This window comes from Mobula hypostoma, chromosome 5 (assembly GCF_963921235.1).
Source record: "Mobula hypostoma chromosome 5, sMobHyp1.1, whole genome shotgun sequence".
NCBI classification, from domain to species: Eukaryota; Metazoa; Chordata; class Chondrichthyes; order Myliobatiformes; family Myliobatidae; genus Mobula; species Mobula hypostoma.
Genome location: NC_086101.1, coordinates 60,781,262 through 60,853,350, shown reverse-complemented (window position 1 = coordinate 60,853,350; position 72,089 = coordinate 60,781,262).

Sequence of the window (72,089 nt, the reverse complement as noted above, 5' to 3'; positions counted from 1 at the left end):
TACGCATAGATACCTCTGGGCATGGATATGTTTCATGTCATTTGCTCAGAATTCAGTCTGGGTTACTCACTCTAAAGGAGATTTTAATTGAAAAGTTGAAGCTCACTTCTGCTCGATGTTGCTCCTATATTGAAGATTTCAATCACAGACTTTCTGTCAGACAGATATATTTAAAAGCACAACAAGCAATCTGCTGGAGGAATTCAGAGGGTCAAGCAGCATCTGTGGGAGGAAAGCGATTGTCAACAGTTTTTAGTTGAAACACTGCATTGGGTCCCGATGTAGAGCGCTGATGTTGCTTGACCTACTGAGTTCCTCCAACAGAATGTATGTTTCTCTTAATTTCAGCATCTGCAGTCGCTTCAGTCTCCCAGTTTACTTCAGGGTTTTGCTTTGCATTTGGTCTTCAATCCTGCCTGGGCCAATGATATTCGGCCCCCTAAAATCCTGATCAGATCACCACTTGATCACATATCCAACATACTTCCAGATAGACCTTCTTCAATAATAAACCAATTGTGTGTCCAATCCCAGAAGTTCCTTCCTGCAATGTCCCTTTTCTTAATGCTGACCTTTCCTCTCTTGGCTCTCAACATTCCTGACATTGTGCAGTCCTCCCTGTGACATCATATGCCTATCTCAGCCCTGTATGAGAACTCCCATCTACAAATAATCCAATACTATAATTCACAGTTCCTGTCATGGCATTACTGAAACAATGTCTTGTGCCTTTTTTAAAATTTGGAAGGTCAATTCTATTGTGTAAAATCCCAGGAGATTCTGAAATAATAATGTATTATCAGAATGCTTTACCTGAAAATACATGGATTTCCATTCAGCAATGATTTAACACAGCTTTTTAGCCACTAAGTAATTACCAAGGCATTATTTTTACACACAACAGAGTTTCCTCAGATATTTGGAAATCCCTGGGGAGAACAAATTTTGTAACAGCAATAAAATAATTTACCAGTTTTTCATTTCTATTAGTTACACTATGAGATCTTACTGTGTATATTCTTCCATTAGAAAGATGCTTTCTATATCATCAAGGCTTTCACAGGGAATTGTGTACTCCATACCTCTGCCACCATGACAAAAAGTATATACTGGTGAGACTGGAAGGCCGTTGAAGGCCAATATAGCAGAACGTGTGAGTGCCTTAAAAAGCTTGAGAGCAAAACAAAGTGGTGTCTCTGAAAACCGCCTATCATGCTCACATAGACCAATTAATGATGAGGCCAACATCCTTGGCAAGGAAAAGAATGCCTCCAAGAGAATGATTAGGGAATCTCTAGAGATGGAACGTGTGGGGGACCTAAATGTAGGTCCTAACAGTACAGAGATAGCTCCAGTCTGGGACCACACAAGGAGGGTTCGGCTAACAGAAAAAAACCCAATCAGAACAGGGCCAATTCAAACTAACCAATCAGGAATAGGCAAATCAGATCCAACGAATCAGGAACGAGCATTAAGCCACACCCATGTCCTGCTCACTCAAGAGGCTATATAATGAGGTGTTTCTAGGGGGATTTGTAATTATTAAGGGAGTTGGGGATGCAGGAATTCACATTAAAAGGGTTGCTGGGCATGGGTGAGAGAGCACAAGTCCGGGTATTTTTAGCGTTTTTAAGGGGTACAGGGGTTTTTATAGAATATGACGAATAAACAGGAATAGGATACTAGGATGGTCAAAGATGGGAGGGTGAAGTGTAGGTTTGTATATATATGTGTGTGTGTGCGTGTGTGCGCGCGCGCGATTGGTTGAAGGGATTTAGAATGTATGTCTAGTGCACATTCTGGAGCAGAGGGTGGCGGTAATGCACCATTAAGCTGGATGCCAACTGCCGTAAAACAAGATACAGACAGACAGGGATTTGTAATTTGATTAACTTGTGCTTGAGTATGGTTGGTTTACTGTTGAAATGTTGCAATCAGTGTCTGTAAGTATATGACTGTTAAGGCCGAAGGATAGTATAGATAGTTTTGATAACCAGTCACAAATCTTCCATAGTCAATTTCACAGAATCAGCCTATTATAGCTTAAAAAAAATTACCCCATAAGGAGTGACTAGGTCTGTGTTTGCTGAAATTTAGAAGAATGATAGAGAATTAGAATGCAAAAGAAATCATTGAAGATTTGGATAAGTAAATGTTCTGAGGTGGATTGCACACACAAAATGCTGGAGCAAATAAGTCAGCATCTATGGAGGAGAGTGAACAGTCGATGATTCAGGCCAAGATGTTGGGTCTTGGCCTAAGGCATTGACTGTATTTTTTAATTCCATAGATGCTGTCTGACTTGCTGTGTTCCACCAGTGCTTAGTGTTTATATTTTGACACTTCCACTATCTGCAAATCTCTTGCATTTGTGAGGTGGTTACACCAGATGAGAGGTCTACATAGAGTGTTATAGTGTTTGAGTAAAAAGTCAGCCATTTGGAATTGAGATGAGGGGTAATTCTTTGATTAAGCGCGTATACATTATATCTTGACATTTTTTTTCCATCACAGAGGTTTGTGCATTCTCTGACATTCATCACCTTTAAGGCTGAGAGTAATTGACTTCTGGCAATTGAGAAAGAACGGATAAGGAAAGAAGGTTTTTGGCCCAAAATGTCAACTCTTTACTATTTTTCCATAGATATTGCCTGGCCTGCTGAGTTTCTCCAGCACTTTGCGTGTTTTACAAAGAAATAAACAGCAGTGTATTCCAAAGGAATACACTATATATATGCAGTATTTTCTGATTGTTCAGTTAGTTAACAGCACTCCTTTTAATAAATATATCTCATAATTTATGTGATTACCTGTAGCCCATTGCACATATATTTTGACTTCCAGTATTTCTTGAATATAATTTTTTTCTTGTTTTGCATACTCTTTTTCTGAGGACTCTGTACTTCATATGAAAGCTGTATGCCACGTCCAATTGGTAAAATTACATGTAACAAGGGCCACATTTTCTCCTTCAGTGCTCCTGAGGCCACAGAGCAATTTTATACTCATCATATCCACAAACTCCAGTCAGGCTCCTTAAATCTCCCATTTAATCCAATGGTGGCCTGCACCACATTGTAGACATTATTATGAAAGGGAAATAATTGCTTTGCATCTTTGTCATTCTAAGTAAATTAACTTTCAAACAGTAAATGGGGATTTTCCTTTTTGACATTATTTTCAAAATAAAAGCATTTTAAATCAGCACCAAGAACTACGGTGGTAGACAAGTTCCTCATTCCTATTTTCCATTGCAGGAAACCTACTCCAGTTTTGGATTGCTAACCTCAGTGTATTGTCAGAAGACGTATTTCTCATAGACTGTTCATCAATATTCACCGGTTGACAGTTTTTTGTTTTGACAATACAAAACAAGAATACCTACCTCATGCAATCTTATTTCAATCTTATTCCTACCTATTTCAATCTTTTTTTGCAGGAAGGATGTTAGGAGTCCATTGGTATATCAGTAATATCCAATGATAATTCTAATCCAGCATTACTAAGGTCTTGAGGATGCTGCATTATAGAAGCTTTAAGTCCAGAGAGTTGCTGTGCACCTGGATGGAACGTAAGTTGCCATTCATCATGTACACAGGTGTTGTAACAGGACAGGCCACAGGCAGATGCTCTGAGTAGATGTGAGATGCAGACTATCCACAATCAAAAAAAAAAAAAATTCTGCAGATGCTGGAAATCCAAGCAACACACAAAATACTTGAGGAACTCAGCAGGCCGGGCAGCATCTGTGGAAAAGATTACAGTCAACATTTCAGGCCAAGACCCTTCATCATGATTGCAAAAAAAGATGAGTCAGCGTAAGAAAGTGTGGTGGGGGGGGGAAGAGGAGAGGAAGAACCTCAAGATGATAGGTGAAACCGGGGGGGGAGGGAGGAGCACCAGAGGGGGGTGATAAGGTGAGAGAGGGAAATAGGGATTGGGAAATGGTGGAGGAGCATTACTGGAAGATTGCCACCCATTTTAATTCTGCTTCCTATTCCCATTCGAACATGTTAGTCCATGGCCCCTACTGTCACAATGAGGCCACACTTGGGTTGGAGGAGCAATAATTTGTATTCCATCTGGGTAGCTTCCAGCCTGATAGCATGAACGTTGATTTCTCGAACGTCCAGTAATACACCCCCCTTCACCATTCCCCATTCCCATTTTCCCCTCTCACCTTATCACTTCTTTCTGGTGCTCCTTACCCCTTTCTTTCTTCCATGGCCTTCTGTCCTTTCCTGTCAGATTCCACCAGCACTGTATCTCTTTCACCAATTAACTTCCCAGCTCTTTACTTCACCCCTCCCCCATCATGGTTTCACCTATCACCTTGTGGTTCTTCTGGCCCCCTATCTCTCCTACCCACTTTCTTACTCCGACTCCTCACCTTTTTTTTCCAGTCCTGATGAAGGGTCTGGGCCCGAAACGTTGACTGCACTCTTTTCCATAGATGTTGCCTGGCCTGCTGAGTTCCTCCAGCATTTTGTGTGAGATGAAGACATATTAGTGTGAGATGGAGACGTATCAATCTGAGTCACCCCTGTGGTTCAAATGCAGATGCTCTGCAAGCCCTTTCATTTCTCCGATATAGACTGCCCACATTGTGAACACAAAGTGGTGGAATTGCAAGTGAATCTCTGCTTGGGAATTCGGATAGTGGGGAGGAAGGAGGTGAAAGGGCAGGTGCTGGATCTCTTGCAGTTGCATGGGATATATCTATTGTCTTATGATGAAGAGAGATTCAACAGATGTGCAGACCAGAGAAAGAATGATTTCCTTGAAATGCTGATAGGAGGGGTTGGGGGTCGGGGAGGTACAAAGAGGATGAATCTAGTGATAGAATCTTAGTGAAGGGAGCAGAAGTTGCTAAAAGTGTTCTATTAAATATGAAGGCTTGCGGGGTGGAAGTTGAAGACAAGGGGAATTGTGATGTGCTCTGTCCAAGAGAAGGGGATTGTTTATATTATTATCTAGTCAAGGGATGTGTGCTTCACAGATTGAGCCATCATTTAATCACCCATCTCTAATTACTCTTCAGAAGGCAGTGGTGAGCTGCCTTCTTGAACCTCTGCAGCTTTGAGATCCATGAATACTCAAAATACTGGGTAGACCAGGTTGTTAACCCAATGATACTGCAGGAATATTTCCAAGTCAGGATGGTGTTTGACTTGGAAGGCAATTTCCAGATAGTGGTATCCTTTTGCTTTTGTTGTTCTTGCCATTCTTGCTGGTACAGCTCAGGGTGTTTGGAAGAGAGTGGCTCAGGATGAGAGCAGATGTACATGAAATATGGTCAAATGGAAGGGAAGAGTCAGAGGTGAACAATGTGAAAGTGAGGTCAGGATGTAACAACATCAAAAGTGATGAAAATTGCAAGATTTGTACTGATACAATCATCGATAATGTATAAAAACTTGAGGAAAGCATTAAAATTGAGCTGAAGTGATAATCCAGTTTGTGTTGTGCAAGTTCTTATAGCTACTTTTCAGGACTGAGGAAGGAGACTGGAGTTGAAGGAGAAATAGTTCAATGTGACAGTAAGATATTACATTAAGTTTTATTAATTCAGTTTAATGCAAATAAATACTCCATAATGTGTGTAAAGAATTAAAAGAATGTGAAGAATCAGGCTGACAATGATGCTTTGCCAATGCTCGTGAAACTGCCTGCTAACCTTAACTTTAATGAAGACTCAAGAGAATAATTGTGGACATCCGATAGTGTCTCTGCCTGGTATAATCTATCAAATCAAGGTTATTTTCCCTGAGGAAGACACCTTTCCAGAGCAGTTTCTCAACATCAATCAGCAGTATGAGAGAAACAAAGATGTAGTTGCTTGGTTTACGTAAATCAAGTTATGACCTTTGCTTTCTGCCTGGTGTCAGCTAAGCATCAGGAAACCAATAGCACATAAATTTACAAGAGCACTTGCTTTTTCCAGCTCTCAGGGACAGGAGCTCTACATGAACACAGGTAATTGGTTAGCTTATACGCCAGCTACTCTTGTTGTGAGTATTTGCAACAGCAATCATTTGGTCCAGTGCTCCCAGTGTGGAGTGTCATTAAATAGGAACCTAAATCAGATAATGTCCTACACTGGTGGATTTTTTTTTTTTTTTTGAATGCTTGACACTTGAGTCAACTAGTCACATCAGCACAATTCCAATGTGCCCAATTGATAAAATAATTGAGTGGGGAAAAATATCGGAGGATGATTCTGCATGGCAATGGAAAAAGAAAGGGAGTAGGACTAATTAGGTACTATTTGGGATAGATCAGGCATCAGTCTGTGGTAGGAACAAGAGGGAATGACAGTCAGTGAAGCAGGTAGGAGATCCAAGAGGTAGTCATGGAGTCATAGAAAAGTACAGCACAGAAACAGGTCCTTTGGTCCATCACGTCCATACTAAACGATTTAAACTACCACCTCCAATTGACCTGTACTGGGGCCATAGCCCTCCATACCCCTACCATCCATGTATCTATCCAAACTTCTCTTACACATTGAAATTGAGCTCGCATGCACCAACAGCACGTACAGCTCGCTCCATACTGTCACAATCCTTTGAGTGAAGAAGTTTCCCTCATGTTCCCGTTAAACTTCTCACCTTTCACCCTTAACCCATGATGTCTAGTTGTAGTCCCACCCAACTTGAAGGGCCGGATAGCTGAGTGCTGGAGGAGCCTCAGCCACTGAGCTTATCCAACATGTCCAAGATTCCTTCTCCCTAACAGGATGGAAGTGGGACCTGTAAGAAGGATGAGCATTCAAACTGTGACACTGTGGTTCAAGCAGCCATTTGGGAAAAGGGAGAGAAGAGAAATTTTGCCGTAATTCGGTATAGCATACTCAGGGGAATAGACACAATTATCTGTCACAATGATGAAGCATCTCTAAGGTTGTGTGGTCTGCCTGGTGCCAAGGTTCAGGATATCTCATCAGATCTGAGGAGGAGCTGTGAGTGGGAGAGGAAAGATCCAATTGTTGTCATCTATGCAGGTGCAAATGATGCCAAAAGAACATGGAAAGAGGATCTGTTGAGGGACTTTTAGCAGCTAGGGACTAAATTAAAATACAGTTTTATTAAAGTTATAGTTATAGATTGCTAGAACATTACAGCAGAGAAACAGGCCCTTTGACCCATCTAGTCTATACCAAACTATTAATCTTCTAGTCCCATCAAGTTACACTCAGAACATATCCCTCCATACCTCTCCCATTCATATACCTATCCAAACGTTGAAATGAAACCCACATGTACCACTTGCGCTGGCAGCTTGTTCCACATTCTCACCACCTTCAGAGTGAAGAAGTTCCCCCTTATGTTCCCCTTTCCCCTTTTGCCTTTCACCTTTCTAATTGTAGTCTCACCCATCCTTAGTGGAAAAAAGCCTGCTTACATTCACCCTATTAATTAACAGGGTTAATAAGATCAGAGCTGAAAGCTAAATGCATGACTCCAAGATCAGTGTGGGAGACGGGAGTTTGAATTTATGGGACTTGGTGTGAGTTTTGGGAAAGAAGGGAGCTGTTCTGATGGGATAGGTGAACCTTATCCTTGCAGGGTCCTGTTGAGTTGTTTAACTCAGGCTGTGGATAAGGCTTTATTCTAAGTAGAAGTGATGGGTGGGTTTAGATAAAGTAAAATGACAGAAGTATGCAGAAGAAGTCACAAAAGTACCAAATCATTCGTTCGTTATGTGGCGTGCATATGGCCATGTTGGCTATTGGGGTCTTTCTATGACCAGGATTGTTCTTGGCACATTTTTTCTGCAGACGTGGTTTGCCATTGTCTTGAGTTGTAGGGTTTTTGAGATTGTGGAATCAGCTGAGTTGTTGTGAGTGAAGTTATCAATGCCAGTTCAGGAACCTGATGGCTGTACGGTATTGATGTCCCTGAAGTTGGTAGTGTAGGTGCGAAGGCACTTGTATCTCTTGTAGTAGTAGTAGTGAGAAGACAGCATGACTTGCATGGTAGGGTACCCTGATGATGGATTCTACTTCATTGTAGTACATGTTCTCAATGGTGAGGAAGGCTTTGCTTGTGATAGATTGAGCTGTATACACCACTTTCTGTAGACTTTTCTATCCCTGGGCATGACATTTCCATACTATTTCATGATGCAACCAGTTAGGATACTCTCGTTTGTGCATCGTTTGAAGTTTGTCATAGTTTTAGGTGACATACTAATCTACATAAACTTCAAAGAAAGTAGAACTGCTATCTTGCCTTCTTTGTAATGGCACATACTGTACATGCAGGTCCCAGGACAGATCCTCTGATATGATAATGCCAAGTAGCTTAAAGTTACTGACCCTCTCCACCTCCCATCCCCTAATGAGGACTGGCTCATGTAACTCCAGTCTTTCTGACATTGAGTGAAAGGTTGTTGCTGTGGCACCATTCAATCATATTTTCAATCTCATTCCTCTGTGCTTATTTGTCACCATCTTCACTTCAGCCAATAACAGTGGTGTCATCACAGAACTTAAATGCAATATTGAAGCTGTATTTATGAATAAAATGAGTAGGGCAAGGGATGAAAATCACAGCCTTGTGGAGCACCTGTGCTGTTGGTTAATATGGAGGAGATTTTATTGCCAATCTGTCCTGACTGGGGTCTGAAAGTGAGGATATCAAGGACCCAATTGCACAAGGAGGTATTGAAGCCTAGTTCTTAGAGCTTAATGATGAGATTGGAAGGGATGATAGTATTGAATGCTGAGCCCAGTATGTCCCCTGGGTCAGATGCTTTCCGTGGATTCAATCTCTCACATTGGCCTCAGGGACTAAAATCACAGGGTTTTTGAGGGGTGTGGGGTTGTGATGGTGCCTCCATGTTCTTGTAGACAAAGCATGCATTAAATGCATTGAATTCATCTAGGTGTGGTGCCATGTTGTGAATTGTGCTGCGTGTATCCCCTCAGAACCATTCCCTCTGCAACAAGATCTTGGTCTTCTTGATGGAGAAACCTCAGGTCCATGTTGGCAGCAACATATATAGCTCCATTATGCTGAGTACTGGCTGTGTGCTCTGCCCACTGCTGACACATGACTGTATTGCAAGATCTAGTTCTAATCATATCATTAAGTTGGCCTCATTAGCAACAATGATGAGTCAACATACACAGGAAGTAGAGTGGCAGATAGACTAATGCAAACTCAACATCTTGAGTCTAAATATGGACAAGGCAGAAGAAGTGACATTAAAATTCAGGAAGGTGCAGGATGACTACTCCCTACTGCACATCATCTGACCCTGTTGAGAGAGTCAGTAGCACCAAGTTTCTTGGAGCATCCGTCACAGATGATCTCACCTGGTACCTCAACACCACCACTTGAATCAAGCACAGCAGCACCTCCACCTCCTGAGAAGGTGTGTTGTTGCCCTGCAGCCATCGAGCTCCTGGACAGACTGCCCTCGCCTCAGTGTGAACTGGCGCTGTGGCTGACGTCTCGCTTTCGGGGAAAGGTGGTTCATATTCTGTGTTATTTGTTTGCAGCTTCTTTGATGGTCTTTGTTTTGCGGGGTTTTTTTGGTAGATTGTATTCTGTTTCGTTATTTTGTGGCTGCCTGCAAGGAGATGAATCTTAAGGTTGTATATGGTATGCTTATTCTGATAATAGAAATACTTTGAACTTAAATGGGGAACCAATTCATAAATCAGAGATGCAAAGTGACTACAGAGTCCTCGAACAAGATTTCCTTAAGCTTAACTTGCAAGTGGAGCTTGTTATAAGGAAGGCAAATGAAATATTAGCATTCAATTCTAGAAGTCTAGAATATAAAAGCAAGGATGTAATGTTGAGGTTTCATAAGGCATTGGTCAGACCATATTTAGAGTACTGTGAACAGTTTTGGGCTACTTATTTTAGGAAGGATGTGCTGGCATTGGACAGGGTCCAGAGGAGGTTCACAAAAATGACCCTAGGAATTGAATGATTAATATATGAGGCGTGTTCAATGGCTTTGGGCCTGTACTTGTTGGAGTTTAGAAGATTGAGAGGGGATCTCATTGAAACCTATTGAGTATTGAAAGGCTTAGATAGAAAAGATGTGGAGAGGATATTTTCATAGTTGGAGTCTAGGAACAGAGTGCACAGCCTTCGAATAGAAGGATATCCCTTTAGAGCAGAGATGAGGAGGAATTTCAATAGCCAGTTGGTGGTGAATCCATTGCCACAGACATCTGTGGAGGCCAAGTCATTGGGTCTATTTAAAGTGAGGGTTGATATGTTCTCCATTCGTCAGAGCATCAGAAGTTATGGGGAGAAGGCAGGTAATAATGGTGTTGAGAGTGAAAAGAAATCAGCCATGATGAAACGGTACAGCAGAATCAATGGGCCAAATGGCCTAATTCTGCTCCTATGTCCCATGGTTTAATGATCTAATGGCATAATGGGCCTCCTTCTATTTTCAAAAATCAGAACACTGAGCATTAAAACCACTTCTTATCTCTTTCAGTAATTTGATGTACTTACTGCATTGCAACATTTTTGAAGTGCACTCTGGTTATAATGTAATAAATACCGCAGCAAATCAGTTCAAAGCAATCATCCAGTAACAGCAGTGTGATAATGGACCTGGGTAATTACTTTTTTAAAATTAATTTTGGGATCTAGCTATAGCTGTCGAGGCTAGTATTTATTGCCCATTCCTAATTGGCTTTGAGAATATGGTGGTGAGCTGCGACTTTTACCCCTGCAGGCTTTGTTTGTGGGGTTACTCCTTCAGTGTTTTCAGGAGGATTCCAGGATTTAAAGCAGCACAAATGAAGGACTGGTGATAGACTTTCAAATGAGGCTGACGTTAGTCCTAGAAGGGAACTTGACATGATTGTTGGAATGATTCATCAAGGATCCCTTATCATCTGTTTCCACATGGCTGGCTACCTTCCATCAGGAGGACAGAAGGATGTAGTCCTACACCACCAGGTTTAAGTGCTACTCCCCTTCAATCACTTGGTTCTTGAACCAACCAAAACCGCTCTAATCACTAGATTTTAGCGACACTACTGCCACTTTGCACAAAAATGAACTTTGTTTCTTTGTTGTTCTGTATTCTTTCTGGTAAAAGTTGTTTAATTTATATTTTTTGTTAATGCTGCTATTATGGTGTTAAGAGCCTGTGTATGCAGCAGATGGAATCTCATTGGCTGTACACTCAGTCTGGAACCACCTGGTCAACAGCAATGCCTGCGTCAGGCTGTTGTCCATTGATTATAGCTCAGGGCCAACACCAACATGCCTTCTGTACCGCCCTCTGCAAATGGATCCTTGACTTCCTCATCAGCAGACCATAGTCAATGCAGATCAAAAATAACATCTCCTCGCTGACTGGGAGCTTGAGGAGATCTGGTATGTCACCAAACACTCTTGCAAATTCCTACGGATGTACCATGGTGAGAACTCCGACTGGTTTATCACTACCTGGTATGCAGTCTGCAAGGCACTGGATGAGAAAAGGCTGTAGAGGATTGTCGACTCAGCCCGCTCCAATATGGGCACTAACCTCCTCATCACCAAGAACATCTTCTAAAGGCTGTGCATCTGTCACTGAGAAGGGCCCTCATGATCCAGGTTATCCTTTTCATTTTAGCCATCAGGGAAGGGTGCAGGTTTCTGAAGACCCACACTCAATGTTTTATGAATAGATTCTTCCCTTTCCCATCAGATTACTGAGCAGCCCATGAGCCATGAACACTACTGCACTATTTTGCTCTATTTATCTTTTATGTTTCTAATTGTAGATTGTTGCACCACAAAACAACATATTTTACGGCATATGACAGTGTTAATAAATCTGATTCTGATGCTGCTGGAAATAAGGTTTTCGATGCACCTATGTATACATGTACTTATGCATATGAGACTGAACTTTGACTGAATATATCTCATCTCTTTCCATGATCCTTATCAACAATGAGTTATTATTTCAGTTGCAGTAGCACATTTTGGACAATGCTGTATTTTCCATCCTTTCTCATGCAAGCTGCACAGTTTTTCTGAACCCTCCGAAACCAAGTCAAGTTCAAGTTTATTGTTGTTCAAACGTATATATGTATACCACAAAAGAACCAACCTTCCTCCAGAGCAAGCTGAACAACACAGTACATATAACTCATGCACAAAATATAAAGTAATATTACCACAAGCAAGAAAATATATTCCAGAAGATTGACATTAGCATAAGATGCATTTATGACGCCAGTCAAAAAGTAAACAGTATAACAACAGGAGTTTCATGAATGATGAGACCTGGATGGCGATAGGCAGTTCAGTAGCCTCGCATCGTAACAATCCTTGTCCTAATGCTAAAGATATTGTTAAGTGGAATTAATCCCTTAATGTCACTTAATGCCAATTAATATAATCCGTCCACCAGAAAAAGCGAGAACTCCTAGTGGCCAACCATTTCAATTCTACTTCCCATTCCCATTCCGACATGTTAGTTCATGACCTCCTCTATTGCTGCGGTGAGGCCATACGCAGGCTGGACAAGCAACACCTTGTTTTCTATCTGGGTAGCTTCCAACCTGATGGCATGAACATCAATATCTTGAACTTCTGGTAAATGCCACCCCTCCACCATTCCCATTTTGGTTCCCTCTCTCACCTCATCTCCTTATCTGCACATCATCTCCCTCTGTGCTCCTCCCCTTCCCTTTCTTCCATGAACTTCTACCCTCTCTTATCAGATTCCCCCTTCTCCAGCCCTAGATCTCTTTCACCTGAAACATTGACTGTTCATTCTTTTCCATTGATGCTGCCTGACCTGCTGGGTTCCTCCAGCATTTTGTGTGTGTTACTTAGATTTCCAGCATCTACAGATTTCCTTGTGAACATAATCTTATTGTTCATATTTCACTGACGCATACATACATGGTCAGGTCAGTTTACAAATTGTATCCTTGAGTAACCTCCTGCTGTGAGCCAGGAATTTGTGCTCTCTGGCCAGTTTGCTTACAAATTGTCCTTTTTAACTCTACAAGTGATTAATGATTGTAGTTCACATTGTCTTTTTTTTTGAATATTGGTTTGCATTTGCATTAATACCTGCTATCTATATAATTCCTGAATATGTCCTAAATAACCCTTGACATTTTTTCCTGACAGTCACATACTTATGAGTTGTGGTGGAGCAGAGGACCTGCATGACTCCTTCCTGCCTCAGGCAGTATTTGAACAAATGATCCCTTTGTGGTTTTCAAACACACAATCAAAATTCCACTATTCATCATCCTCCACAACTTCCACCATCTCCAAAGGGGTTCTACCACTAAATATATCTTTATCTCCACCCCCCTCTCCGCTTTCCACACAGATTGCTCCCTCTGTGATTCCCTTGTCTATTCGTCCTTTCCCACTAATCTCCCTCCTGGAACTTAGCTCGGCAAATGACCTAAGAGCTACACCTGTCCATACCCATCCTCCTCCACCTCCATTCAGAAGTCCCAAACAGTTCTTCCAGGTGAGGCAACACTTCACCTCAGGAACTTCTGGGGCCATCTGGGACCGCTTCACTGAACACCTCTGCTCCATCCACCACAAGTGGTGGCCAAACATTGTTTTCCTGGTGGCCAAACATTTTAATTCTAATTCCCATTCCCGTTCTGACATATCGGTCCAAACCCACTTCTAGCACCACGATGAGGCCACCCTCAGTGTGGGGGAGTAACACCTTGTATTTTGTCTGGGTAGCCTCCATGAATATCGATTTCTCCTTCCAGTAAAAATATATTTTCCCTCCCCACCCTTTCCTTTATTACCCACTCTGGCCTTTTATCAATTCTCACTTGCCAATGAATTTTCCCTGGGTTCCTTCCTCCTTCTCTTTCTTCTATAGTCCACTCTCCTGTCCTATCCAATTCCTCCTCCTCCAGCCGTTTACCTTTCCCACACACCTTGCTTCAGCTATCATCTTCCAGCTACCCTCCTTCCCCTCTGCCCCCCCCCCCACCTTTTTATTCTGGTATCTTCCCCCTTCCTTCTCAGTCTTAAAGAAGTGTTTCAGCCCAAAATGTTGACTGTTTATTCATTTCCAGAGATGCTACCTGACCTTCAGCATTTTGTGTGTTGCTCATTTTGTCTTTAGATTCATTCTGTTGCTGACCATCAATGTTTTTTTGTGTCCGTAATGCCAAAAATCAACACTTTATGTCACCTGTACGCATGCCACAATGAATCGTCAGTAATCACACATTTGTTTTCCAGTAGTGCTTGTCCACTTTGGTAGTTAGCTTACTCTTCTGTTCCTATACAGTCACAGCAAACCCGATGGCTGCTATTCGGTTGCAGTGGAGGTGGCTTAGAAGCCCCTTGGTTACCAAGATGGCTTGCGTTTTAACTGTGACATTGAGACAGTAATATTAACAGTCTGATATGGCTGGGTAGTAAACAACAAGAACACAGATATATGAGTATGAATGTCATATTCATGAGAAATGTCAGCAGAATTATACTCCATACAGATACTGCTACTTCCCCAAGGAGGCTCCCCAGCAAACTGTACTTGCTGTGATAGTCTCAAGACTCCTTTGAAGACTGGTAACAGAGCTATGCTGACAGCAGTCAGTGCTTACGTAGCTCACAGACTGACAAACAACAGCAACGTAAGTTTCTATGGAAACGGTCTCAGCTTCCACGGCTGCATTTCCTGTTTGGTGACTTCTATTTGGAATGTACTTATGCAGACGTGGATATAGGCTCACTTGCCATCTTTGAAATGGCAGACATGCTTCCCACCATTGTTGAGACCCTGTAAAAAAGTGTTTACTGTGCATAGATTACATTCATAGGTAAGATGACTCACTATTTCCTTTCAATTTCTCTGTAGTAGGAATTAATTATTTTTTTATTTTATTTAGAGATATGCCCAGCTGGTGGTGAGGTGGCATCTGCACCAGACTTCGAGGTGAGTGGTCAGGGTTCGCATCCAGCTGGCTCTTTGCATGCTTTCCATCTGTGCTAGATTGAGCATCAAACTAGCAACACAGCCTCGTAAAACAGACAAACGCGAAAGAAGCCGCAAGGTTGCTGCCCGATGCACCAGTGAAGTGCGGAAGGATTATATTATTTAGAAATACAGCATGATAACAGGCCTTCTCAGCCAGATAACCCTGCATTACCCAATTATATCCATGTGACCAATTAACCTATGAACCCAAATGCCTTTAGACATTGTCACAGCTAAGCCTCTGAGTTCAGGCAGCAAGACTTTTATTCTGGCCTGGCTAAGGTACAAGGTAAAAGTCTATAGGCTCTTGTCTGTGAATGATGGAGTATCTTCATGATTGCTTCTTGTTGAATCAGAATGGGGTCTACCATCACCGGCACGTGTCGTGCAGCTGCTGTTTGGCCAGGTCTGAGTTATGAGTAGTTGAAAGGCACAGGAAGACGGGGTTTGGGCAATGAGGGTAGTGCACAATGTTTTACATCATCAGCTGACTGAAAGCAAACAATTATTGTGGAATGGAGAGAGGTGGAGTATGAGAAGGAGGTCTATATATGCACATCTTGGAGTCATAGAGCAGAAATAGACTGTGAAATCCACTGTCCACACTGACTATTAGCTACCCATTTAGTTTAATCCGACTTTAATCCAGGTTTTATCCTCTTCATGTTCTCATTAACTCTTTCCAGATTATGCCGCACACTAGAGTTCAAAATTCAAAAGGTCAAAGTAAATTTTATTATCAAGTTACATGTAACCCACTATATACAACTTAGAGATTTATTTTCCTGTGAGTATACACAGCAAATCTCAAGAATAGTAACCGTAACAGGATCAATGAAAGATCAATAAGAGTGCAGAAGATGTTTACAATAGCTTATTAATCTACTGAGCTGCATTTGAGAGGGAAACTGGGCCATCTGGGGCCCTTGTGGTCACCATGAGAACCCCACACAGCAGCGACACAAGTCAGTACAGAACCCAGATCTCTGGCACTGTGAGACATCAGCTCTACCAGTTGTGTTACTGTCCCAACTAAATGCTGCCCTTAGCTTCTATGACAGTGATAACCTATCCAATATTGACTGGAACTATCTCTACAGTGGTGAAAGAGGGTGTAGCGTCAGAGGCTAGGAAGGCAAGGAAGAGTAAATTGATGGAATGATCCATTGATATTGTGTAAGTTTCTGTCAAGTTTTCCCTTTACATTTGGATTGTAAGGGTATTCAGGAAGAAAGGAGACATATTCCAGTGAATGGAGGTGCCTCAGCCCAAAATGTCAACTGTTCATTCCCTCCATAGATGCTGCCTGATCTGCTGAGTTCACCTGGCATTGGTGCCTGGTGCAAATACATGCAAAATATAACGCTGCATGTCTGAGGTTTGAAGGAATTATAAATGTATGGCCATATGGTGAAGAATTTGTGTATTAATTTAGAATCTTGATCAAAATAAAATGTTGGTAGTTAGTAACTGGTGATTTGCTTGAGTAGTCTTAAGTTAATGGTGCGGTTAATCAAATATGGGATTTGAAGGTGCACACAGTGACTTAGACCACTTGTGTGATATCATTAAATATAGAATATAGAAATCTACAGCCACATTACAGACCTACAATGTTGTGCCGACCATATAATCAACAGTACTCTAAAAATTGTCTAGAATTTTACTACCTCATAGCCCTCTATTTCTCTAAGCTCCATCTACCTATCTAAGAGTCTCTTGAAAGACTCACACTAGTGAGAAGAATGTTCTCACACTTCATCTGTATTCTTGATGTTTGAATCCCCCAGCTGAGTTCAAAATGTGTCTGTTCCTACTGCCATTTCAGCATCTACCTGGAAAACTTACTGGCACCTGAAGGGTGGAAGACGCTCTGCTGTTCTCGGCCCTTCAGGAAAGCAGAGTTGTTTACTTTTCCCAACTCCAGATATGTTTCCTACTTAGGCTGTGGGAGTGATTTATCTCACCAATTCCAACTGCAATGTATCTTCCTTTAAATGTGTAAACTAACCTTTATCTGCGCTATCTAGTTTGATCAGGTGTTAACCATTAAGATATTGCTCAAGTGTTTATAGAATAAGACAAGAATCACAGTATCTACCATTGTGTAGCCACTGATATACAAATACAGCATGTACCTGTTCAAATACCTATGAAATGTTGAAATTCTAACTAACTCTACCATCTCCCCTAGAGGTTTGTTCCATATATCTATCAGCCTCTATGTGGAAAAACCTGCCCTACAGAGTCTCCTTTTAATTTTTCCCCTTAAACCAATGCCCTCTCATTGTAGACTCTCCATGTACAGGAAAGCATATACTGAGCATTTAGTTAATACTTCTGTAGATGTGTTAATTTAAGTGTTGATCGACAAAATAGTTGGCATGGATGTAGTTGGCCAAAGTTCATATTAATTGCTTGATCCCCAAGCATATTACTGGTGTACCTACTGTTGGAACATCCCTCAGTGCCAGAACGGAGAAAGAGAAAGAATGAAAATATGTTTAGGCTTTGGGAGAGTTATGGGGAGATGTATTAATTCAGAACAGAGTGTTGGGACAGGAACAACTGCTGGGAATTCTTCTATCTATAGTTGGTGTTGATCTGGGACCTGCTCAACTAGGCCACCTTAAAATCATGTAAACACTGCAGGCCAAGCTTGCCCCATGGAAAAGCACAGGACTAAAGTCCAGGTTCCTTCTTTCATTAATGTATCAGAAACAAGGACATTCATAGCCCTTCCTATATTAATGTTTCAAACAAAAGGATGGTTGGAACAAAAATTGTGAAGTTTGCACAGTTACCCAATCTTCATTATTTTTCTCTTTCTCTGTAAGGTTGAATTGCATAATGCACAAAAGTTGCACACCCCATTTCTGGTCAATGGAGACAATATTAGTAAAGAGAAACTATAGCCTTTTATGTCATATAAATGTTGTAAAACAGTTGCATATAAAGCTCTTGGACTGAAAATTTATGCACAACATCAAATCAGGAGAAAAGGATGAATAAAGCTTGCAGGAAAATCCAAAGCCTCCACAGGGGGGAAAAAAAAACAATAGAAAAATTAGGGAAGAATTTAAAGTGGTTGAATTTTGTTCTCAGTGTCCATGTGTTTGCATTTGTGAACATTTCCTGATCTGTGAAGTGAAGACTAGCTCAAAAGGAAGTGCAATGTTATACTTAAAGTGTTAGCACCACATACTATTACGTTGATATAACTAATGTGACTTAACCTTCCATAAACTTGTCCAATATTTTTTAAGAATGTCAATTCCTTGGCTTTCCTATAGCCGGTGCAATCATTAAATCTTTCAATTTGTTGTTTATGCATGGAATACAAGTATTACTGAGGTATTGAGGTGTCGTTTCTGTGACACCATTACACAAGTCGCACAAAGCAGAGCATGCTAATCATAGCAGACTACATGTCTACCCTGCGCATCAACGACAGTAACATTTCTTTTCTTGATAGGCTGAATATCTTTTACACTCGGTTTGATTCATAGAGTGATGTGCCAGTGACAACCCCCCCCCCCCCCACTTCCCACTGGAGAGCAGGCACTCTGTCCAGCTACAGCTAATGTGAGGAAAATCCTAGCCGGCGTAAAACTGCAGGTACTGATAATATTCCTGGTCAACTGCTGAGGGATTGTGCAGCCCAGTTAACTGAAGTTCTAACATACACCTTCAATATCGCACTGGAACAGTCTACTATCCCCTCAGGCTTCAAGGCTTCCACAGTCATCCAAAGAGGGTGACAGACACCTGCCACAATGACTAATGATCAGTGACACTGACCCCAACAATAATGAAGTGCTTTGAGCAGCTGGTAATGGGTTGCATTAAATCCCATCTTCCTGTTACACTGGACCCATTCCAGTCACTTATTACTCAAATCAGTCCACTGATGCCATAGCCTCTGCACTCCACTTCATCCTGTCCCACCTGGAAAATGGTGCCTCTTGTGCCACATTGTTGTTTATTGACTTCAGCTCAGCATTCAATATGACCATCCCTCAGGAGCTCGTGGGTAAGCTGCCTTCTTTGGGTCTCAACACCACTGGATCCTGGACTTCTTGACAGAAAGGCCACAGTCAGTCCGTGCTGGAAGAAACATTTCTAGCCTCCTCACTCCGAGCATTGGCGCCCTGCAGGGCTGCACGCACAGCCTGCTGCTGACACAGGAATGCACTGCGAGATGCAGTTCAAACCAAATCATGAAGCACACTGATGACACAACAGTGGCTGTCCTCATCAACAACAGCCATGAGACAGCACACAAAGGGGAGGTAGAGTGGCTGGTAGAATGGTGTTAGCACACCAGCTGGAGTCTCACTGTGGGCAGGACCAGAGAGATGACTGTGGGCTTTAGGAAGGTGCAGGATTTCCACTCCTCAATGCACATTAACACCTCCTTGGTGGATAGAGTTGGGAGAACCATGTTTCTGGGGCTGTACATGACAGATGACCTCACCTGGTCTGTCAACACCACATCTTTGGCCGGGAAAGCTCAGTGTCTCCACTTGCTGAGGAGATTGAGGTAAGTGAGCAAACCCCTCCCCGCCATTACACATCAGTTTTTATAGGAACACCAGTGAGAGTGTGCTGACCAGCTGCATCACCATCACCTACAGGAATTGCAAACCATCTGTGCAAGCTCCTACCAAGGGATTGCGAGGACTGCTAAGAGGATCATCAGGATCTTTCTTCCACCCATTAGAGATATCTATCAGGGGTGCTGCATGCACAGGGCACTTATCATTGTCAGTGATCCCTCCCTTCCATCCAATAATCTCTTTGTACCCCTATCATCCGGCAGGAGGTACTGTAGCATTAGGATAAGAGCTGTTAGAACAGGAAACAGTTTCTTTCCCCAGGCTACAAGACGACTGAGCTCCCTACCACTACCCAGGTCTCATTAAATATGAAGCATCAGCGGCATTATACTGTTTACTTTTCAATTTGTATTGTATATGTACCTTATGATTTGTTAATATATTTGTGGTAGTATTACTTTGTGTTATAAGGGGGAGTTATATGTATTGTGTTGTGCACCTTGGTCCAGAAGAACTTTGTTTCCTTTGGTGGTATACATGTGTAGGGGTGAATGACAATAACTTTGAACTTCAAGTTGACTTCAGTCATGCTTTTTGTTTGTGTTCTGCGGATATTTCAGTTGTCAGTCTGGGAATATCATGCTTGGCACTTTCTGGATTCATAATACAATGTCAGGATTGTTTCCACTAAATTGCATGAATTCTGAATACAAGTAATTGATTATGGTCATTTCAATTTGAGACTGTATTCACAAGCAAGGAAATCATGATTTACCTTTCAAGTTTAAGACACAAATGTGGCCTTCTCTTGAACACTTATGTATCAATGAAACTGTAAAGTAGTTCATTACATCAAGTAAAACTACTGTGCACTGATGAAGATCAGAATTATATCAATCATTAGTACTGTTTCATAGCTATAATTTGAAGATTTACAAAAGAGTCCTTTCTTATTTGCTCTTCTGATTACATTCTATCCTTGCTTAGTTCTTAATAAATGTGAAGCAATCAGGAAGTTTTAATTTGTGTTGAAGAATCTATTATGAGATAAAGGAGAAATGAAAAAGAAAGAGTTTCTTCCCATTGTTAGGAGTTATAAATCTCAGTGTGCTAGGGTAAGTAATTTGTATTAATGAAATAGTTATTGCAAATTAATTATTTCCATAATGGAATAGTGCACAATGCTTTACAATATTATTGACTTGGGTTCAATTCCCACCATTGCCTATAAGGAGTTTTATGTTCTCCCTGTGAACACATGAACACATGGGTTTCTTCTGACTGCTCCAGTTTCCTCCCACAGACCAAAGACATACCAGTTGGTAGGATAATTGATCATTGTAAATTGTCCTCTGATTTGGCTAGGAGTAAATCAGATGATTGTTAGGCAGCACAGCTTGAAGGGCCAGAAGGTTTATTCTGCATTACATCACAATAAGTAAATAAAATTATTATTTTGCAACTGGATAATGTGTCATAGATCAGAATAACTTCCAGAACATTTTTTAGCACCCACTATAACTATGGTATAGTACTGTTCCTCTATAAAAAGTGTAGTGAGGACTACCAGAGATGATAGTTGCTTGAAGTAGGTTTCTGGAAATCAACATTGCATTAATTGCTGGATGAACATGCGTGTAAAAGCAGGGCAAAGATTGAGCCATCTGTAGATACAAACTCATTCAAAATTCTACAAACTTGGTACTTTTTACAACAAATATACATCAACATCCTTCCAATATTGTCTGACACAGATCATTTAAATAATACCTAATCCTAGTTTTCAAATCTCTCCATGGTCACAGGACAAATTATATCGCATGTTTATAGCCTACTCCAAACAGATAGGTAATTGGTTGATTTGCGTCAACACTCCAATATACGTATTATCTTCCAGTACCAGCCTCTTTATCATTCCCAAAACTGACAATCATATGTTGAGTTCAGTAAGCCATAATATATGGAATTCCCTCCTTAAGTCCTTCCATCTCTGATTCTTCCCTTGAGACATTCTCATTCATCGCTACTTTTGGAGCGATGTGTTACACACAGAGCTAGAAATAACGACACGCAGTCTGTAAGTCACACTCGAGACTCGTTTATTCAAACTTCACAGCACTGGCTTTTAAGCAGTTCCCTTCCAGCCCTCTCCGGGCGGAAATGACGTCAGAAGTGCATTCCAAAAGTGTCTCCCCGTGCGCGGGCTATTTTGTGAGCCGGTTTGCTTGTGTAGAAAGTGGATTGCCACATAAACCGCATACCTCCCCCCCCACCCAGAACCGGCGATACATCCCCAATGTCCACAGTCTGGATCAGTCTCTGTTTAGGCGGTCTGCCTCTGCACCGTGGTGCCTGAAACTCGACCAGCTGCGCCACGTCCACATGGGCCGGTTTGAGTCGGTCCACTGTGAAAACCTGCTCTTTCCCCCCAGTGTCCAGAACGTACATGGACCCGTTGTTACTGATCACCTTGAAAGGCCCCTCGTACGGCCGCTGTAGTGGTGTCTGGTGTGCGCCCCTTCGTACGAATACAAACTTGCAGTTCTGCAAGTCTCTGGGTATGCACGTCGGGATCTGTCTGTGCTGTGAAGTCGGTACAAGGAGCCAGGTTGCCGAGCCTTTCGCGTAGTCTCTCCAGGACTGCTGCGGGTTCTTCCTCTTGCCCCCTTGAGGCTGGTATGAACTCTCCTGGGACGACCAGGGGTGTGCCGTACACCAGCTCGGCCGACGAGGTGTGTAGATCCTGTTTGGGTGTTGTGCGGATTCCAAGCAGGACCCAGGGAAGCTCGTCCACCAAGTTAGGCCCTTTCAGGCGGGCCATGAGAGCTGACTTTAAGTGACGGTGGAAGCATTCCACTAGTCTGTTCGACTGTGGGTGGTAGGCAGTTGTGCGGTGTAATTGTGCTCCCAGTAGGCTGGCCACAGCCGACCACAGGCTGGAGGTGAACTGGGCGCCTCTGTCGGAGGCAATGTGGGCCGGTATCCCGAAGCGTGCTACCCAAGTTGCGATCAGCGCTCGGGTGCAGGATTCGGAGGTGGTGTCGGTGAGCGGGACTGCCTCTGGCCATCTGGTGAACTGGTCTACCATAGTTAGGAGATACCCCACGCCTCGCGACACTGGCAGGGGCCCTATGATATCCATATGAATGTGGTCAAACCTCCGGCGGATGGGTTCGAACTGCTGCGGCGGAGCCTTGATGTGCCGCTGCACCTTGGCTGTTTGGCACTGCGTGCACGTTTTGGCCTATTCACTGACCTGTTTACGCAGTCCATGCCACACGAACCTGTTGGAGACCAGCCGGACGGTTGTCCTGATAGATGGGTGCGGCAAACCGTGTATGGAGTTGAAAATTCACCGCCGCCAGGCTGCCGGGATGATGGGGCGAGTTTGGCCAGTAGCCATGTCATACAGGAGGGTCCTCTCACCTGGGCCTATGAGGAAGTCTTGCAGCTGCAAACCCGAGACTGCAGTCCTGTAGCTGGGCTTCTCGTTGTCTGCCTGCTGTGCCTCTGCCAGTGCTGCATGGTCCACCCCCTGGGACAGGGCCTGGATAGCTGGTCTGTAGAGCGCGTCCGCCACGACATTGTCCTTCCCCGAGACATGCTGGATGCCCGTCGTGTACTCGGAGATGTAGGACAGCTGTTGCTGCTGGCGGGCCGACCAGGGATTGGACACCTTCGAAAACTCAAAGGTCAATAGTTTGTGGTAAGTGAACGCGGTGAATGGCCTGCCTTCTAAGAAGTACCTGAAATGCTGGATTGCCAGATATACTGCCAACAGCTCCCGGTCGAAGGCACTGTACTTGAGTTCGGGTGGCCGTAGGTGTCTGCTGAAGAACGCCAGGGGTTGCCAGCGACCCTCGATGAGTTGCTCCAGCACCCCACCGACTGCTGTGTTGGATGCGTCCACTGTGAGGGCGGTTGGAACGTCCGTTCTGGGGTGCACCAGTATCGCGGCGTCTGCCAAGGCTTCCTTGGCTTTAAAGAAAGCGGCCGCGGCCTCTTCGTCCCAAGTAATGTCCTTGCCTTTACCCGACATCAGAGTGAACAAAGGGTGCATGATACGGGCTGCTGAGGGGAGGAAGCGGTGGTAGAAGTTCACCATACCAACAAACTCCTGTAAGCCTTTGACTGTGTTGGGTCGGGGGAAGTGGCGGATCGCGTCTACCTTGGCGGGCTTACATAGGGTTGGTATTGTGATGATCCAATTATATAATGATTGTAGGAGTCCCCCTTGGCCATTGAATTGTGATCAGTTGCACAATAAAATCCAAGATGGAAGAACTGATGCTAGCTGACAACATGAATTAACTTCTTTGCACACTTCCAGCATGAATTCATATCATGACCACAGCTTCAATCAAAATTCTTAGGTCTGCAGATAATTTGTTACAATACTGGAGCTTTCATTTCCTTAGGCATGGTGTCCTGGCATAAGTAAGCCTAAAACAGCACAAAAACTAATGATAATAAATCAACATAGGCTCAATCTTTGCCCTGCTTTTACACATATGTGCATCCAGCAATTAATGCAATGTTGATTTCCAGAAACATTTTTAAAACAAACCTGAGAAGGCTATTTAATTGTTGAAACACAACAAGATGTTCAAAAAAAAAACACCAAGAGCAACAGAAAAAAAGCAGAACAGTACATGTTCTTCGGAAGGGAAGACATGAATGAGTATTTTAAAAAGGCAGTAAATGGAAGAACTCAAAGTTTCATAAGGAAAGAATACTGGGTGATAATAATCATTCATAAAATCAGAAATAGCCAGCTACATAGGAGAAGTTGATGTGCTTGATTACACAGTAGGTAACTGGCTCATGTAGACTGAGCCAATTTCAACAATATTTTGAAGCAAATGAAATAGCCAATGAGAAGCAAGTACCAATTTTGCTGAGTGCATTGGGTTTAAAGACATACAATTTGCCTTAAAGTATAAGTGCTCCAATGAAAGCAGCAGAAATGAGCTTTGCTGATATTGTCAAGTAACGTAGGAACATTTAGAATTGAAACCCTGTTGATTGCAGAATGTGTTAGGCTTCATAAGCAGAATCAAAAAATAAAGGAGTCCATTTCAGCATAGGTGGCTAATTTGAAGAAGTTGTATGAGCATCATCAGTCTGATAATGGCCTTAATGATACATGAAATATTCATTTAGTTTGTGGAATCTGACAAGAAAGCATTCAAAAACAACTCTATCTGCAGCACAATTTATATTTAAAAGAGCAGTTGAAATAGCTGTATCAATGTAAACAGCAGACAAAATTCAGTAGAAGTCAGGAATGAAAGTGAGAGTGAACAAAATTGCAATGTCTGAACAGAAACCAGCATGGCTGAACAAACTGTTATCATTGTGGCAGGGGTTCACATACACCAGACTAACGCAGACTTAAGGGTGAAACTTGCAGAAAATGCAATAAGGTAGGACATATACTAAGAGTATAGAAACATAGAAAATAGGTGCAGGAGTAGGCCATTCGGCCCTTCGAGCCTGCACCGCCATTTATTATGATCATGGCTGATCATCCAACTCAGAACCCAGCCTTCCCTCCATACCCCCTGACCCCTGTAGCCACAAGGGCCATATCTAACTTCCTTTTAAACATAGCTAATGAACTGGCCTCAACAGTTTGCTGTGGCAGAGAATTCCACAGATTCACCACTCTCTGTGTGAAGAAGTTTTTCCTAACCTCGGTCCTAAAAGGCTTCCCCTCTATCCTCAAACTGTGACCCCTCGTTCTAGACCTCCCCAACATCGGGAACAATCTTCCCGCATCTAGCCTGTCCAATCCCTTTAGGATCTTATACGTTTCAATCAGATCCCCCCTCAATCTTCTAAATTCCAACGAGTACAAGCCCAGTTCATCCAGTCTTTCTTCATATGAAAGACCTGCCATCCCAGGAATCAATCTGGTGAACCTTCTTTGTACTCCCTCTATGGCAAAGATGTCTTTCCTCAGATTAGGGGACCAAAACTGCACACAATACTCCAGGTGTGGTTTCACCAAGGCCTTGTACAACTGCAGTAGTACCTCCCTGCTCCTGTACTCGAATCCTCTCGCTATAAATGCCAGCATACCGTTCGCCTTTTTCACCGCCTGCTGTACCTGCATGCCCACTTTCAATGACTGGTGTATAATGACACCCAGGTCTCGTTGCACCTCCCCTTTTCCTAATCGGCCACCATTCAGATAATAATCTGTTTTCCTATTTTTGCCACCAAAGTGGATAACTTCACATTTATCCACATTAAATTGCATCTGCCATGAGTTTGCCCACTCACCCAACCTATCCAAGTCACCCTGCATCCTCTTAGCATCCTCCTCACTGCTAACACTGCCACCCAGCTTTGTGTCATCCGCAAACTTGGAGATGCTGCATTTAATTCCCTCATCCAAGTCATTAATATATATTGTAAACAACTGGGGTCCCAGCACTGAGCCTTGCGGTACCCCACTAGTCACCGCCTGCCATTCTGAAAAGGTCCCGTTTATTCCCACTCTTTGCTTCCTGTCTGCTAACCAATTCTCCACCCACACCAATACCTTACCCCCAATACCGTGTGCTTTAAGTTTGCACACTAATCTCCTGTGTGGGACCTTGTCAAAAGCCTTTTGAAAATCCAAATATACCACATCCACTGGTTCTCCCCTATCCACTCTACTAGTTACATCCTCAAAAAATTCTATGAGATTCGTCAGACATGATTTTCCTTTCACAAATCCATGCTGACTTTGTCCGATCATTTCACCGCTTTCCAAATGTGCTGTTATCACATCCTTGATAACTGACTCCAGCAGTTTCCCCACCACCGACGTTAGGCTAACCGGCCTATAATTCCCCGGTTTCTCTCTCCCTCCTTTTTTAAAAAGTGGGGTTACATTAGCCACCCTCCAATCCTCAGGAACTAGTCCAGAATCTAACGAGTTTTGAAAAATTATCACTAATGCATCCACTATTTCTTGGGCCACTTCCTTAAGCACTCTGGGATGCAGACCATCTGGCCCTGGGGATTTATCTGCCTTCAATCCCTTCAATTTACCTAACACCACTTCCCTACTAACATGTATTTCGCTCAGTTCCTCCATCTCACTGGACCCTCTGTCCCTTACTATTTCTGGAAGATTATTTATGTCCTCCTTAGTGAAGACAGAACCAAAGTAATTATTCAATTGGTCTGCCATGTCCTTGCTCCCCATAATCAATTCACCTGTTTCTGTTTGCAGGGGACCTACATTTGTCTTTATCAGTCTTTTCCTTTTTACATATCTATAAAAGCTTTTACAGTCCGTTTTTATGTTCTCTGCCAGTTGTATGTCAGGCAGTCAAAAATAAATGCATTGCACAGAGAAGAGAAAAATATAAAAATGTCAAGTTGCAATTTCAAAAAGAGCACTAATCTGTCTATTGTTTATTAAAAATCTGATGAGAATGACTCAGGACAGTATAGCCTTGAAATTTAGAGTGTGAAAATTAACAATAAACAAGCAATATTGCCTATGCTAGAAGTGAATGGAAAATTAATTAAAATAGAATTAGACACTAGTTCAGCTGATTGAGTCATTCTACAAAATAAGTTTTAAAGTTATTGAGCTTATATGTGATAAAAACAGGAGGAGCAGCATCATTGACTTGACCGGAGTTCCAGCCACCATTTGTATGCCACGTCCCTTACTATAAAGTCAACTGGAAGCAAATTAAGAAATGCACTGAATGATACCACTACTGTCTCCATGCAGAGCAACGTGAACCATTGCCCAACAGAGGGCAAACAGGTATTGGTGCTAATCTCTGTGCCTCTATTTGGAAAGCATATTGGATAAAGGAAAGACCACACTGCTGAGAAGAATTGTAAAGATGATGAAAGCAGAGGTTCAACTACAACTGTTTTTGTGGGCAACATATCTGAGAAAGCTTCTGATATGTTGATCAGCCAGTTACTTGCAAAAATTGGCTTGGTTTAAAGCTGGAAGAGAGTTCAAAGAGCTTCAGGAAAGTTGGAAGCATTCAGCTTTTGGGAGTATAAAGAAGCACAATCTACTCTGCCTGCATTAAGGTTACTACATGAACTTCAAGTAGGAGACAGAAAGCTGCTTGTCAAAGTAGATGCAAAGACCAAAGCCTAGCTGGATCAATAGAAGGCCAAAAAAAAAGTCAATGGAGATACAAAAACTCCATTTTTGCATTTCCAAAGAATCCAGAGAATTCATCAAATGATGTTGCAGATGAGAAAACCAAAAGGAGAGATAAGATCATAAAGGGAGCAATGGAAGGATTAATATGAATGAAATGCACCTTCCCAATATGAAGATTTGATCCTAGAAAGATGAAAAAGGAAGACAAGAAAAAGAAAGACATGAAGATAAAAAGGAGGGAAGACATAGAAAGAAAGAACATGGGTGAGAAAGAGAGAAGGAATGTGAGAAAAAAAAAATGAGTGAGAGAGAAGCTGTGCTGGAAGAGAAGGAAGTATCGAAGTAAATCCAGAGAGAAAACCTGAGAAATGGACAGGAATGGTGGCCACCAATGTCTTAACCGCTTCCTGCAGCCTCAGTGTCAACTCCTACTACCACCATGGAGAAGGCTCCAGAATCTGAGATTGCCAAGCGGAGTGATTTCCCTTGACAGGAAAGATATTATCATAGTTCAATGTGCATTTTTAATCAAAGTATATGCATTATACAACCTTGAGTTTTATCTCTTTGCAGTCAGCCATTAAAAAAACAAAACTCAAAAGAAACCATAAAAAAGGAAGACCAACAAACACTCAATAAGCAGAGAAGGAACAAGCAAGTTGTGCAAACAATAAAGGTAAGCAGATAGCACTTAGAATAAAATTTTGAGTCCTCAGACATGAAGCCCAGAACAGGCAGAGCAGGCCATAGCCTCGGCCTCAGCGTAGCAAAGAGAGGTGTAAACATCACAGAGCAAAGAGTAGATCCGGCTCGATCCTTGCCTCTGGTCCCAACACCCTGCCTTTACAATCCATCTGACCTAGTGTGTGTATGTATGTGTACATAAACAGTGGATTCTAGTTAATTGAGACGTTTGAAACTAGAACATTTTGACCCAATTAAATGGCTCTCGCAGTTAGCCAAAGTTTCATGGAAATAGTTCAAATGTACAAAAAAGACAAACTACCATTTAACTAAGTAACAATTTATGTATTTCAATGAAATACAGAATAAATTAGAACACTATCGATCCCTCACCAGTATTTCCAAATACTATTTCCAAATACTATTTCCAAATAGTTATTGACAAAGTAATTCATTCGCCATGTACTTCTGATTGACTGCAAACAAAAAAAAAATCAGTGCAGGTAACATTCAAGATCATTATTGGTACCTTCGTAATTCCTAACTTATTGAATTGGTGAAAATGTTTCATTTTCACTCCTGGCCATTTCTGGCTGTAGCTGTACTTTATGAGGATTTTGAGGAAATTTGTTATGTCACCAAAGTCAGCTAATTAAGCTTTTGGGCCCATACCCCAAACATGTTGGTTAAAATCCTTCCTCTACTAATGAACCCTTTAATTCTCTCCATCTCAATCCTTAGCCTAGGCTTAGGAACTATAATAACATTTATTGCCTCACACTGATTATTAATCTGAGTGGGATTAGAAATTAACACAATAGCAATCATCCCTCTTATAATTTACCAACACCACCCACGTGCAACAGAAGCAACTACAAAATACTTCCTCACACAAGCTACTGCTTCTGCCTTACTCCTCTTTGCCGGTACCACAAATGCCTGAATTACAGGCCAATGGGATTTAACCGAAATAACTAACCAGGCTTCTGCCACACTCCTCTCCATCGCCCTAGCACTAAAAATTGGATTAGCCCCTCTACACTTCTGACTACCAGAAGTTCTCCAAGGACTTAACCTAATCACAGGCCTCATTATATCCACATGACAAAAACTTGACAGGCACAATAGCAGTCAGGATGTTATTGAATTACAGAGCAGGCATGAGGGGATAAATGATTTTCCTCTAATTCTCTTTCTCGTTAACAGATACATACTGGCTGTTTCTTTCAGCTCATTCTTCTCTAAATGTGACTTACTTTTGTCCTTGAGGATAGATCTTCATCTTTTTCCTGTTGCATCGAGATTTATACCACTCCTTCTTCAGTATGGATGTAACTGTCTCAGTCTTCCAGTACCCTGGCACCTTGTTTATATCTAAAAAGCACTGAAAAATTATGTGCAGAGTTTTGATTCCATCGCACTTTGACAAAGATATTTTCTTTGCATAAATTCCTGAAGTATCTGTGACCCTGTGTCTTTCCACATTCAAGCCATAACATGCAGGTGGTAATAAGGCTTCATTTCCCTCATATTGTGAAAAGAATATCTGGGAAGAAAGTCACGTATGACTGCAGATGTTGAACGAATAATCAAATATTCCATCCTATTTTCAGGGCACACAAAGCCAGATTATTCTGTGCAATTTTCTGAACACCTGTCTGAATCTTGATGAAAATGATATAATGATATTATTAATATGCTAATTAATTGGCTCATTCAATATAAATACAAGCAGCTATATGTACACATATGCAAAGGGAAAGAACTTCTGAAAGTAGAATAAACAAGGAGCTCAAAATATTTGTTTATTTTTAATGAGAATCAGATCTATTCAGTTGAAAATATTAGATAAAAAGGAAGTGTTTTCCGTTTGCAGTGTAACTAAATGTATCTTTAGAAATTGACAGCATGGTAAGACCTTGATAAATTATTGAAAATATACAGTAGTAGTTAGATGAGAGTCTTTAGCTTCAGTAAAGAAAGCTTCAGTTGGAAGCTATTGGAAACATCATCTCTGAATGAGAGTATTGGACTGAAGTGTTGATGATCTATTCATTTCCACAGATGCTGCCTGACCTGCTGAGATCCTCCAGCATTTTATGTGTGGTACTTATCATCTCTGTACTTGTATTTGCAAGTTACAAGAAGAAAGAGCCTTAAGATAATGTTCTAATGGGAAGTAATTGATCAAACATTTGTGGGCTGTATCTCGGGTTATGATGAGTTTGAGTACAGAGAGGAAATTAAGAACCTGGTGGCATGGTGCGAAAACAATAACTTATTCCTCAACGTCAGCAAAGACGAAGGAATTGGTTGTTAACTTCAGAAGGAGTAGCGGACCACACGACCCAATTTACATCAGCGGTGTGCAAGTGGAACAGGTCAAAAGCTTTAAGTTCCTCAGGGTCAATATCACAAATGACCTGACTTGGTCCAACCAAGCAGAGTTCACTGCCAAGAAGGCCCACAGCGCCTTTACTTCCTGAGAAAACTAAAGAAATTTGGCCTGTCCCCTAATACCCTCGCCAATGTTTATAGATGCACCATAGAAAGCATTCTTCTAGGGTGCATCACAACCTGGTATGGAAGTTGACCTGTCCAAGAATGAAAGAAGCTGCAGAAGATTGTCAACACAGCGCAGCACATCACACAAACCAATCTTCCGTCCTTGGATTCACTTTACACCGCACGCTGTCGGAGCAGTGCTGCCAGGATAATCAAGGACACGACCCACCCAGTCAACACACTTTTTGTCCCTCTTCCCTCCAAGAGAAGGCTCAGGAGCTTGAAGACTCGTACGGCCAGATTTGGGAACAGCTTCTTTCCAACTGTGATAAGACTGCTGAACGGATCCTGACCCGGATCTGGGTCGTACCCTCCAAATATCTGGAGCTGCCTCTCGGTTTTCTTTGCACAACCTTACTTTCCATTTTTCTATTTTCTATTTATGATATTTAATTTAATTTTTTTTAATATTTACTAATTTTTACTATTTTAAATCTTTTAATATTTAATATTTGTAATCCAGGGAGTGGAAAGTGCAGAATCAAATATTACTGTGATGATTGTATGTTCTAGTACCAATTGTTTGGCGACAATAAAGTATAAAGTATCAAGTAACATTTTAACACTTCCTCACTTCACGTATGCGGTCTAACCCTCTGTGCAAGCATAAAATTTTGCTGTTTGAAAGAGTATCTGGAAAGTGATAGGGTGAAGAAAATAGGGAACAGGGTTCCTGAAGGAAAGAAGAAAGGAGAGCAGGCACTAGAGGGTGTGATACAAGTACAAACTCAAGTTATATGCTTTAAAGTGGATGCAACAACTTGTTCTGTGTGTGGAATATAGAAATGCTCCCAAATGAGAACTATGTTGAAGTCCCATGAGAGATCACAGGACAGAGGACCATGAGGGGTTCAGAAGAAGGGGAAGGCAATATTGTTGCTTTTAGTGCATCTGAAGGTATATGAGACATTAGCAGCTGGTATTGTTCCAGCTTCCATAAAAGATCAAGCTTTACTCCACCATGGGATATTGCAGCTGAGGTGAAATTGGTTGCTGTTGAAATAACTGATCTTAGTGCAAACTAGTACTGAAGGACAGGAGGAAGGAAAAGAAAGTGGTCCAGAAAATGTGGTGCAAGTCTCAAGATCAGAAGAGAGAATTCCATGTGGGATAAAGAGAAGTACTTACTTATTTTGAAGCAAGCCATTCAGAAAATCACATCCATGTCAGCTCCCAGGGGAGTAATTTCTGTAATGGCATTCCCAGCCTTCTTACTTTCCTGTATCCCTGCAATTCCCTTTTTTCACAAATGCCATCAACTAGACATTGATAGCTTTTTTAAACCATTTAACAAAGTAGGTGAGGTTTACAGTAGTCAATGAAAGTTTGGGATATGAGAAGTAACTGCACCAGGCCAGGCATTCACCCAATGACTGTGAAAACTCCACATAAACTCAGCTTTGAATCTCGGTCCCTGGAGCTCTGAGAGTGAAGTGGCAACTGTTGTGTCATCAAGTCAGTTGTAAGATCATGGAGGTTGTCCAGTCTGTGCTGTAGGGAGAGGATGGAGATACCCAGTCAGTAGCTATAGGGTGCCGGAAATTGAAAGGTTTGCATTGATTAATCACAATGTATATGTGGTCAATCACTATATCTATGTGAGATTCAAAGATAGTAACTGAGAACATTAATTAGATTCAACTTTATTGTCATTGTGCCAAGTACAGATACAAAGCCAATGAAATGCAGTTAGCATTTTAACAGTTAGCAAATTTAAAGGATGCAAAATGCATTTGTTATCACAGTATGTATTCAGTTTACATGCAATTCCTTAGATTCGTCTTCTCCACAGGTAGCCATGAAACAAAAAAAAGGAAATGGAACCCGTTCAAAGTAACATCAGCTCCCTCCTGCACAAAAAAAGCAAATTGTTCAAACAGCAAATAGAACATCAACCCCTCCATGCGCAAAAAACAATATCGTGCAAATGGCAATGAGAAAGAACCAGCAAAAACACAAAATCAGATGACTCCATATTCAGTTCAGCTGAGTTGTTCATTATCTGCAGGCCACCCCAATTCAAAGTCCAGCAACTGCAGTCCAATCCACAAACTGCAAAGGTTGAACTTCAGTACCAGAATCCAACAACATCGAGGTAGAGACCATTTGAAAGCAGAGTCCTTCTCTCATTGGGTAGGAAGAATTCAGGCTATGGGATAGATTATTTGATGCAAATATTGCTTGCTCATTATGAGGTCTAAGGTAGGAGGGCCCTGAAGTGAAGTGAATTACACACAATCTGCATGGTGAAGTGAGCCACAAGTATTCACAGTGTATGGAGTTGACATTTCAGACACAACAAAGTGTCATTGCAACTGAAAGAATATCTGAGATAAATTAATGGTGGAGAAAATAATGTTGCTTGTGCAACTTTCCATCAATTATTTTGGGCCAGCTGAGATTTCAGCCAGAATGAGCAATTTACTTCCCTTCCTCTCCCTCACCTCCTTTTCAAATTTTCCCCTGGTAGGTATAAAAGTCTAATTTCACACAATCCTACCGTATCTCAACAACAGGAAACCATTCATATATGAGATCTTCTGAACAGCAAACCATTCAATTGTGGGGTCTATTTTAACCAAATATGACTCCATTCTCATCATTGATCTCCTTGAGCTCATGACATCGATGACACAATCTACTCCTTCTGTGGATTGCAGTCATTTGGCTAAGGAATCTTCCAATGAACGTGCTGAATGTGTTTGATGTACAGTGAGACTTCAAATGTTTTCAAGATGACCTGATCAGTAGTTTACTGCACCAAGAGATTTGTGAATGGGCAGTATTTTAATGTATGTTTAAAACAGAATCTTCATGCTTGACAAGCCACAGGCTAGACATTTGTTGTGCTATGTGGAGTTAGTTGTGAAAAGCTTCTACATGTAAATTATTTTTAACTAATAAAATGGGGGCAATCCTAATCTTAATAATTCAGAGTCATCCCCATTTACTTTGAGAATTGGAGATATCTTTATAAATGTTATTGATAAACATTTTGGAGAATTTTGGGAGAGGTCTGGAGGGTTATGGATTGGGAGCAGCCCAATCGGACTAGCGGAATAAAGTTTCAGCACAGACTAGAAGGGCCAAATGGCCTGTTTTCTGTGCTGTAGTGTTCTATGGTCCTATCGTTCTAATGAATAACTTGAAAAAGATTATGAAGTGGAGTTGGCTCATTACAAATATTACCAGGACAGCAAACAATTGCTTAGACACAGGGGTGATGACGACTGGAGGTGAAATTTACAAACCTGAAATTTGGAGAGACAGTATTTTGACTGACTAGGAAAATCTGTGGTAGACTTGTTCTTTTACAGAACGAGCTTGTTGCTGTTTTTTAAATTAAAATTATTTTTTCCCAGTTTCATTATCTATTTCTTCATTCATCTACCTATCTGTCTGTCTATCTACCTATATATGTATTTTTATTTTTATTTTTATTTAGGGATACAACACAGTAACAGGCCCTTCTGGCACAGCGAGCTCACACTGACCAATTACAATCGTGTGACCAATTGTCATATTAGCCCATTCATCTTTGGAATGTGGGAGGAAACTAAAGCACCACCTTCATGGGGAGAAAGTATAAACTCCTTACAGACAGAAGCAGAACTAAACTTAAGTCGTTGACACTAATGATATTATGCTAACTATTATAATATTGTGCCACACAATTAAATTTTCTATATAACTACTTCCTGTCCATTAAACTAAATCATTTTAAGCACAGACCTGGACTTGCCTCACTGAAGTATTTCGATCTTGCCTGCAGGAAATATTGGACAAGTGTATGTGAGAACACAACGAGCTTTGGTCATTAATTGTCCTGTATTTAAACCTGAAGTTATACGATTGTACTCTGAGATTGAGTAGCGTGTGTAATGACCTGTACTACTTCACTTGAACTAGACTGGACTGGAGAAATGGTCATGAATCTAATCATTGTAACTGTATTTTCCTCCCTTTAATTGTGAACCATAGCAATAACTTCAAGATCTAAGTTTTGTTTTATTGTTTAGTATCTTAATTCGTCATATAATTCCATTTAATCTATTTTGAACTGGCTTCTTTTTTATCCATTTTTAGAAGTCCAAATAGCTGACAATAATAAGAACAAAAGAAGATATAAAGGATCATGTGTCTTCAGTTGCACAGGTAGTGTGTGCAAAAGGTAGAAACTAACTGTTCATTTATACAAGGCATTGTTTAGGCAGTGGTCGGAGATTCCTGTATTTTATACCCAAGATATTAAATATTAAGTTATATCAAGTATATAATTTTATAACTGTTAAGATAAACATGATGATCAATCTATTTATTGATTTATTTATTATTGAGCTACAGTTTGGAATAGGCTCTCTGGCCCTTCAGGCCATGCTGCCCAGTAGTCCCCCATTCAATCTGAGCCTAATCACAAGACCATTTACAATGACCAATTAAGCTATCAACTGGTACATCCATTGGACTGTGAGAGGAAAGTGGAGCACTGGGAGGAAAGACACGCAGTCACAGGGAGAATATACAATCTCCTTACAGGCAGCCACAAGAAGTGAGCCCAGGTCGCCTGTTCTGTAAAGCGTTGAGTTAACCTCTATGCTACCGTGCCACCCGTTCTTCCCTCAATTTAAAGGTTCTGAAAGGCAAAAAAGTTGTTTCCACTTCTTGAGAGATATCTGATTTACTTGTCTTGACTGCAAATGTTCACTTGAATAATGAATACAGGAATTTCAATAACCTGCATTAAGAGCATGAAGATAATTAATGCAAGGGTTACCATAAATGACATCCAAGCATATTGGATCACTTAAGATGAAATGGTACAAGTGTTTGATAAGCTTTCAAAGAATGGTAATGGGAATGGAATTAGAGCAGACAGTCCTCTTGTGCAGACAGTACTAAAAAAGCACCATGGACAGAATGATTGAACTTTGTAGTGTAGCTTCCATGTGCAAAATATTTTTGTTCCAGTTTCAAGGAGAGAAGATGAAATCTGAAGCATTTTTAATGAAGCTACATATTTTTTTTCTTACTTTCTGCTTTTCTAAGAATAAATTGACAAGCCAAATGCACTTCCAAGGTTCTTGAATGTCGGCTCAGCATCTTGGAGAATCGTTACAGGAAACCTTTGTAGATTTCTGACTATCTTCCACGACTTGACTAAAGAATAGACAACACAATTAATAAAATGCCACAGAATCTAATTGAAAAGCTCAAAGTAAATAAAAACAAAATCTCTCATGGCATCCAATTAGGTTGTCTGAAAACCTGACAGGACAGGAAGTAAGCTCCTCTTCCTTTGCGATGGAAAGTTTAGAGTTGTGTTTCATTAATAATTTTATCATATGATTTTATAACTTTATGTATAAACATAAAATATTAAAGGAAAATTGGCAAATTGCTAAAATAGTTAATTTGTCATGTGTACCAAGATGCAGTGAAAACTTTGTTTTGCATATCATCCATACAGATCACTTTATTAATTACAGCAATGCACTTAAGTAGACAGGAAAACAGAATGCAGAATAAATTGCTACAGTTACCTGGTAAGTGCTGTGTGGGCAAACTCAATGACATTTGGCATAGTCTTGGACAGGAAATGGATCAGAGTATTTATTTGGGGAGGACAAATTTTGATGCTCTGAGACAGGATCTTAGGAGTATAAAAGGGGAAAAGATGGACTCAAGAAAATGTACAATACAAATGTGGAGGTTGTTTAGGGAGCATTTTGCTGGGGATCTGGTTAAATTTTTTCCACTGAGGCAGGGCAAGCATGGCAAGGTGAAGGAACCATCATTATCAAGAGAAGTAAAAAATCTAGTCAAGAGGAAGAAGAAAGCATATTTAAGATTTAGGAAGCAAGAATTGAATAGGGTTGTTGAGACTTATAAGGCGACCATAAAAGGAAACTAGTAGAGCTAGAAGGTAACATAAGAAAGGCTTCATGAGTAGGATTATGGAAAACATTAAGGATTTATACATGTACGTCAAAAGCAAGAGGATGAGGGTAGGATGGAAAAGGGATGAAAGAGGAAACATGCTTGGAGTCAGAGGAGGTAGTGGAGGTCATTACTAAATACTTTACTTTAGTGTTCACCAGTGAGAAGGACCTTGGCAAATGTGAGGTCAGTGTCAAACAGCCTAATATTTTGGGAAAGATCAAGGTTAAGAAAAAGGATGTGTTGGATCCTTTGAAAGACATTAGGATAGATAAGTTCTCAGGGCCGGATAGGATATTTGTCGATCCTTGGGTGATGATCTTTGCATCCTCACTAGCCCCAGGAGTAGTACCAGGTGATTGGAAGGTGGCAAATGTTATTCCTTTGTTTAAGAGAGTTATGTAATAGAGATAATCCTGGGAATTATAGACAATTGAGTCTTAAGTCAGTGGTGACCAAACTATTGGATAGGATTCTTAGAGACATGGTTTATGAACATATGCTTCTCAAGATGTTCATAAACCATGTCTCTAAGAGATGCGAAAACCTCTGGGACACAATCTGCAACACTTCAATATCCACCTTTGGAAAAAAGACAGTCAAGTCTGCTGACTGGTTTGAGGCCCACTCTGAAGTGCTGTTGCCTCTGATTGAGGAGAAGAGGAAAACACTGACAGCGTACAAGTCCTCTCCCAGCAAGAATAACCTGCAAGTGCTCCGGTCTACCAGGAACAAAGCTCAGCAGGCTGCCAGGTGGTGTGTGTCGTGGTTTTACTAATGACAAAGGGAGACGCCGAAGATTCTTCAAGAAATGTTTAAACTTTAATTTGCAAAGTAAAGCTGAGACAGTCAGTGGGCTAACCTTTGTAAGTCTGCCACTGAATGTCCGCCTGTCGGTTTCACACAACAATTTTTATAGCCCTTCTGGGTTAGCATACTGCTGTAAGTTTTACTCTAACTAATAAATCAAACTACTTGGTCAAATTCTTCTTTCTCAAGAGGTCAAAAGTACACAGGTTTCATTCAATGGTTACATAGTTGAAATACCATAGAAATCCCTACACTCTGAATAACAGACACTTAATGCATAGTAAAAACCTGAATAAACACTCAATGTGCAATAAAAGCACACTAAAATAAATGCTTAGAAAACAAAGTATTAAAATGTTTTCCAATATGTGCCAATGGCTACTGGCTCTAGCTCTGTTCATATATCCAGGAGGCTGCTGACACTGACAACATCAGAGGAATGTATGATGGAATCAAGCAAGCCATTGGTACATTGCAGAGCAAGACTGTCCACTAAAATCATCAGTGGGAGAAGTCATTAAGGACAGAACACAACAGATGGAATGCTGGATAGAACAGCTGTATGACAGAGAGACTGTCATTACAGAAAAAGCTCTGAACACCATTGAACCTCTGCCCACCATGATCAAAGTTGATGTATACCCCACGCTATAGGAACTCAGCAAGGCACTGGAAGCACTTTCTTCTGGGAAAGCACCAGGAAAAGATGGCATCCCTTCTGAGGTTCTCAAATGTGAGAAAGACACCCTCAACCCAGAGATGCACCAAACTCTCTGCCAGTGTTGGAAAGAAGGCAGTGTGCCCCAAGACATGAGGGATGCAAACATCATTACTCTCTACAAGATCAAGGGTGACTATAACAACTTTCATGGCATCTTTTTTCTCAGCGTTGTGGGAAAGCTGTTTGCTCAATCGCCCTGAAGTGGCTCCAACTGCTCGCAGAAAAGGTCTATCCTGAGTCTCAGTGTGGGTTCAAAGCTGAGCGGTCCACCATCGACATGATCTTCTCCCTCAGGCAACTGCAAGAAAAGTACAGAGAACAGCAGAAACCACTCTACATTGCCTAATCGAGCTTACTAAGGCGTTCGACTTTGTGAGCAGAAAGGGCCTCAGAGATCCTTGCCAAGATTGGCTGCCCCCAAATCCTACTCAGTATCATTGGGTCGTTTCATGACAACATGAAGGGGACCATAGTGTTCGATGGCTCCTCATCAGAGTTCTTTAACATCCTTGGGGTAAAACAGGGGTGTGCCCTCACTCCAATGCTATTCAGCATCTTCTTTGCAGTCCTGCTCAAGTCCTCCTTTGGGGAGGCCAATGAGGGTTTTTATCTCCGTTCAAGATCAGATGGAAACTTCTTCAGACTGTTGAGACTCAGAGTGAGGAGAAGGTGCAGATAGGGCCCTCAGAGACTTCCTATTTGCCGATGACGCAGCTGTCGCAGCGCACTCACAGCAGGAGCTGCACGGTCTCACGACCCACTTTGCAGAAGCCTGCAGAGAGTTTGGCCTGACAACAGCCTGAAGAAGACACAAGTGATAGGGTAAGACATTGACGACAAGTCATCCATTACATTGTCGACCGTGAGCTGGAAGGCATCCATAAATTCACATACCTGGGCTCCACAATCTTGGATAACCAGTCACTTGAAAGTGAGATCAACAAGCACATCAGAAAAGCAGCCACAACCTTCTCAAGGTTGACAAAGAGAGTCTGGGCCAACAGCAGGTGTACACAGCCTGTGTGCTAAGCACTTTGTTCTGCACCAGTGAATCTTGGACCCTGCACCCAAAACATGAGCATCGACTCAACACTTTCCATATGTACTGCCTCAGATGCATATTGGTATCATCGGGAAGACAAAGTTACCAACAACACAGTGCTTGAGAAAGCAAGCACCACCTCCATGTTCACCTTCCTCAGGCAGAGGCATATGTGCTGGCTAGGCCACGCCTTGTGCATGGCAGATGGGCGTGTACTGAAGGACCTTCTCTTTGGGGAGCTAGAGTCTGGAAAGAGGCCAACAGGAAGACTCCAGCTGTGCTACAAGGACATCTACAAGTGCGACTTCAAGGCACCAACACATGACAGTCACTCGCCTCAGACAGATGTGCCTGGAAACAGGAGGTGAAAAAGGGTCTCTTGAGGTATAAGACCATTCTGAATTAGCAAGCAGATGAAGAGAGCCCACAGGTAGCCCTGAGTCCAAACTGTCCAAGATGTCAGAGCACCCTCAGTGTTCTGCTATACACAGCGTGGCAAGGACTGTCTCTCCCTCACTGGATTCCACAGTCACAGCAGATGCTGCTTAACCCAGTCCATTAGAGGCACCAACCCTTGATCCCCTGGGATCGACCGCTGCCTTTTGGTGGTGGTTCGGTCTTTGATTTTGCTGCCTACTTTACCAAGACAGAAAGAAGTATTGACTGAGTCCATTGAGGGGAAGATGATTTTTGTGATGCGCCGAGCTGTGTCCACAACTCTCCACAATGTCCTGCAGTCTGATGCCGCACAGTTGCCATACCAAACAAGAATTAAATTGGGGGATTGCTACGCTGCATGGCTCAACGGGGCAGAAGAGCCTATTCCCCACTGTACCTCAATAAATAAATAAACGTTCTTCCAATTAGAGATCCGGCACAAATCACTGGTATTATGGATGTAGTTAGAGAAGAACCTAGCCATGCAGCCATGGATATAGAGGGAGTAGGGGAGGGGTGTGAGGATGCAGCCTTGTGGGTTTCGGCGGAGGTGTTGCCAGCCATCCTTAACTATTGGTCAGGAATTCAAGGATCCAGCTGCAAGTGGAGTTGTTGGACTAATTACCTGAAAATTGGCAGATCCTGATGCTTCCTTCACCTTATGTGGAACAGAATAATTGGGACATGTTATACCAGCAGATTTGTTTCTACATCGTACCTCAAGGAGGTTTAGTATTTGTTTTTGCATCTGGCGGCTGTTTGTCTGCAAGAGCACACAGCAGAGTCCAATAGACAGACGTGGAAATAGTCTTCATTTTCTTTGTTCTGCCTCTACCTCTCCACTTGGGAAGGCAATATATGCTACAATAGGTTCTGAAGGTTTGTGTTACTTCATCTTTTTAATGCGTTTTCTCAACTTGCTTTAAGAGGCATGCATTGAAGGTGAGAGGGGGTAGATTCAATGTGATGTGAGGGCTAAGTTTGTTATTCAGAGTGTGGTGGATGCCTGGTATGGTGGTAGTGGCAAAAGCATTAGAGGCTTTCAACAGATGTTTAGGTAGGCACGTGAATATGAAGAAGATGGAGGATTCAGACATTGTGGAGGTAGGAGGGATTAGTTTTTGGGTTTTATACATTTACCTTTTAGCTGGTGTGGCACAACATGATGGGCTGAAGGGCCTCTGTGCAGTATTGTTCTTTGATCTATGTTCTAAGACTTGAATGAAAATGAAGTTACAGTGCTGCTGCATAATTCTGTACAAATACGTTTCCTCAGTGCCTTTCACAATGCACAATGCACATTTCCACATAGCAGGAATAGCTGCTACACTGAATATCTGTATGCAAACATGTATGCCCCTTCACTCACATTACATATTCATTTTTTTTAATTACACACACCCAGCGATTGCCAAAGGGAAGCAGAGGCCTAAAATCTTTAAACTGTGATTAACCGTCAATTGTAGAATTCATGTGTTAAACTGTCTGAGGACATTAAATATGGACTAACGATTGACAGACACAATCTTTCATCTCATCGTTCAATAACCAGATTTCTTAATGTGTCATGCTTGTTCATCCAGATATTCATTACTGTTTAAAGATATTAACAGAGATTAAATATGACTGTGAAATTTTAATTCACAGCTGCAGAAAAGAAGGCAGTCACATCTTGTGGCTGTCAGAGGTAACCAATTATCTATGTGGAAGCCAGTCAAATGCTACCTGGAAAGGTTAAACTGAGAGCATTTTATTTCATTTGCATATACATAACTGTATGTTGGCAAAATAATTTTGTAGTTCTCTGTCATTATACAAGAAAACTGACTTTAGATTACATAATTTCTGGTAATCCACGGTTTATAGTCCAGCACCTAGCAGATATCATTTTAATTTTAATCTGCTGTGGTTTTAAAAACAAATATTAGTTGATTACAGGAGTAAACATCTCCAATGCTTGTGACAGAAGTTCTAAATGTTAAACACAATACTGGCAATTAAACTGATGTTTTCACTAACAAATTATGAAAATATCATTCTCAGCAAGTCTGATTTGAACTCACAATTGAACATTTTTTCTGTAAATAGTTTTGTACATTTTAAATTAATTTCAATTCAACTTAATTTTGCATCATTTCGTGTACTGATTTGCAATTGCAAAAGGAGAGAAATTTAATTAATAATATACTAGAATGGTGATATTTTCTTTCAATTTCCCTGAGTTTTTTTTTCCTTTGGTATTTGGTATATCATCTCTAATTATGTATTTAAAGTGAAGTTTTATGACAGAAGAAAGAAAAACTGTTAGCACAAAGTCAGTCATTTCTAGGATTATAGCTCCCCTCACTGTTTCTAATATGTGAGTGAGTGCAGTTGCTCATAACTTTCAATGTATAATTGAAAATGTTTCATTGCAACAAATTAATTGATCTTGTGTATCCATTTTATAAAAAGTACAAATTAGCTACAATTAATTTTGAATTAATTTCTGTTTGAATTAATTTTGCATCAATTTTTATGTTGTATCACAGATAGTATCCACAACAACAAAGATTGTTCATTAAAAATATATTAAGTTGTGGAGATTTCCTCCCATTGTTCTATGGCATTTTCTTTGAATAACAGTATCGTTGAGAATCACAAATCTCATCCAATTCCGTTCATAGTAGACTGTGTAAGTCTTTTTCTTGCACAGCAAGTTATTTTTGGTAGGTCTGTAATCATAAGTTAACATGACAATAAAAAGACAACTGTTTCGCATTATAATAGCATGTGTAAATCATGTCAGAAGAGAGTCCTATCTATATTATTTAATAACTAACACCACCACTAACAAGCAGTTCCAAATACTGTAAAGATACCTGAAATAGCAGTTCAGCCAACTGCATTGATCTAGTATTAGCAGTGCAGAAATAACAGTACTGAAATATTAATAGGATTCTTATTTTCCATTCATGATTACACTATAATTTATCTATCCAAAGAAGGAACTCACTGTCAAGAAGTGAAATAAAAATGCATTGGTCTATCATTTTATGTTTTATTATGAGCTTTAATAAGTTAAATTTTGTGATGTAACATCATGTTGAAGGGCTATCAATAGAAGGAACAACGCTGTCAGTTTTACAGTGATCCCATTGATCATTTCAATAATTCAGATAAAAACATTGGAATGCTTCACTGCAATTCAAGCTGTACCTTATAACAGGTAAACTACCAAGCAGAGACAAAATCTATAATTTGGATATTTTCCAACCTTCTCAAATTTGAAAATGGGTCTCGTTAAGATTCCTTTGAAGTTTGGATATAAATATTGTATATAATTTTATATTTAGAACCAGATATAAAAGATAGCCTCTTTTGATTACTGCACAGTGTCCAGGTTTTGAACTGATGGGCACCCATGAGTTTCAGCTTGTGTTTCAGACATCCTCATTGTTCCTGCCAAATGGGAGCAGTTTACTATCTTCTTCAATTTGTTATTATTTCACAGTTCACAAGCGATTGTCTACAAACTTCACAAATGAGTATTTCTGCATATTTATGTGGTTTCTTAAGGTTGGCTTAGCCGTGGAGGTAGTGGTGATAAGCTCCCACTGCCTATTAAATGCTCCCAATGCTATACATCTCAGACAGCCTCTGACAACCAAGCCCAGCTCCTGGCTTTCATGTGTGGCTTAGCTACTAAGCCAGGAGGAACAGTTTCTACTGACAAAAGAAGGGGCAAAGGTAGGTTACTATGCCTTAAAACCAGTCCCTTTGGACAGATGGGGCTCATCAGCCGTGGTTGACAGCTCTGATCTCAAACTCACCTGCCTTGTTTCTATACCCACTCACAAAAATGGCTCTAAGAGAATACCCTGAGGGAAAATGTGGAGCTGAAGTCCCTAAGCAAGTCTTACATTGAGTTCAATGCTGACTGACAACTCCTGCAATGCTGCTGGTGCCAGTGTAGAGCTCTGCCATTCTATTGGACTCATAAACTGTGGGAGAGGGGCAGCCTGCTACATGGGCAACAGCTTGCTCTCCATGTTGTAGTGCCCTTTTTTGCATACCAGCTTGTGTATCAGTCAGCTAGGACACAATATCCATGATTGACCCTGAGCATTGGAGGATCTCATATATATTTAAATGCATTGAAGATATTTAGAAACATGAAATGATTAATTCAACAATCAAAATGTCTGTTTGCTGACTAACTTCAGCCTTCAACCACTTCTGGCAGAATTTATATTATTTTTGCTGGTAATCATCTGTGTATACATAGGAAAATCTTCGGTTTCCAATCTATGTTTTGCCCTGACTCAAGTGAAGGTATACAAATAAGTCTTCACCATATCCTAAACTTTGGGAAGTTACAAAGCATATAGAAATTAGGTTACATCTATTCTTATCACTGAAAGCCAATACAGCGCTCTTACATATAAGCAGATGAATTTTAATTTTGTCCTATATACCGCAGGTCCATGCATTGTGACTAATTGTTATCAAGTCACTGAATATCACTGGAGAGTGAGAACTGTACTTACCTTGAGTTTCACCAGCACCTCCTATCCTATAATTAATATTACCCACAAAGTTTGACTCATTCTGATCCTGTAACGCCCCTGCCAAACACAACCAAAACTCTCTTGTGTCAGATTCGACCGAACTATGTTTTGTATTAACAATCCCATTGGGAAGACATTTGGAAAGGTAGGAACTGATGAAGGATATTTAGCATGGCTTACTTAATAGGAGATCAGGTCTCACAGGTTTGATTGAGTGCTTCAAGAGAATTGATCAGTTCAGAGTGGAGGAGGTTGTCCACATAGGCTTCAGTAATGCCTTTAACATGGCCCACATAGTAGGCTGACATATGTTGTGAAATTTTTTTGTGGCAGTAATACAATGTATGGGTAATGATAGACAGACAGATAAATAAATAATAATGCATAAAGAGACCAAAATAGTGAGGTAGTTTTCATGGGTTCATGAACTGTTCAGAAATCTGATGGCAGAGGGGAAGAAACCGTTCCCAAAACATTGAGTGTGGACCTCCGCCTTGATGGTAACAATGAGAAGAGGACATGTCCTTGGCATTGAACGTACTTTATGATGGATGACACCTTCATGAGGCATCACCTATTGAGGATTTCCTTGATGCTGGAGAAGTTTGTGCACATGATGGAGCTGGCTGTGTCTACAGCACTCTGAAACCTTCTACGATCCTGTGCATTGACATTTCCATCCCATGGGGTGATGCTCGCCACGGTACAACTGTTGAAACTTGCTACAGTATTTGGCGACATACCAAATCTCCTGAAGCTCCTAATGAAGTACAGCCAGTGGCGTACCTTCATCCTGGTTGCATCAGTTTGATGCACACAGGATAGATACTCTGAGATGTTGATGCCCGGGAGCTTGGAACTACTCATTCTTTCCACTACTCACCCCTCAATGAGAATTGATGTGTGCTTTCCCAACTTTCCCTTCCTGATGGCCACAATCGATTCCTTGGTCTTGCTGATAATGATCAAGATATTATTTTGAAAGCATGATCAGCCCAGCTATTGCACTCCTGTATGCTTCCTTGTCACAACCTGAGATTCTGCCAATAACTGTGGTGTAATCAGCCAGCGGTGTTTACCAGTGAAGAGGAGATTTTATCACTGTACTGACTGTGGTCTTCCAATGAGGAAGTCAGGAATCTATTTGCAGAGGAGAAATACAGAGGCCCGGGTTTTGAAGATTGGTGATTAGTACCGAGGGGTTAATGGTATTAAATACTGAGCTGTGATCAATTAACAGCAGCATAATTGCTGTCGTCCAACTGTTCCAAAACTCTGGAGAACCAAAGAGATTACATGCACTGTACACCTGTTGTCATGTGAGGCGAGGCAAATCTAGGTGGGTCTAGGTCCTTGCTCAAGCAGGAGTTGATTTGTGCCATAACCAACCTGTCAAAGCATTTCCTCATAGTAGATATGAGTGCTAACTGGCAATAGTCATTGAGGCTGATCACACTGCTCTTTTTGGGCACTGGTATAATTAATGCCCTTTTGAAGATGGTGACTGCAGTATTGAGAGGTTGAAGATGCCCTTAAACACCTCAGCCAGTTGATTGGTGCAGGTTTTCATATGTAACAAGCTGTAAGGATTCACGGCTAATGTAATGCCTTCTCTGTAATGTTCACTGCTGAGGTAATGGTTTCTCTGTAGCAGCAATGTTTGAATTATGGCTGGAGATAACAGGACTATGGTATGCATGTTAGCCAATTGGAGATTGTTGCTCTGTCTTGTGAATCTGGAAGGATGTTTTTTCATGGTCTTTTGTCGAGGAGAGATGAGGAGGAAAGACGTGTGGCGAGAGCTGGTAGACCACCGGGTGGAGTGGACTGGGATCTGAGGGTCCAAAGATTGGCAACGCTCGGAGGAGACTGGTGGTGGAAGAATGACTACTGAGTGAGTGCCAATGTGAATGTTTGACTCTTTGTTGAATTGGGCTCTTTTTTTATTTTCATTACTAACCCTATATTCAGATTTATTTAGATTATGAGAACACTCAGTCCTCTTTCATTGTCATTTAGAAATGCATACATGTATTAAGAAATAATACAATGTTTCTCCAGAGTGATATCACAGAAAATCGGACACACCAAAGACTAACACTGATAGAACCACATAACTATAGCATATAGTTACAGCAGTGCAAAGCAATACCATAATTTGATGAAGAACAGACCATGGGCACAGTAAAAAAAAGTCTCAAAGTCCTGAGTCGATCGACTCCCCAGTCCCCGATAGCAGGCAGCAAAAGGGAGAAACTCCCTGCCATAAACCTCCAGGCACTGTCAACTTGGTGATACCTTGGAAGCAGCCGACCACAGCCGACACTGAGTCCATCTGTCCGAAAACTCCGAGCTTCCAACCAGCCTCTCTGATACAGCCTCCCGAGCGCCATCCTCTGCCGAGCGCCTTCGACCTCTTCCCAGCCGCTGAAACACGCAAAGCCGAGGATTTCGGGGCCTTCAGCTCCGGAGATTCCGGTTACCACACAGTAGCTGCGGCAGTGAAGTGGGCATTTCAGATGTTTTCCAGATGTTCTTCTGCACTCTCACATCTGTCTCCATCAAATCAGAATTGTGCACAGTATCCTACTTGACAGATAACAGATATTCATCACTGAAGTGGTCGTGCGCGCTGCCGTCACGCCGCCATCTTCTCTCCCCTCCCGGAAAGATTCATAAAGTTCAATCATTTAATTGCATCTGGTGTACAGTCTGATATTTTGCGATGTGGGTTTGTAACTGGGCGGTACATTACACAGCATCCACACAAACATGATTTCCCAGTTTGGCGGGGCCAAAGACTGTTTTCCCCTAGACGAACACGAGCTGGGTGAGCCCGAGGGTTACACAGGTTACACTGTTGGGGTCTGATGCCTTGCAAGGGCTTGCCCCATTGAAGTAAGTTTGATGTTGGCCTGCAGAACAGATATCACAAGGTTACCAGACACTGTGGGGATTCACACAGGTGTAGTTTTATTCTCCCTCTCAAAACATGCACAAATAATGTCATCAGGGAGTGAAACATCCCTGCCAATTATACTGTTTGGATTTGCTTTATAGGAAGTAATTACATGCAAACCCTACCAACTGACATACATCTAACTGTGTCTCCAACTTCAGATGGAATTGCCTTTTTGCTCTCATGATGGACTTCAATATGTCGTACTTGGACATCTTGTATGGTTCTGGATCACTGGCCTTAAACACCTTAGCAGACTGTCAATCTCCTAATTCATCCACAGTCTCTGGTTTGCATTATACTAAAGAGACTATGTTAGCGCTATGTATAACTGCACAAATCTCTTTGAATCTCAATGAATCCTTAAATCACTGCAATTTCCCAAACAGATCATTATGCCTTTATAAGAACAGACTATAGCTTTTTGTTTAAATCATGAGTTCTGTTTCCTGCAGCCCCTAGAGAATCTGCTTAAGTAGACTCTCTTTGCAGAATAAATAGACTCAGTTTGCTGTAGTGTGCAGATAGTCTTGTTTGAATAGTCTTGAATTGCCATTTGTTGAGTAAATGGATTCTATTTACAGTAAAACAAGACATTTTGCTGTTAGTCCTACCTGCCTTCAGCTTACTGATTGAAACAGTGTCCGCATCAGTTATTTATTGAATAAGACTGAGAAATAAAAATCAAGCAGCAACTTATTGAGGCCAAGATTGACATTATACATAATATTTGTATTTTATTCTCCACTGGTGCATTTAATTAGAAAAAAAAGTCAAATTATAGGTATCATGTACCCCGTGACAGGAATAAAGAACCAGCAGAAATAGAAAACACTTTGGAGTCCAGTATTGCTATAAACTATTAATATTTATTAGTAACTACGCAATACAGTAATATAAAAGTAGATAAACCAACCAGGTTAGCAATGATTATATATATAAGTGAGAATATCAGTAAGCATGGAAATATATATGATAAACCAAGCTTCTTCAAGTCTAGGGGTAAAAAGATACAGTCTTACAATGACGAGTAAAGTTCAGTTCAGTTCAGTTTGTGGTATTGAGTAGTGATGGAGAGAGAGAGAGATTTGAGTCCTCAGGTGAGCTGATGCTGTTGATCTTCCCGTTGTCCTCCAAAATCCTTTAAAAGTCACCAAATGTGACCACGACAAAGGGGACTGATTTTCTGTGGTGGAGCTATCACCCAGGTGAGGGTGGACACATGGACAACTCCCCACCAGTCAACCCCTTTCTTTTTTGCGGCAAGAGCGACTGATCCATCTGCCTGATCGATCCTCCAAAAACCGACTTTTTCTGTGGGCACGGCAAAGCTCATTCAGTGTCCAAAACATGTGTCTGAGGTCTATATCATCTGACCTCTATTTATCTCACCGAACTGGATACCAGCTATCATTCAAATAACTCCTCCTTCCTCTCTCTGTGTAAGAAATGCAAGCAGGCAAATGTCCTTGTGGAAAGTATAAACAACCTGTGAGCAGTCTTCGTCTCTCTCTCTCTTTTAAAAACAAGTTGTTGGTGTTAAATAACTCTCTCTCTCTCTTTTCAAAAGCACAGTTAATAGGGGTAAACAAGCACAGTTCATAGGGGTAATTCAGGACCCCGTCACATAGGGCATAATTTATTATCATATTGCAGAGAAATCTAAATATTTTAATCATAAGTTGCTAGTTTTTTTTTATCATGTATAGGTTGCACTTGCAGACTCATTTAAAAAATAACGTAGATGTCCGTAAGCAGATTTCTCTTATTTTGCTCTAGATTGGAATTAGTAACCTTTGCTGCAAAATAGATGATCTACCATGTGAACTGCTGGAAGTCTGGCTGATATATACAACTCATTGGCTGACATACTAGTGTCAATAGATTATCTGGGAAAGTGTCCACTGCCTTTTAATATAATATAATGATAGATTTTTTTTTCTCATCAGTTTGTCTCTTGTAGCATTTCAGTCCAAGGGGAATGTCAAATGGATGAGCATTTGATAATATTATCTTCATCTGAAATGGTGTGCAGAATGCAAAGCATCCCAAGAGCTTATCACTGCTTTTCTTTAGTCCTCTGCCATCTGTTGTTCTGCTTTGCCGTAACCTCAAATTGGCACTGGACCCATTCTACCACCAGTGAGTAAATACAGGAAATAATAATTCAATTCTGCTGCAAATGTAACCGAAGCTGGTAGGTGTCACTCCTGACAACAGAAGTGCTGAAGCATGCTGGGAATTTTGGTTTTACTACCCCCAAAAGGTCTATAAAAATCTGCTTCAGAAAATAATTATTGCAATATTGAAATATAAAACATATTTGGTGTGTTGATTCATAAAATTGTTCCTTTATATTTCAAGTGACCCTTTCAGCAGCAAAAACTTGGGGAAGTGAAATTAACTTTGATTTGCGTTCAATTCCAATACTACGCTGAGGTTCATTTGTTTGAGGAAAGTGCAGACAAGAGGCACGATCACACTTACAGTAAGCAGCATTTAAATTTCTTTGACTACTGTAGTACAGAAGACTACAGATGACAAGTTACAAGAGAGGTGTAAAACTATGCTGTAAGTTCAGGTTTATATCCAGTTACTAACATTTATTAGTGTCTAACATACCAATGCTGAGCTACTGCTTCACAAAATACAAAAAGCAAAGCATAGAATATTTTATTGAACTAACTGATCACTTCTTTCCTGATGAAATGAAATTATCATCAGAACCAATCAGAGAGACAGAACTACCAGGTTCAATAACAGCCACTTCTCTTACACCAACCTGTACAACCCTAGTCACCACCTCAATATAGCAACACTATGATTAGATTAGGTCCCTCACAATCTAGGACATGTCCTCTTCTATTTACTACCATAAGGGAAGAGGTGAAGGAGTCTGAAGACACACATACTATGTCTTAGGAACAGGTTCTTCCCCTCCACCATCAGATTTCTGAACAGACACTGAATCCATGAACACTACCACACTTTTTCTCTTTCGCAATATTTATCTATTTTATTTTTCATTGTAATGTAAAGTCTTTTTTTTTGTGTTTCATTGTACTGTTGCCACAAAAGCAATAGATTTCATGTCATGTATCAGTGCTCATAAACCTGCTTTTGATTCTATCCCAAACAAGGGAAAATCTGCAAATGATGGAAATCCAAGCAACACACACAAAATGTGTGTTTCCTGCTGAAAGGCCTCAGCCCGAAACATCGACTGTACTTTTTTCCATAGATATTGCCTGGCCTGCTGATTTCCTCCAGTATTTTGTGTGTGCTGCTTTTGATTCTGACCACTTTACATAACTTATGCTTTCCCTGTGAATGTTATGCCTCTAATACTTTGTAACTGTGATGCTACTGCAAGTAATCTTTTTGGGTGGTGTTGTACATACATGTAGATGTGTATAGGACAGTAAACTTGACTCTGCTTTGGGAATGGTTATTTACTGAGACATCGGCAGGATTTTCCCCATACTGATAATGAGACATTAGCATCAGTTAATGATTTGCACAAACCTTTCCAATGAGCTGTTAAACAAAACACTTTTTTTAGGAACAGTTTCTGACTTTACACCAGGAGGAAACATAATGTATGTCAGTATCCAAATCGGTGCATAGACAGTTTACAATTTTGGATGATGCTGGTTCTTGCTAAAATGTTCAAATGCATGGTTTGATGCTATTAAATTTGATTGTAAAATATATCTACATATTAAAGAACAATCCTTTCTGGTTTATGATGGTGCTGGTGAAGATCAGTGACTGCTTGCTGGTGGCAAATAAAACAAAGAAAACAACGAAGAGTCTCGGCCTGAAACGTCGACTGCTCCTCTTCCTACAGACGCTGCTTGGCCTGCTGCGTTCACCAGCAACTTTGATGTGTGTTGCTTGAATTTCCAGCATCTGCAGAATTCATGTTGTTTGCAAAACAACTAAATACTTCATTAATCACACTTCTTTTGCTAAACGATCACTGCAAACAATAGATTATAACTTCCCTGTTGGAGATGAGCTTTTGAACTGCCTGTACAACCTAGCATTTTTGCAGTGGGAACTGAAGTTTTGAACGTGCAGGCAGCAGTGGTGCGGTGTGTACGGGCTGAATCAAGGGGTCCAGGCCAGAGTGCAGGGAATGAGCTAATGTTCAGCCATTCCTGGAGTGAACCTGGAGGCAAGTCGATTCTGTAGAACCAAGGTGAGGCAGGGCGAGCGGAGGTGAGGTAAGGCGATGCAGAGTCAAGGAAGTGGAATCTGGACCCAGGCCTGAGAGTGAGCAAAGACCAGAGGTTTGGTCAATTTGACTGCTGAGCTGAATTGGAAGAGTTGGGTACGGGCCAAATTGAGGTGCTGAAGCACCAGCCAGAGAGTGTATCAAAGTGGCAAGGTCTGGGTCTGAGAGCAAGATCTGGACGATTTAAGCACAGGGCCAGATTGAAAATGACAGGGGCGAGGCATGGACCAGTTCAAATCACTGTTCTGTGAGGTTTACTTGTCTCCGTGCTGAATTTCAACTTGTTACTCCACGAGATTTATTCATTTCTACACCGAACTGTGGCTGCGGCTTGCAACTAATGTGAATTCACTTTTCTGAGCTTCAGTTCTGAAAATTATTTGCTTGCTGTTATTGTTTGCAAGGACTTTGCTCCTTTTTTTCCTCTGCATGTTGGGGGTTTGATGGTCTTCTTTTGTTTTAAGTGGGTTCTATTGTGTTTCTTTGTTGGTAGCTGCCTGTAAGAAGACAAATCTCAAGGTTGTATAAGTATACATACTTTGATAATAAATGTACTTTGACTTTGACTTTGTTTTTAGATTTTGAATAATTTGAAGTATTAGAGCTGGTTAGGCACAACCTGAAAATCTTTGAGATTTTCAAATCCATTTATTAATCAAAATTTATGCTTGAATAATATAGCAGTTACAATTAATAAGTAGCATCACATGAAACATGTAATGAGGGGACTTTCGGTTGGCAGCCACATGGAGTAGTCACAGAGAACGAGTGCTCCGTCCTATTTTCTATCTCCACACTCCTTCCCCCTTCTCTCATACCAAACTGTTAAACTTTTTGCTCTTCCCCTTGCCTGCAACTACGCTTGTTTCACAATGACTTCAAAGAGTACTAAACCTGGGAAAAAACACGATTTGGTGGCTGGCCTGACAGTAGAGGCTATTTCCACGCTGCTGGACCGACACCGTGCAGCGTTAGCTGCTGAATTTAAATCCTCTTTCAGTCTGCTGAAACTCGACCAAATCCAATGCAAAGTGGAGGACCATGGCCAATGCCTACCCTCCCTGGAGCTCACTACGGACGACCTGAGCCAGCGTGTCAGTGAACTGGAAAATATCTGCTCCAGCTTACGTGAAAACAGTATCAAGCTAATGGCTAAAGTTACTGACCTGGAAGGCCGGAGCAGACGGCAGAACCTACGCATCCTGGGCCTGCCAGAATCTATTGAAGGCGGACGTCCTGCTGAATTTTTTTCCAGTCTGCTTTGTGAGGTCTTCGGGAAAGAGACGCTGTCATCCCCAATGGAGATTGATAAAGCCCACCGTTCACTAGCAGCTAAACCAGCCCCAGGACAGAGACCATGTCCGGTTATTCTTCGCCTGCACTGCTACCAGATTAAAGATCTTCTGGTTAGAGAGGCCCGGTGGAAAGGGAAGCTAGAATACTGTGGCCAGCAGATTCGGGTTTTGGAGGATTACTCTCCCGAAGTTTTGAGCCTGCGAGCCGAGTACAGAGAAGTATTGATGGAGCTATACAACTGAAAACTCAGGCCTTCTCTACGATACCCTGCACAGCTCCGCATTACACTTCCCAGCCGTGACAAGAAGTGGCTACGCTCGGTAGACAAAGCACTGAAATGCATCAACAGCCTCCCCACTACACCGAACTCTTCATAAAATACTTTTCTCCCATACCCTCTGCTGTAACGTTAGTAGTGCTTGGGTAGCGAAGTCTGGTGTGACTTGGCTGGGTTAGGTACTGACTACCACGATAGGTGGGATAATGTTCACTCAGACTGCTCTCTCCCTCGAGTATTTTCTTTTACCTCCGATTCAATGAACTGTACAACCTTTTGTGGGAAGAGCACTGGGTAAAGTCTGCTTATTTTTTATTTTTTACTTTTTTCAAATATAAGTTTATATTTTTGTTTTATGGTTCATTTTTCAGAGCCATGTTTAACAAACCTTGGGGGAATTGTTTATCTCTCACTAAGTACAATGTCAGTTTGAGTGTTAAATGCTTACTGTTTCCTTTAATAACAATAACGGAGTTGAAGATGACACTACGAGTGACAGGAAGTTGTACTGTTGGATGACTATTGTTCTTAAGAGCTTGCTGCTATGTTCTTTGGCAGTTGTCTTGTTGTGGGTTGGAGGGGTGTGGGGGGGAGGGTACTCCAATGCCGGTACTGTTTTAAGAACCCTCAGAAGTTCTTGTTATGCAGGATTTATTTCTGCCCTGTTACTCCTTGTTTTACACTTTTGCCCCAGAGCTGATACCCGAAATCTTGACACCACTTATGCCTAACAATCTGTATCTTTTTGAAAGGAGAATGGTTAGTACGTTAAATTTTGTGGGCTGGAATGTCAAGGGGCTGAATCACCCTGTTAAAAGAAAAAAGGTGTTCTCACATCTCAAACAGTTTCATACAGCAATAGCATTTCTACAAGGATCCAGTGCTGGATCGATAGTCTCCTATTCCTAGAGTACTGAGCAAATCGGCCTCTTTAATTCAGTCCTTTCTCTCCAACTGTGGCATCTCCGATGTATGGTGTTTTCTCCACCCAAATAAGAGAGAATATTCTTTCTTCTCACATGTCCATCACACCTTTTGTAGAATTGATTACTATTTAATTGATAATCAGCTGATTCCATCCATCCATTCCTGTGATATCAGACCATGCACCGGTTGTCCTGTCTATAATTCTTCCTGGCCTTCCTCAAATAAATAAGCATTGACGTTTTAATTTGACCTTACTGTCAGATAATGATTTTGTAGAATTTATGGACAACCAGATAATTTTTTTCCTTAATACCAATTTGTCACCTGAAACCTCAAGCCTAGTTGTTTGAGGCACTATGAAAGCATACCTCAGGGGTCAAATAATTTCCTACCCTGCGAATATGAAAAGAAAGACCCATGAAGAATGACTAGATCTGGCCAATCAAATTAAAGAAATAGACCAACAATATGCTCAAATTAAAAATCCGGAGCTGTACAAAAAATGAGTGGAACTCGAAACTAAATCTGACCTTACTTCCACTCACCCAATTGCATGCCAATTTTTGAAGAGCAGGAGCGGTTCTATATTCATGGTGACAAATCTGGCAAATTTTTAGCCAGCTAACACATCACAAAAATTTGAATGGAAAATGGAAGCTTCACCTCAAATCATTCTGAAATCAACGACACATTCAGGAATTTTTACTCCTGACTTTACACTTCTGAATCCCCAAATGACAACATTTCGGTCGAGAATCTTTTAAACAGCTTAAATATCCCCACGCTCTCTCCTGATCTCAAAATGAGACTGAATGAGCCAATATTTTTCGAGGAAATGTCCTTAGCCATCTCGTTACAGCAGACTGGTAAATCTCCAGGACCCAACGGGTTCCCTGTAGAATTCTTTAAATCATTTTCATCACTGCTCTTACCTCAACTAACCTTGGTTCTGTCTGATTCATTTAAACAAGGTAAATTGCCAGCATCATTTAATGAAGCATGCATCATTCTTTTAGTGAAGAGAGGCAAAGATCCAACAAAGTGCTCCTCATACAAGCCAATCTCTCTGTTAAATGTCGATGTCAAAATTTTAACTAAAGCTTTGGCCCGTAGACTAGAGAATATCTTACCCTCAATTATTTCTGAAGACTAAACCGGCTTTGTCAAAAACCGCCTCCCCTTTTTTAACATACGCTGCCTCTTAAATATTTTATACTCACCTTCAGTTGGGATCTCTGAATGTGTCATTTCTTTAGGCGCAGAGATAGCGTTCGACCATGTAGAATGGAATTCTCTCTTTGCTATTTTAGAAAAAATTGATTTTGGACCAAGTTTTATCACGTGGATTAAACTGTTATATTCGCATCCCACCACTTCTGTTTTGACCAACTGTCAGCAAACCCAACCTTTCAACCTCAAACGTGGAACCCGCCAAGGGTGCCCTTTAAGCCCTTTACTTTTCAAACTGGCCATAGAGCCACTGGCAATTGCGTTCCGTAGTTGTGCAGAGCTGATGGGGATTTGCGGGGGAGGGAGTTGAGCACAAAGTCTCCCTTTATGCTGACGATCTTTTACTTTTTATATCAAGCGGATCACCTCCATACCCCCCATGTTCTCATTCTTTAACAAATTTAGCCAGTTTTCAGGATACAAACTTAACTTACACAAGAGAGAACTTTTTTTCCAATAAATAGAGAAGCACAAGCATCAGAGTTCCATAACCTCCTTTTTAAGGTAGTGAATAACCAATTTACTTACCTTGGCATCACAGTAACAAGGAAATGTAAGCGTCTTTTTGGAGAAAATTTTCATTAGTTTGTTAAATCATACAAAACAGAGCCTAGCACAGTGGTCACCCCGGTCCATGTCCCTGATGGGCTGAATCAATGTTGTCAAAATGAACGTTCTTCCTAAATTCTTATACCTTTTTCAATCCATACCAACTTTCACTCCTAAAGCCTTCTTTGACTCGCTGGACTCAGTCATATCGTCCTACTTATGGAAGGGCAAGCGTTCCCGACTGAATAAAGTCCATCTTCAGAATTCTAAAGGAGATGGGGGCATGGCTCTGCTCAATTTCCACTTATATTACTGGGCAGCTAACACACACGGTCTCATCTTTTGGTCTCATTTTTACAACCACTCTGACTGCCCAATATGGGTGACAATGGAGCTGAACTCTATTAAGAATGTCTCCATCTCCGCACTTGTTGGATCCGCACTCCCTTTTCTTACACCTAAACCAATTGTTAATTCTGTTATCAGGCACACCCTGAGAGTATGGGCTCAGTTCAGAAAGCAAGTGGTCTCCATGGCTTCTCTCTTTCAAGTCCTATTCTATATAATCATCTCTTCCAGCCTTCTATACATGATCCAACATTTCAAGACTGGCACAGAAAGGGCATTAGGCACTTTGAAGGTCTTTTTGTAGACAACTGCTTTGCATCATTTGAATAACTGTCTGCAAAGTTTAACCTACCCAACACTCATTTATTCGGATATTTGCAAATTAGACATTTTATCAGCCCTCTGATACCAAACTTCCATGAGACACCCGACACAAACGTCGTTGATAGGTTCCTCTGCATGAATCCTTTGCGCAAATGTCTAATATCTACTATCTGTGACAAGCTAGCGGCTCTGAAGCGAGCCCCCCTTGACAAAATTAAAACTGCCTGGGAGCAAGATTTAAATTCCTCACTGTCAGATGAGGTACGGGATGCAGTTCTCAAGTTAGTTAACTCAACCTCTTTATGTTCCCCCCACTGCATGTTACAGTCCAAGGTCGTACACAGGGCCAATATGTCTAAAACTAAATTATCTCGCATTTACCTAGATGTTAATCCTTGTTGCAACAAACACAAAAGGGGCGAGGCTTCCCTTATTCATATGTATTGGACATGTCCTAGCTTGGAAAAATACTGGAAAGAAGTTTTCCAAACTCTATCCCAAATATTTAATTACAATTTGGAACCTAACCCTTTGATTGCTCTTCTCGGCACCTCCGGATAGGGTAACACGCACCTAAGTCCGACTGAACGTCGCACACTGTCTTTTGCCTCTCTTTTGGCCAGGCACACAGTTTTACTCAAGTGGAGGAATGCTGCCCCCCTCCCACCCACCCATGCTCAGTGGCTCAGGGACACCATGTCTAGTCTACATCTTGAGAAGATCCATTATTTAATTCTCAACCTGGACATAAAGTTCCAAAAAGTGTGGGGACCCTTTCTAGAATATTTTCAGAATTCCCAGCCAGACTGAAGGTCTATCCTTTCTTCCTTTTCTCAGTACATAATTCCCTGACCTCCAGCATTTTCCAGTAAAATTCTACGGACTCAGACTTGTAAACATACAACAATCTATGTATTAGGAAAATACACCTTCTCTATACCAATGCAGCTCTGTGGGGACAAAGGTTCTGTTTAACCCAATTTGCTCATGCATTGGTGGCTTGGAGTTGGGGATTGGGAGGAGTGAGGAGATAATCAAAGCATGATTATACTATGGGTGCATCTCTTTCATAAATGTGAATCGTACATTTGATACTGTGGTAAACCATGTATATAGGTTGTAACTGGGTTACCCGTCTGGACATGCCCCTCTGCTGACTGCTCCCATGGCTCCTCCCACAGACCCCTGAATTAAGGTGATTGTGCTACTGCTCCTCCCTCAGTCCAGGACAGACACACAGCATGGATGAGGACTCATTTTACTGTTAATAAAAGCCTTTCAGTATTTACTCTACTTACAGTCTTTTGGAGTAATTAGCAACCAGAAATATTTGTTATGCACTGCACAAATCTCCTTTGTAGTATGCTCTCTTTATTTAAAAAAATATTGTTGAGAAATATGTAATGAGTTCTTTGGGGCTGTGCAGAAGCCAGAAAGCATTGAACTCTGAGGTTTTTAGGCCTCCTAAACTGGTTAATTGTTGTTTTCTGAGAGTCTTTAATCATTCAAATTTCCCTGTGTTTTTCTTGAGTGTGGTCTCCTGATGCTTTCTGTTTAAACGTGTTAATTTTATTCTGATAGCTTCAGGGATTCCATGTTGCTTGATTGGTGCTAATTGCAGGGTCCTAGTTTTGAGAATGTTACGTCTCGCAGTGTCGCACGACCGAGCCACTGATGTTCTGTTGCAATTCTTATGCCAAAACTCTGGTGGCCATCTCTACATCAGAGTCCTCCACACTATCCTCCACACTTGGGTTGTGACACTGCCAGCACACATTGTGACAAAACATTTTGGTAGTTTAATTTTTGGGTTACCAGAAATAGTAACAAATGGAAAAGAAACACTTAAACTGATAATATTTCCTTCACCTTGTTTGCTCAGAGCTGCACAACCTTCTTATTTCTGCAGTGACCTCTGAAGATGTTTGTAGCTCTCAGCATTTCACTAATGTAGTAAAGGAAGATTTCATAGTGATACACAGTCTCCTAAATAAATAAATTGGATCAATACTAGGAGGGACAATGATGATTGGAGCTGTACTATAAAAATAATCAGTCCTTTCATATTTAATTAAATGCCAACAGCATGATTTAATATGTTGATTTCTGAGTGTATAGTTCCAGCAGGCAACCTCATTTGCTGAAACACATTACTAAGAAATTGCAAATATGTTGTCTGAGATCATCTGTGCATAAATTAATGCAAAGGAGCCATTATTGTAAATAGAAAAGAGTTTGTGTAAGAAGCTGTAATTCCCGAAGAAAAGATAACGGTAATCTTTCACATTGGTAAGTTTTCTTTGATAAAGAGAATTCGTTATCGCATTCTCAATTACATACATTTGAATGTATGCTCAAACAAAAGAAATATTTTTGCATCATAAACATCTGCTCATTGGTTTTCAAACCTGTGGTGGCCTCACAGCTCACTGTCAGTGCAATCTCCCTCTGTCCTGCAACCCTCCAAGAAATCCATGTAACTCCAATTAAGGATTGTTGAATATTCGTGATGGAGTAATAAGCAAACATTCTGAACTCCTATGCTTTGGGTTGCCTTAATACAATTGCTTTTGACTCACTCTGTTCATTTCCTCCTTTAAGACATACCTTAAAATCTCTTACAGCATGTACCTTAAAATCTTGCAAAACCCGCTGTCAATTTTTATTTTATAATGCCCTCTGAAAGACCTTAATAGATTATACAAGAGGAAGATACTGTCCTGACTTGTCCTGTCCTGTCCATACTGCACCAACCACCACCGCTGGGCTATAAACGTGCAGGAGCAATGTGTGGTTAAGTGCCTTGCTCAAGGACACAACACGTTGCCTCGACTAAGGCTGGAACTCGCAACCTTCAGATCACTAGTCCAAAGCTTAGCCACTTATCCACTTGGCCATGCACCAAATTACCAGATAACTATAAGTTCAATTGCATTCATCAAAATAAACCTGCATTGTTTGTTTGAGGAATATTTTTATAATTTGTTAAATAGACTCACAGCTTTAAGAATGCCAGTGTTATCTGGTTCCCAACACCAGATTGAATGTAATAACAACTTTCAATTGGAATTTTGGAAATGTAAATAATCAAAACAACATGTTCAGAGTGTTTATGATGTACTCTGAAAATCTGTTGCTAAATTGTGCCTCACCTCAATGGTGAATTCCGTAATACAAGTTTTTGACTAACAGTAGAGGTCAAGCTTTGGACTCAGGAGATATAATAAATCTGTAGAAGTAAGCATTGCTGCAATAATTTCATAAAGGATATCGTATATTTAGCAAAATTATTATGATTACCTTCAAATGTGGCCAACAGTTTCCACAAAACTTTATAATTGACTGTTTTGATGGCATTGTATAAGTACTGGGTTTGTCCTTAGCAATTTCCCTCAATTTAACAAGCAAACAAGATAATATTTGTTTCTGCAGAATGGTTTGAACTAGTTCCAGCTGCCTCAAAATTGGTCATCTCGCCATCAGATGACTGCTGTAGTTCTTTGCAATTGCCTGGAGACAAATTCATTCATCATCAAAACTGGAGTTCCTTCCTTACCAGTCCTGATGAAGGATCACGGCCTGAAATATTCACTGTTTATTTCCATAGATGCTGCCTGACCTGTTTAATTCCTCCAGCATTTTGCGTTTGTTACTTTGGAGTTAAACAATATTGATTTATTGCTCCAACTCTGTTCCTCATTTCTCTGGAAGTCACTCTTGCTCTACGTACAGACTGGAATTGGAATAATTATACAATATTCCAACAATAGATGACTCCATAAATGTTGTGGTCTCTGCACAAGGATTTACATTTTCAAAGCACCCATTAATGATCTCCTGTAGGATGTGTTATCATTGCATGCACCAAGAATGATAGCAAGCTTATCATGGCTCAAGATTCTCACTTCACATCAAGAAAGCTTTTAGCTGACTTTACAATATGCATGTGAATTACCAAATATCACCACTGAGAAACAAACCTTAGAGAAAGTAAAATGCATCCATGACTTCAATAGCCACCTCTCTTAACTTTCTAACATTGATTGTGAGATGCCACACTGAGCCCTGCACAAACAACTCCTTTGGGATTTTTTTTAATGCTCTTTCACTGCTTGTGACTGCTAGGAAGGGAATAAGGATCATGGATCATGGTCATCTTTCATCAATTGACTGGTCTAGCATTCTCAAAGACAAGGACCCTGAGAAGGCTTGCACCAAGCTTACAGAAGTTATATCTGAGGCCATGGACATTCACATTCCCAGCAAAATTGTTACTAAGAAGACTGGCGATAAAGTATGGTTTGATGACAAGTGCAGATGAGCAGCAAAGAAGAAACGTCATCTCTACCACCATCTAAAGAGGTGCAACACCCCTGCTAATAAGGAGAAGTTTGCACAGGCTAGGCAGTCATACAATCGAGCAGAGAGACAGGCCAGAAGAAACCATAACATCAAACTCAAAAATTACTTAACCAGTGGTAATCGTAGCTGCAAGAAGTGGTGGAATGTTGTGAACTCCCTCTCTGGAAGAACAGGCCACTCTGACATCCCTGTCATTGAGCACAATAGGTCTGTACATACAACAGCAAAGGATAAGGCCAATGTTTTCTGTCGGGCTTTTGCAGATAAATGTCGGCTCACAAATGCTAATGACCGGTCACCAGATGTCAAGCAGCTTACTACCACCTTGCTGAACAAAATCATCTTCAAACCTAAAGACATTAGGAAAATTATGCAAGAGCTTCAGCCTGATAAAGCATCTGGCCCTGACCAGATTCCAACTAGGGTCTTAAAGGAATGCAGTGCAGAACTTGCAAGTCCTCTCTGCCGCCTCTTCCAGCTATGCTTCTCGAGTGGTGTATTCCTAGAACAATGGAAAATAGCATCAGTAACACCAGCACACAACTGGGATTCCAGAGCTGATCCTACAAATTACCGCCCGATATCCTTACTCAGTGTCATCAGCAAGGTAATGGAAGCAGCAGTCCACAAACAAATTCAGGACTACCTACTCCATAACAACTTAATTTCAAGTAAGCAGTATGGATTTAGACCTGATCACAGTTTAGCCAATCTCACCACCTTATCTCAAACGTGGAGCACCTTCTTAGATAAAGGTGGAGAAGTGTGTCTCATAGCCCTGGATGTCAAAGGAGCATTTGACAAGGTCTGGCATAATGGACCCTGTGGTAAGCTGAGATCCAAAGGAATATCTGGAAAGCTGCTTAGATGGCTGCAGAGCTACCTTCATGGACGGACCATCAAAGTTGTTATCTCTGGTTAGTCTTCTAATTCTTCAACCATCAATACATCTATACCGCAGAGTTCAATATTTGGGCCACCTGTTTTCCATCTTTATTGAGGACTTGGTTGATGCATGCAGTAATGAGCTATACCTGTACACTGACGACTCCACACTATTTGCACCAATTAGAGTAGGAGAGAGTAACAAGGTGGCAGCAGGCCTGAATAGGGATCTTGACAGGATGAAAACCTGGGCAGACAACTAGAATGTCACCTTTGAGCCTACTAAGTGCAAGGTGATGGTGATATCTAGGAAGAGGAATCCACCTAACCCCAACCTGTATTTTGGGAACTGCAAGCTGGATTTAAAGAAGGAGCTAGTAATCCTTGGTGTTAATATTGACAGCAAGTTGGTGTGGGATAAACACCTTTCCACTATTTCAAACAAGGCTGGAAAAGGCTTGGAGCTCTGTGGAAAGTAGCATCCAAACTAGACAAAGAGGGCAGAGCCATGGTTTACAAAGCCCAGGTACAAAGTATCATGGAGTATGCCTGCTTATCATGGATGAATGTCTCACAGAGTGTTCTCAGCCAACCTGATTCCATTCAAAAAAAGGCTCTCAGGATTATAGGTGTGGATGAAACCACAGCTCGTGAGAAGCTAGCCGTCAGTATCTTACACTACAGACGACAGGTTGCTGCAGCTACTGTGCTGTACAAAATGCACACCAGCCACTGCCCTGCAGACCTTCGCGTCCTGCTGTCTTCATCTTATGAGAGACAGTGCACCACACGATCAAGTTTATCTATGCCTGCCCATGCTGTTTCTATGCCTGATGCGAGAACCTACACACTGGATAGAGACTTACTTCACTGCATTAAAGTCAAACTTTTCACTTAAGGGTTATCACTAGCATTGAGGCAATGCTCTTTTTGACTAGGTTTGTATTAGCATTTATTGGGTATTGATTCTCAAGCAAGTCCGCTTCTTCCAACTCACCCTTGTGCAATGTTCTGTTGGTGGTTAGAGGCAATCCCTCAGCGACATATGGAAATTGCAAGTGAAGAAAACTTGTGTAGACAGCATAGGCAGATGGAGGAGCATGCTATTCAGTACATCGCTAAGCTTCATGAAGATGTGACTAACTTGAGATCCATCCCACTATGGGAAGGAAGGGAAAGAAACATAACCAGTCAGGCATCTGACCTGCCAGGAAGCGTCCATAGTTTCTGCAGGTAACTTTGCGATTCCAGAGTTAGAGTCATAGAAAAGTACGGCAAAGAAACAGACCTTTTGCCCCATCTAATCCATCCCAAGCCATTTAAACTGCCTAGTCACATCAACCTGCACCAGCACCATAGCCTTTCATACCCCTACCATCCATGAACCAAGCCAAACTTCCCTTACACGTTGAAATCGAGCTTGCATGGACCACTTGTGCAAGCAGCTCATTTCACACTCTCATCACCCTCTGAGTGAAGAAATTTTTCATCATCTTGCCCTTAAGCTTTTCACCTTTTAACCTTAACCCATGATTTCTAGTTGTAGTCTCATCTAACCTCAGTGAAAAAAATCGTGTATGCATTTGCACTATCTAAACCCCTCATCATTTTGTATACCTCCATCAAATCTCCTCTCATTCTTCTATGTTCCAAGGAAGAAAGTCTTAACCTACTGAATCTTTCCATATAACTCAGGTCCTCCAGACTTGGCAACACCCTTGTAAGTTTTCTCTGTAATCTTTCAAACTTATTTACATCTTTCCTGTAGGTTGGCAACCAAAACTGCACACAATACTCCAAATTAGTTGGAGTTCAGAGGGATATCAAGACCTATGTATCTTCGGGCCAATGAACTTTCATCAATGATATTTTTAAACTTAGATTCAGGGACAATACACTGAAAGTGTAAGCACCATTAAACTATTGCAACATATTGCAGCATTTCAAATCTCTTGGTCATGCGATCACACAACAATCAACACTGAAAGTGAGGCCTTAAGATATTGTTACATTGTGATCTTGTCCCCAACTGAACAAAAATCCCCTCTGACAGAAAAAAAATTACAATTTCAAGTATTCAAATTATTGTCACCTCAATAGTTCTCCATCTTCCTTGTCAGCTCTACTCTATGCATAATCATACTATTGGGGTGAAGTCAAAAATGATCTCACAATCTCCTATTTTAACTAACTTTCCCTTTGCATTCCAAGTCATAAAACATAACTTTATTTTCAGCCTCTCTTCATGTGATTTTCTGATTGAATCAAGCCTCTGAAGTCACTGGGAAGATTTAGCGGTCAACATCATCAGTAGCTCCTCCTTAAGCAAGGAGAGGATAATAATTAGTAGCTGCAGAAGGCCATTCAGCCACTCATGTCTGTGCTGCTCTTCAATAATGTCATGGCAATACAGTGTGTAAAATAATTTAATATATTCCTTAATATTTTATATTCTGTGTTTTTGCCCATTCTTTTTCATTGTTTCTTGCGTGAGGGGAGGGGGTTTGGGGATCGCTGCACTTATTGCGTTTTGTTTGGGTGTTGTGTTTCTTACAGAGGAGGTGGGGTTTGGGGATTGATGATAGTGTTGCCATTCTTTTTTGTGCAGGGGGTGGGTTTTCTGTTTCTCTTCGAACTGACTTCCATGGCTTTCTTTCTTTCATGGCTACCTGGAGAAGAAGAATCTCAGAGTTGTGTACTGCATTCATATTTTGATAATAGATAGACATTTTTGAACCTTTTGGTATTTAAATACCTATCAATCTCTGTCACCATAATCATATTGAGCAATTGAGCCTCTGTAGCCATCTTGTGAAAAGAGTTGCAAAGATTAACCATCCACTGGGTGTTCAAATTTCTCCTTTTCCCTGCAGCCAATCTACCAGTTGAAGGTTGCAATTCTTAGTTCTAGGTACACCAGCCAGGTGAAATATCATCCCACTACCTTCCGGTCTGATTCCAGTATGCTTCAGTAACATCACTAAGGCATCTTACAAGAAAACTAGAATAGATAAAACCAGTCTGTTAATCTCAAGAATCAATATGGTGAATCTTCATTGCAATCTCTAAATTGCAAGTATGCCCTTACTTGATTGGGGCGAACAGAGATATACACAATACTCCAGCAGAGGCTCAGCAGGGCTAACATAATAAGAGGAAAGATACATCAAAGTTGCTGGTGAACGCAGCAGGCCAAGCAGCATCTATAGGAAGAGGCACAGTCGACGTTTCAGGCCGAGACCCTTCGTCAGGACTAACTGAAGGAAGAGTGAGTAAGGGATTTGAAAGCTGGAGGGGGAGGGGGAGATCCAAAATGATAGAAGAAGACAGGAGGGGGAGGGATAGTGCCGAGAGCTGGACAGGTGATAGGCAAAAGGGGATACGAGAGGATCATGGGACAGGAGGCCTAGGGAGAAAGACGGGGGGGGGGGTGACCCAGAGGATGGGCAAGAGGTATATTCAGAGGGACAGAGGGAGAAAAAGGAGAGTGAGAGAAAGAATGTGTGCATAAAAAGGAGTAACAGCTGGGGTACGAGGGGGAGGTGGGGCCTAGTGGAAGTTAGAGAAGTCAATGTTCATGCCATCAGGTTGGAGGCTACCCAGACGGAATATAAGATGTTGTTCCTCCAACCTGAGTATGGCTTCATCTTTACAGTAGAGGAGGCCGTGGATAGACATGTCAGAATGGGAATGGGATGTGGAATTAAAATGTGTGGCCACTGGGAGATCCTGCTTTCTCTGGCGGACAGAGCGTAGATGTTCAGCAAAGCGGTCTCCCAGTCTGCGTCGGGTCTCACCAATATATAAAAGGCCACATCGGGAGGACTGGACGCAGTATATCACCCCAGTCGACTCACAGGTGAAGTGATGCCTCACCTGGAAGGACTGTTTGGGGCCCTGAATGGTGGTAAAGGAGGAAGTGTAAGGGCATGTGTAGCACTTGTTCCGCTTACACGGATAAGTGCCAGGAGGGAGATCAGTGGGGAGGGATGGGGGGGACGAATGGACAAGGGAGTTGTGTAGGGAGCGATCCCTGCGGAATGCAGAGAGAGGGGGGGGAGGGAGAGATGTGCTTAGTGGTGGCATACAACCTAAAATTCTTTCTCTTCGTAGATATCCACAAAAACAGAAAACTATCAGTAAAACATTGGAACCCCAAAGCCCCCTCTACCACCATGTACATGCAGCAGCAGCAAAGTATTTACCCTCCCCACCACCTCCCTTATTTATTTCAGCAGAAAGCATCAGCACCCATCACCCAACAAGCAAGCAATAGCAAAGCCCCCAGAGAGAGGCCATGATCTGCAGTCCAACAAAAGCGAATTGTTCACCCGACAATTCAACACACCACAGGATCGCTCTGTTCCTAATAAAGGGACAGAGAGGTGTCACAACAGCAAGAGGGGAGACCAACAAGAGAAAACAGTTTGCGGATTATGCTTCCTTCAGTTAGTCCTGACGAAGGGTCTCGGCCTGAAACGTCGACTGCGCCTCTTCCTATAGATGCTGCTTGGCCTGCTGCGTTCACCAGCAACTTTGATGTATGTTGCTTGAATTTCCAGCATCTGCAGAATTCCTGTTATAAGAGGAAAGATGGCTGCTTTCGCACTTCTATGTTCCAATTTGCACATACATGAACTGGCGATCAGGTGCCAATGAATTACATATTATATTGCGATAGTTCAGTCAGAAAAATCCTGCAAGATCAGAGATCTTGTGTCTCTTCATCTCATCTCTTGCTCTATTTCCAAGGAACTACAACTGAACTCTGGAAAAGCTAAATAGCCAATCTCTGTTTTTTCTTCAATCTACATCCTCTATCCTTGGTCTTTCAACTTTAATGCTTATTTACTTTTAATGAAATTTAAAACTCTGGTCCATTTATCAAGTCATGATTCATTTTTATTTGTTTTCAAATGATTCCTCTAGAGGGTGCTGTTCCTTCATCTATATGGTAAAGTCTGTCATTGCCAAATGGACATTTTATGTTTTGTTCCTCTGAGAATTTGGCAGAGCAATTTGAAAAATTTACTTCTGTGCCGGCATTTCATACCAAAGGAAAGAAAACTTTAATATTACAAGTCAATAAAAATGCTCTTCTGCTGTTCACGGTTGCCTGAAATGCTCATGGCATTAATAAAGTATTTGCAATCCACAATGGCTGCAAAAAATGACATTCAGAACCTTATTACCAAGATAGATCATCCATATATTGGTGTTAACAAGGTATCTTAATCAGATAAAAAACATCAAAATTTTCAGAAAAGTGATAGTCTAAGACTAAAACATTTAAAGCATTTAAGTGTTCATCTAATAACATATTGGATTAATTTTAAGATAACCATCAGCACTAATTCATAACAAATTTTCATTTCAAGAGTTAACATTTACAAGAGAATTCACATACTTTTAATTTAAACTGTATATTATTACTTTTTTGTTAACTATTGCTTCAAGTTCAAAGTACAATTATTATCAACATATGTATACATTATACAACCTTGAGATTTGTCTCCTTACAAGCACCCACAAAACAAAGAAACCCAAATGAACCCATTATATTGAAAAAAAGATATTAGTTGGTCATTAGCTTTTCCAATAACTGAATTAAATTTCCAGAATTTGTAAATTTAATTCTCTCATTAACAGGATTTAGCTGTTCATGATAAATCCTGGGGCACCAATACACTTGATTACATACAAAACTGAAAACGAGGTATGAAGCTAAGCACAAAAAAAATTATACAAAACTTTTGAGATTAACAAAAGGAAAACATTCTTTGCAATTTTATAAATATTTTCAACTATGACACTCAACACAGTTTAAGAAAAATATAACAAGGACATTTATACTGTTATTTTTAAATCTTACCTTATAGAGTAGTGTGAAATTTTGGAAGGAGTGGCAAGTTGGTTAATAGTCTGACAGGTCACAATATTACTGCTGCTACTGCACCTGCAACCATTTTTATTGCCAGACAGTAAGAGAGTTAATTCAATTTGACATGATCATTATCTAGACTCCTACCACCCACACAATGGTGCTGAAAACTTACATGCCAAGAGTATTCTGTTCGATGTGCAACCATAATTCAGACTCCATGCCCCAATCTCTGTTCACTTATTTTGACTGACTTCCACAGCTTCAAATCCTGAGGCATGCTTTCAGGTCTCACTTCCAGTAATCATTCAGGAGGTACTATAAAATTGTTTTTTTTTAATGGACAATGAAACCTTGAGCAGAATTCCACTTACAAATAAATAAATATGGGAGTGTTAATTATTCTAAACCTGAACTTGCACCATTCCCTAACTCTTCCTCTGTTACATCAATAACCCTGCTGGTGCTGCCTCCTGCACCCATATGGAACTTGTCAATTTTATCAATTTTGTTACTAAATTTCCTGCATCTAAATTTATTAGACCTTTTGCTCTCCATTCTGGTTCTCTCTATTTCCTGAAAGGATGCCATTGTTTTTTTCTCAGTTTCTCCAACTCCACTGTGTTTTTTTCCTGAGATGATGCTTTTCATTCCAAAATATTTGAAATGTCCTCCTTCTTCAGGGAACATCACTTCCCCTCTACTATTATTGACAGAGCCCATGCCTGTACCTTCTCCATTTCCCACATATCTGTTGTATCCTCATCTCCCTCTAGAGGGAATAAAATTCAAAGTTCAAAGCCCATAACCTGAAGGCATTAACATCAATTTTTTTCAGATTCAGGTAACCTGTAACCAGTTAATCAGGTAACCAATGCTATTTTCTCTCTCCTTTGATCCACACAGTTTTTCACATCTCCCATCCTACCAAATCACCCTCCCAGACTCTTGTAATACATTAATTTGAATAAAACATAGAACATAGAATAGTACAGCACAGTACAGGCCCTTCAGCCCACAATATTGTGTCGACCCTTAAACCCTGTCTCCCATATAACCCCCCGCCTTAAATTCCTCCACATACCTGTCTAGTTGTCTCTTAAAATTCACGAGTGTATCTGCCTCCACCACTGACTCAGGCAGTGCATTCCATGCACCAACCACTCTCCGAGTAAAAAACCTTTCTCTAATATCCTCCTTGAACTTCCCACCCCTTACCTTAAAGCCATGTCCTCTTGTATTGAGCAGTGGTGCCCTGGGGAAGAGGTGCTGGCTGTCCACTCTATCTATTCTCTATCCTCTTAATATCTTGTATACCTCTATCATGTCTCCTCTCATCCTCCCCTCCAAAGAGTAAAGCCCTAACTCCCTTAATCTCTGATCATAATGCATACTCTCTAAACCAGGCGACATCCTGGTAAATCTCCTCTGTACACTTTCCAATGTTTCCACATCCTTCCTATAGTGATGTGACCAGAACTGGGCACAGTGCTCCAAGTATGGCCTAACCAGAGTTTTATTCTCGACTCTTAAACTTTATCCCTTGACTTATGAAAGTTAACACCCCATAAGCTTTCTTAACTACCCTATCTACCTGTGAGGCAACTTTCGGGGATCTGTGGACATGTACCCCCCAGATCCCTCTGCTTCTCCACACTACTAAGTATCTTGCCATTTACTTTGTACTCTGTCTTGGAGTTTGTCCTTCCAAAGTATACTCCCTCACATTTCTCCGGGTTGAACTCCATCTGCCACTTCTCAGCCCACTTCTGCATCCTGTCAATGTCTCTCTGCAATCTTCTACAATCCTCTGCACTATCTAAAACACCATCAACCTTTGTCTCATCTGCAAACTTGCCAACCCACCCTTCTACCCCTACATCCAGGTCGTTAATAAAAATCACAAAATGTAGAGGTCCCAGAATCGATCCTTATGTGACACCACTAGTCACAATCCTCCAATCTGAATGTACTCCCTCAACCATGACCCTCTGCTTCCTGCAGGCAAGCCAATTCTGAATCCACCTGGCCAAACTTCCCTGGATCCCATGCCTTCTGACTTTCTGAAAAGCCTACCTTGTGGAACCTTGTGAAATGCCTTACTAAAATCCATGTAGATCACATCCACTGCACTACCCTCATCTATATGCCTGGTCACCTCCTCAAAGAACTCTATCAGGCTTGTTAGAAATGATCTGCCTTTCACAAATCTATGCTGACTGTCACTGATCAGACCATGATTCTTTAAATGCTCATAGACCCTATCTCTAGGAATCTTTTCCAGCAGTTTTCCCACCACAGGTGTAAGGCTCACTGATCTATAATTACCCAGACTATCCCTACTACCTTTTTTGAACAAGGGGACAACATTCGCCTCCCTCCAATCCTCCGGTACCATTCACTTGGGCAATGAGGACATAAAGATCCTAGCCAGAGGCTCAGCAATCTCTTCCCTTGCCTCGTCGAACAGCCTGGTGAATATTCCGTAAGGCCCCAGGGACTTATCTGTCCTTATACATTTTAACAACTCCAACACCTCCTCTCCCTTAATATCAAAATGCTAAAGAACATATGTGAGAAATGCTAATTCTCACTTATATTGTCCTCACCGTCATCAAGTTCCCTCTCATTGGTTGAATACCGAAGAGAAGTATATATTGAGGACCTCACTCACTTCCACAGCCTCAAGGCACATCTTCCCACCTTTATCTCAAATCGGTCCTACCTTCACTCCTGCCATCCTTTTTTTCTTCACATAATTGAAGAATGCCTTAGGGTTTCCCTTTATGCTACTCGCCAAGGCCTTCTCATGCCCCCTTCTTGCTCTTCTCAGCCCCTTCCTAAGCTCCTTTCTTGCTTCCCTATATTCCACAATAGACCCATCTGATCCTTGCCTCCTAAACCTCATGTATGCTGCCTTCTTCCACCTGACTAGATTTTCCACCTCACTTGTCACCCATGGTTCCTTCATCCTACCATTCTTTATCTTCCTCACCGGGACAAATTTATCCCTAACATCCTGCAAGAGATCCCTAAACATCGACCACGTATCCATAGTACATTTCCCTGCAAAAACATCATCCCAATTCACACCCGCAAGTTCTAGCCTTATAGCCTCATAATTTGCCCTTCCCCAATTAAAAGTTTTCCTGTCCTCTCTGATCCTATTCTTTTCCATTATAATGTTAAAAGCCACGGAGCAGTGGTCACTGTCCCCCAGATGCTCACCCACTGAGGGATCTGTGATCTGACCCGGATCGATACCTAATACTAGATCTAGTATGGCATTCCCCCTAGTCAGCCTGTCAACATAATGTGACAGGCATCCATCCTGGACACACTTAACAAACTCTGCCCCGTATAAACCATTGGAACTAATCAGGTGCCAATCAATATTAGGGAAGTTAAAGTCACCCATGATAACAACCCTGTTATTTTTGCACCTTTCCAAAATCTGCCTCCCAATCTGCTCCTTGGTATCTCTGCTGCTAACAGAGGGGCTATAGAATACTCCCAATAGAGGAACTGCTCCCTTCCTGTTCCGGACCTCCACCCATACTGACTCAAAGGAGGATCCTTCTACATTACCCACCCCTTCTTTAGCTGTAATAGTATCCCCGACCAGTAATACCACACATCCTCCCACTTTCCTGCCCCCTATCCCTTTTAAAGCACTGAAATCCAGGAATATTGAGAATCCATTCCTGCCCTGGTGCCAGCCAAGTCTCTGTAATGCCACTACATCATAATTCCATGCATGTATCCAAGCTCTCAGTTCATCACCTTTGTTCCTGATGCTTCTTGCATTGAAGTACACGCACTTTAGCCCTTCTACCTTACTACCCTTACACCCTTTATTCTGCTTCACTTTCCACAAATCCTCTCTATATGTTAGATCTGGCTTTACTCCATGCACTTCTTTCACTGCTCTATCGCTCTGGGTCCCATCCCTCTTGCAAATTAGTTTAAACCCTCCCATACCATGCTAGCAAACCAACCTGCAAGGGTATTGCTCCCCCTCCAGTTTAGGTGCAACCCATCCAATCTGTACAGGTCCCACCTTCCCCAGAAGAGATCCCAATGATCTAAAAATCTAAAACCCTGCTCTCTGCACCAACTCCTCAGCCACGCATTCAACTGCCATCTCCTCCAATTCTTACCATCACTGTCACGTAGCACTGGCAGCAATCCTGAGAACGTCACCTTTGAGGTCCTGTTCTTCAGCCTTTTGCGTAGTTCCTGAAACTCACACTTCAGGACTTCATCCCCCTTCCTGCTTATGTTGTTGGCACCAACATGGTTTACAACTTCTGGTTGCTTTCCCTCTCGTACCAGGAATAGTGGTGCAAGAAAGAGCAAAACAAAGAAAAATTTAGTAGTGCTCATTGGTTCATTGTTCATTCA